We start from the raw sequence: 72,089 nt of genomic DNA, 5'->3' as shown, positions 1-72,089 counted from the left end.
GCAGACTCGGAGGCAACAGAGATGCAGAGAGAGAGTGGCAATCATGGCCAGATGGAGGAGGGCCAACAGGCCTCTCTGCACAGGAGACCTTACCCTCCCAGGGCATTCCGGGAACAATTCTCCTACATTAATTTGTCTGAGGAGCAGTGTTTGTGCAGGCTGCACTTCAGCAAGCAGGTGGTCACTGAGCTCTGCCACCTGCTGCAGCCAAATCTGCAGTTCAACTGAGGACCAGGGCGTCTCTGTCGGTGGCAGTGAAGGTCACAGTGGCTCTGAATTTTTATTGGCTCCTTTCAAGCAGCTACTGGGGACATCACCAATATCGCCCAGTCCGTGGTCCATTGCTTTATCCATCAGGTCACAAATGCCCTCTATAAAAGGAGACGCCAGTACATCTCTTTCCCGATGACCCGAGCCAAACAGCATGAACGCGCATTGGGCTTTGCGAGGATAGCGGGCTTCCCCATGTTGCAGGGCACAATTAACTGCACGAGTGTGGCATTGCGGGCGTCGCGTGAGAATGCAGAGGTTTTCTGAAACCGCAAGGGGTTCCACTCCTTAAACATCCAGTTGGCCTGTGACTACAGACAGCTGATACTCGCTGTCAATGCCCGCTATCCTGGCAGCAGCCACAATGCTTTCATCTTGTGCCAGACTGCTGTGCCAGAGCTTTTCCAGGCACTGCATCAGCCAAGTACTTGGCTCCTCAGGGACAAGGGTTATCCACTCTGCACCTGGCTGATGACATCGCTCCGTAACCCCAACACCCCTGCTGAGCTACGGAACAATGAGAACCATCGCGCCACCAGGAACATCATTGAACTGACGAGCGGCGTGCTCAAGCAATGGTTCCGTTGTCTGGACCACTCAGGAGGAGCCCTGCAGTACTCGCCTGAGCAAGTCTCCCTCTTCATAACTTTGTGCTGCATTCTTCATAACCTGGCAATCCTCAGGGCCCAGCCAATGCCACCAGGCCTTGGTGCACCACCGGAGGAGGAGGAAGAGGAGGAGGAAGAGGAGGAGGATGATCAGCAGCAGCACCATGGAGAACAACATGATGGAAAGCAACCCGCAACTACAAAGCCGGCCAAGGCAGCAATGATTCCAAAGGTCAAACATGTACATTTTGAATACAAAAACTTTTTTATTTTACAAACTCTGTGTGTGTCATTTCTTCATGACAAACTAATAGAAACTAACACAAAAAATCATTAATTAACATAACTGGTTCTCACAACCTGGAGATAATGGCCGAAAGACTAAACAAAAGTTTGAACACGAAACTCGGCCTTTAATAAAAAAATTCCCAACATTTCGTCAGACCTCCTACTTTTTGCCCTTCGAGGGTGATCTCCTGCCCTTGCGCACTTCCCCCCTTCCCATCCTACTACTCCTCCGTAATGGGGTCCCAGTGGCTGCAGCAAGGCTGGTGGAAGGCTGCTGATTGTCAGAACCTGAGACTACAGATGCCCTTGAAAGATGGCCTCGACCAGCTATGGGCCTGGAGGGCCCAGCTGCAGACTGCACCAAATCTGCATGGGTGGCAGCAGTCTGGGCTACAGGTGGTGGCAAGTGCAATGAGGAAGTGACAGTGGTGGCAACAGGAATGCTGTCATCTTGAGAGAGGACAGCACCTCGCTGCTCGACCGACACACTGGCACTCCCACGGGGCAGCACCTCAGCATCCGGAGCAATCTGCTGGAGCACAGATTGCTGGCCTGCTGCGGTGCCATGAGAGCCCCAGGGCAATGTGTCCGAATCAGCAACAATGGCAGCAGTCAGTGCTTGCGTGGCCTCAATCTGAGACTGTATGAGGCCAGTCTCAGATTGGATCACGGCAGCCAGTGACTGAATTGCAGCACTAAGCATTTGTGTGGCGTCCGCCTGTGCTACAGTGTAGTGCTCCACACTCCTTGCCAGTGCATCAATTCTTTTGGGCACCCTTCCCAATGCACCCATGAGCTGAGTGTGCATATCCACCGCCTGGGTGTTCATTTCAGCAATGAGCTGCTCCTCTTCTGCGTCCAGTGCAGCAGGACTCACTGGCCTACTCTCCCTCCAGGGAGAAGGCCCCCGAGCTTCCCTAGCCACATTGCTTTGCTGCAGCCCACTGGGTCCTAGAGCTTCACCCTCATCAGACCCTTCCCCCCCTGCTCCCCTCCAGGGAAGGCGTGTTCCCAGTGTGGGCATGGGCTTCCTCGGGAGAGGGTGGCGCTGATGCTCCGGCTTCCTCTTCCTCCTCGCCTGCAGCTTCATTCCCACTGGCAGCTTGAGGGCCCGTCTCCTCAGCTGGTGAATTAGCATCTGAAAGCAGGGAGGTACCAGAGTGGCTTTAGCATGAGGACAGGGGGGCAGTAAGGGAGGAAGGAGTGGAGCGATTTTATAAGTTGGATTGAAAGTGTCAAAGGCTGGTGTTGTGAGGGACAAGTGGAATGAGGGAGGACAGAAAGTTGATGACCTTACCATTGCTGTCCCGAACGGGATCGACCTCTCCAGGGGCGACGGGACCGATCACCTGGCTTGCCACAATCCTGTGGATGCACGCCTCAAGATCACTGAGGGGTTGCAGCTGAGGCTGCCCTCCACCCGTCCGTTGCTGCTGTCTCCTATTATGAGATAGCTCGGCCTGCAAGAAAAAGGACGGCGTCTGTGTAAATATACAGCCATGATCTTGCCTGATGTGCCTCCCATCGTTCAATAGCCCTTACAATAAACAGCCATGGTCTTGCCTGATGTGCCTCCCATAGTTGAATAGCCCTTACTGTATGCAAGGTGTGGAAGGTGCGTGTGTGTTTTATGAGAAGGCCATAGGTGTTGGATGAGTGTTGGGCATTAGGGTTTTAAGACCCTCTGGCTATAGAGTGAGGTTGAAATGAAGGGATGGAGAGGTATTGAAAAAAAGCCACTCACCCTGACGACCCGAGTGAGGTCGTTGAAATTTTTGCAACATTGAGTATGGGTCCTGGGCACCATGCTCCTGGTGGAGGCGTGCTGAGCCACCTCCCTCCACACTTTCTGTAGTCGTGCGGCAAAGCCCTCCTGCCACTCTCAGGGTAGAGTATAGATCTTCTGCGCTCCAGCGCGCCAACCAGAGTCTCCAAGGCCTGCTCGCTGAAGCGCTGAGCTCGTTTTCTCACCCTCTTCATAGTCCTTGGCTGGAAAATGTAGGCACAGGTCTCTCCAGGCCAAGATTCATGGCTCCAATGAGCAGCGTGTGGCTGGAAAGCAAGATTGACCCTCCCCTTTAAGAACTGGCCGGCGCAAGTATGTCTGTGTTCCATCGCTAACTGACATCGCCCGCGCTCTGAGTTAGCGCCTCGCTCCTCGGCCTTTGCGCCTTAAGACAGGTGTGCAGCACCTGATTTAGTGCTCCAATCACCTCCAGGGGCAATAAAAGCCAAGTTTGTAGTCGGAGGCGGTAATTACTGTCAGGCGCTAAACTTTGCGCCCAGCCGATAATTGTGCCCCAAAACGGGGCAATACCGAATTTCTCCCCCTTGGTTTTTAAGTTGTACTTTGACTGCTTTTAACAAATGACTGTTCTGGGATATAGCAGATCAGATTATTTTTTGAAATTAGTAAATACTGCTCGAATTTCTTTTATAATTTATCTGAAAGCAGTGTAAAGGTAGGACCAGTGTGCTGATAAAGAAAAAGAAAAGACTTGCATTTATATAGCACCTTTCACGACCACCGGACATCTGTAGGGGGGCATCCTTTACCTGGTTTACGGTAATTTACCTTTTGCCACTGCACTGTGACCAATTCCAATCAGCGGTTTCGAATCGCTAAACCCTCCTTTCAGTTCTGACTGGAGGAACTTATAATTAATGATATATTAAAAACGGACAAATGGTCTGGATGCAAGAAAGTCAAATTTTATTAAAACTAAAGAAACTACACCACACGATCAAAGTAATCATGGTAAAATTGCTTAACAGGGGATGGTAAACGGCAAAAACGAGGGATAAGTGGCTACAATGTTAATTTTACAATCTTAGCAACAGTTCCCTTAAATTACCACCCCTTTACTTCTCACTAGATTGTCTTGCTACTGGGTCAGAAGCCTTGCTCACCTGCAGTCCAAAGAGTAAAAGAGAAGAGAGAGATGCTTCTGGGAAGCTATCTTTTATAGACCTTTTTTGGGGCCCACCCAGATCTGATGTTTCTGGGCTAAAACAAAAGAGATCCAAACTGTCCACTTGTCTGGGATGGGTTTGGATAATGTTACAGTTTAAATGTGTCCATTGTCTGTGATGGCTTTCGAATAAAGCTGCAGTGGTTTGAATGTGTTCTTCCATTCATTTAAACGGTTCCTCCTCAGTTTGGATGTGTCCACTTGATATACAAACAAATGCTAATAGCATTCAATTGCTTTGTAAACAAAGCATTGTCCTGTGGTCATCTGGAACTGCAATTGATTGACAGTCTTGAGTGCTTCGCAAACAAAGTCCCTTTGTTCATGCTGGCAGTTTCAAGCACTTGATCTTAGAGTCAATTTCAGTGAATGGATGTGTGTAAACAACCCAGTGTGCTTGCTGTCTGATGATTGGCTGATTCAAATGGGCTACTCCCCAGTGTAAACAAACAGCTTGTAGGTTACCGGACCCGCCCAATACCACAGGGTGACTGACAGCTCGGGCTCCATTCAAACCCACTACAGGGCAGCGCTGAGCTTTTTCATATGCTAACAGCCTGTCTGTCCTTTTAAATTCTGCTTCCATGAGGTCTGCTCAGTCATTTTTAGCAGTCCAAAACTCAAGAGTACATCTTTTAATAAAAGGTACAATCTTAAAGTGTGCGATTTTCACAAAGTTCTTTGATTCCAGTGTCCAAGTGCTGCCCAGCTTATGAGCTTTTTACGCAGCCTTTTGCGGTTCTGGATATGTTTTAAAACATTGTCCAACCCAGAGACAATTTAAATCACACAGGTCTTCATCCATGATGTGGATTAATATTTCCCGATCTTCGGGGGCTGAGGGGATTTTGTGACCCATACACATCTCAAAGCACTTTACAGCCAATGAAGTACTTTTGAAGTGGAGTCACTGTTGTAAAACACAAAGTCTAGAAGTACTCAGCACCATGATATTTTTTATAAAGCTTAGGTTGAATATGCAGGTACAGCAAGCAATTAGGAAAGCAAATGGTATTTTGGCCTTTATTACAAGAGGATTTGAGTATAAAAGAAAAGACATCTTACTGCAATTATATAGGGCCCTGGTGAGACCACACCTGGAGTATTGTGTACAGTTTTGGTCTCCTTACCTAAGAAAGGATATGCTTGCCTTAGAGGGAGTGCAACAAAGGTTCACAAGTCTGGTTCCTGGGATGGGGGGAAGAGATTGAGTAGACTAGGCCTATATTCTCTAGAGTTTAGAAGAATGAGGGGTGATCTGATTGAAACATATAGCATTCTTACAGGGCTTGACAGGGTAGATGCAGGGAAGATGTTTCCTCTGGCTGGGGAGTCTAGAACCAGGGGGTCACAGTCTCAGAATAAAGGGTCGACCATTTAGGCAGACGCATGACAGATGAAAGTTAATGTGGAGAAGAGTGAAGTGATTCATTTTAGTAGGAAGAATATGGAGAGGCCATATGAACGAAACGGTACAATTTTAAAGGGGCTGCAGGAACAGAGAGACCTGGGGGCTGTATGCACTCAAGTATTTGAAGAGGGCAGGAGAAGTTTGTTAAAAAGATATACTTGGCTTATAAGTAGAGGCATTGAGTATTAAAGCAAGTAAATTATGCTAAACCTTTATAAAATACTGGTTAGACATCAGCTGGAGTAGTGCGGCCAATTCTGGGCACCACATTTTAGGAAGGATGTCAAGGCCTTAGAGAGGGTGCAGAGGAGATTTACCAGAATGCTACCAGGGATGAGGGATTTCATTTACATGGAGAGACTAGAGAAACTGGGGTTGTTCTCCTTAGAGCAGAGAAGGTTAAGGGAGTAACAACAGAAAATGCTGGAAACTCTCAGCAGGTCAGGCAGCATCGAGGAGGGAGAAACAGAGTTAACATTTTGGGTCGAGGAGCCTTCGTCAGAACCAGAAAAGGTTAGAGAAGAGAGAATTTTAGGCAAGTGTGGGGCAGGGACAGGGAGGAGGGGAGGGAGGAACAAAGGGAGGGACAATTTCTAATTATGGGGTTATTTTGTCAGTGCATATACAATACTTAGACGACGCTGAACTTAAACACCTGTAAAATAAAACAGATTCTGTAATGAATTAGTCAGCTAGCATTCATTTATCTTCATACCCAATGTTTAACGTTCAGTTATTTCAGTCAGAAAGTGACTAAAAAATGAAGCCTAACTGTACAAGGTGAGGAAGTTTTAACTGGTGTGTCTCCTAATAAGCATATTTTCTGAAAAATAACTTTCCACTGTAGAGCTGTTAAAACAGATGGATACAGAAACATTGAGTCTCTGTCTGAAAGAACAGCAATTAATAAAAATCATTACTCATTACTTATTTTACTTCAGTCAGAATCTGAAACGGAAGTCTACCTCTTAAAAAAATAATGAGATTGCGGGATCTTTAATCAGTTTTGATCAATTTTTTGAATTGATTAAAAGGAGGCATGGTTGCTTCTAAGCAGATCTTTTCTCGATCGCGTAGCTCATTGACAGCATCTCCCTTTCCCCCGTACATGCAAAGATAAAAAGAATGTAGGAAAAGATTCATCTTAATGAGCACCTACTGGAAAAGCATCAAACAGATGGAGGGGGTGACGGCGTATGTTGAACTGTGTTTAGTTATTTAACTAGCTGCCAACATTACATGTAAAAAACACTGTGTCCCTTTGCTTTTCCGATAAGGTCTTCTTTCAATTACAAAAGTTTATATGAAATTTCCAGCACACCCGTTTTCCAGAAAAGTCTGTGAAATAATATTTTTAGAAAAATTGATCTAAGGGCTTGTTATTAAATCATTTTAAAGGAAGAAATATTTGTTCTGAACAATGTTATATTTGTGCTGCGTCACATGAAAAAATTTAATTTGGATGCATCTGATATAACTTATATTAGCTTGGATGCTTCCTTCAGTTTAAGCACTCAATAGTTCAATCCTACCCATTGCATGTTTTTCTCTCAGGCTTGTCAAGTATGTCAAGGTGTCAGCTCCAGTAGCACTCTTGCCTCTGAGTCCGTAGGTTGTGCGTTCAACTCCCATTCCACAGCCTTGAGCACATAATCTAGGCCGACATTAGATACTTGTGCAATACTAAAGGAGTGCTGCACTGTCAGAGATGCCGTCTTTTGGATGAGGCGTTAAACTGAGGCCACAGCTGCCCTCTCAGTTGGGTGTGAAAGATCCCACGGCATCATTTAGAAGAAGAGCAGCAGGGTTCTCCCTGGTGGCCGGGACAATAGTTAGCCCTCAACCAACAGCACTAAAAAACATTATCTGATCATTGTAACATTGCTGTTTGTGGGGCCTTTCTGTGTGCAAATTGGCTGCCATATTTCCTACATTACAACAGGTACTACACTTCAACAAAGTCCTTAATTGGCTGTAAAGCGCTTTGGACATCTGGAGGTCATGAAAGGTGCAATATAAATAAAAGTTCATTCTTTCTTTTTTCACTCCTACCCCTTTTCTCTTTCTCTTCCCAGGTTCCGGTAGCATACAGCAGACAATTGTAATCCCAACAAATGCAGTTTATTTTTAAACAGTTTCTTCAGAGCAAATTATTCACTTAACTTGCAGCATCATCCACATGCTACACAGCCAACTGTAACAGGAGTACTAGGCTTGCCTCCGAGTACTCTACCTACCAGGACGAGGCTGGACCCCTCTACTCGTCCTTTTAGGTTTATATGATGCACTGCACATAAAACAGCGGGGGCACCATTCATCTTTGGCAGGGGTAAGAAACAGGCTTGGCCCTGAAAGGAACATGACTAAAAGCTGCAGGGTTACCAGTCTATATCCACTACCGCCACCTATTAAAGAAAGAAAGATTTTATATAGCGCCTTTCACAACCACCGGACATCTCAAAGCGCTTTACGGCCAGTGAAGTACATTTGGAGTGTAGTCACTGTTGTAATGTGGGAAACGCGGCAGCCAATTTGCACACAGCAATCTCCCACAAACAGCAATGTGATAATGACCAGATAATCTGTTTTTGTTAAGCTGATTGAGGGATAAATATTGGCCATGACGCTGGGGATAACTCCCCTGCTCTTCTTCGAAATAGTGGCATGGGATCTTTTGCATCCACTTAAGAGAGCAGATGGGGCCTTGGTTTAAAGTCTTGTAGGATTTTGCAATAATTTTGAAATTTCCTACGGTTCAGAAGATTAATTTTGATTAAATAATACCTGGGTATATACCTTTAAAAATCCAGGGAATCAAAATGGCCACCAGACCGCATGGCAAAAGACAAAGGACTTGAAAAGGCTGCTTGTGTGTGTGCCTGTGAAAAAGGTGAAGATCAAAGATGGCTGACCAGACTGCCAATCAAAGGCAGTTCAGGGAGTTTCCCCTCCCTGCAGAGACAATCGATGTGTTTACAGAAACTGCTACACAAACAATTAACCACTTGAGACTGGTTCCAGTCTGGCCACAAGGACAATGACTTTCTGTTTACAATACCTTCAAGGCTATTTACTCAAGCAATCAAGGAAATGGACACATTTCAAACCACTGCAGCTTTATTCGAAAGCCCATCACAGACAATTGAAGATACAGTTAAACTGAAAAGGAACAGTTTAAATGAATGGGTAATTCATCCATACCCATCCTAGACAATGGGGCAGCTTGGATCCCTTTTGTTTTAGCCCAGATGCATCCGGATCTGGGTGGGAACATTTTGGCCCCAAATTGGGGTATAAAAGATAGTTTCTCAGAAGCCATCTCTCTCTCTGTGGCCTCGCCTCCATGCTCTCTACAACGTGGGAGTCTGCCTGAAGAAGTGGAACACCAGCAGTTTACTGTTAAAATACTGGGGTGTTTTTACTTCGGGGCAGTGAAGATCAAAGATCGCAGGGCACGGAGAAGGCGTTTTCATTGGTGAGCATATATTTTTCTGGCCTTTACAAGGCAACTTAGGATAAGTATAGGGGTGGGAATTAAGTGGGAATTCTGTTAGAACTGTGATTTTAGTCGATTTCCCTCGTTATGTCTGCTTCTCCCCCCCCCCCTATTTAAGTAAGACGGTGTTGCACTGAGCAGAGAAGTGCTGCAGTGGACACTGAGTGGCTGTATTTAAAAGTGCTGTATTTTAATAAAAGGAGTGTTGCACTGAGCAGAGAAGTGCTCCAGTGGACACTGGGCAGCTGTATTTAAAAGTGTTGTATATTTTAATAAAAGGAGTGTTGCACTAGCAGAGAGCACTCTAGTGGACACTAAGTGTAGTGCGTTAAGCAAAAGTGTTGTACCAGGCATAAGTGCTGTATCGATTACAGTTTAAATTGTTTCATTCTTTTTGTTTCAATAAATACTGGTCTGTTTTGCACCCAAACCACGAGTCTCAGCATTTTTCTGTCCACATCGCTACCAAATAATTCCGGCGGTTAGAACCAGAAATAGGGGAGCGCTTCGAAACCGCACGGGGGTCCCTGGAGCAGCTCAGAGGCTTCTGACTGGCCAGAGACAATAACCCCAACCCCGTTGCTAAATTCCTACAAAATGGCGACCATGGCAGGGACGTCGGCAATGGTGTGCGATGTGGCAGACAGTGGTTTGAGTCTGGAAAGCGCAGCAGTTATTGGGTTTCTTTATTTCCCAGTGGTTTGTTTGTGGTTAGGTTCCCGCAGGCTTGGGGAAGTCACCTGCAGGCTTAGGGAAGCCAGAGCAGAGAGTTGGGATAGGGAAAGGGAGGTCAAAGAATACCAGGCCAAGGTAGAGCGCCTGGTGTTCCAGTTTAGTGAGGGCAAAAGCCACACAAGGCATGAGTCAGAGTACCTGAAGTGTCTAGTTGCAGAGGCAAAGAATAATGAGATGAGGGTGCGGGAGGAGAACACTCACCTCATACAAGAAATAAAAGAGCAGGAGGAAAAGGTTAGGGCGGTAAAGGCAGCATATAAGCTGGCCTGTGAGCAAGGGTTTGAGGAAACAGATCATGGCCCCTGTAGAGCAGAGATAGAAAGCCTGAGTATGGCTTTAAAAAGAGCAAAGGGGATGATCTGCCTGATCAGCCTGAAGGCAGGTCAGTCGGATTTTACTGGCAACCCAAGTAAAACCGTCCCACTGGCAACACCCAGGGAAAGGTTGGTCAGGGAATCAGAGGTCCCACGACCGCCACCCACGGCTCCGAGCTTTCAGGAGCTCTGGCAGCAAAGGGGGGTGGAGGATGAGGTGGTAGAGGAAGCACAGCAGGCCCCGCTAGATAGGCTAGGACCAGGGCCAGTGTACCCCCTCCGACAACGGAGGTACGGTCCGCCCATTGATGAAGATGACCCAGGGGATATCCAGAATCAGTTTCTGGTGCCGTATGGCACCCATCAGCTCAGGGGCATGGTTAGCCACATCCCCAAGCTCACTAAAAAGGGAGACCCCTCTCTGCACTTCAGGGAGATAGAGCAAGCAGCTTGTGTAAATGACTGTGATGAGGCAGAGCAAGAAAAAATGCTGCTGTTTTCCCTGGCAGGTGACCTCCTCCAGTCCCTATCTGGCGAGTGCAAAAGGGGGCAGAGGGATTATGAGGGTCTTAAGAATGAGGTATTGGAGGCCATGGGACTCAATGATGGTAGCCCGTTCGCTCGGGTGGAAAGAACAGTGCAGCTCCCAGGGGAGTCCCCACAGGCATTCACAGACAGGCTGTGGCCAATCTACCAGAGCGCATGACCGGGAATGCCAGGGCGGGCAGCACTGGACCCAGTCCAATTGACTCACTGGCTCCAGTGTCTCATGACAAACAGCCTACCCCAGATCCAAGCCCAGGTCATGGCTTGGTTTGATCCCCGAGACCCCCAGACCACCGAAGAAGCGGTGATCCGCCGGCTCACAGTAGCCTTCAGGAACATGAGGGGTATCGAGGCTCCCCAACCCCAGGGAAGAGTCCATGAGGTTAAACCTGGGAGCCAGAGTAAGAAAGAGTGGCACCAGGAGGGGAACCGGCCCTCTCAGGCTAGGTTAAATTGCTACGGGTGTGGAAAAGTCAGTCACTGGAGAAAAGACTGTAAAAATCCTGGGAAAGGATCCCACAACCCCAGCCCAAAAGGCAGGGCCAAACCTCCCTCCCGCAGCAATTGAGTCATTTTTACAGTCCCTACAGTCTCTTCTGACTGGCCAGGGGGGAGTAGCAGCCAACACCGGTGTTCTAACCCCGTCTGCCCCACCTCACTCCCAGCAATGACTAGAGCCAGTGCAGCCTGTTGACCTGTGTCCCTGCGAAAATGCTAAGGGGAGCAGGCCCTATGTTGAGATGGGTGTGGAGATGGTGCAGGGGAAATATTCGGTGGACACTGGAGCCTCCAGCATGGTGGTCCACTCGGAAGACCTGACCAATTCACCCCGGTCTAATGGGGTCCCATCTAGCTTAATAGGACCCACATGGAAACAGGCAGCTGGGAGTGAACCTGAGAATAGAAATCCCCAGCCCACAGCAGGTACAAGTTCACAGGCTGCACAGGCAGGCGCTGTGGCTTGTGTCAGGGGAGGAGCCATTCATGATTTTGAACAGGATTACTGGCAGGCAGCCAGTTATGTCAAACAATGCGGGTTGTTTAAGCAGGGGGCAGGGGAACAGGCAGCTGAGATTGTAGTAGCTCCCCATCACTTGGCCCGTGCGATTCCCCCTCTTTTGTGGGACTCCGGGGAGGAGCCTGAACCAGGTTTTAGACCTGAAGGGGAAGGCTCTCAGCCACCGGCAGTGGGTGGCAAGGGATTGCCTGTCCCCAGCCCAGGTTTGGGAAGGGAGGGACCCGAAGGATGAGGTCCCCAGCCAGCAGGGAGTGTGACCCGAGCTGAAGGTCTGCTCGCCAAGGTAGCCCCACTGGCGACACTTCCTCGGAGATCTCTTCGGGTACCCCAGCCCAAGAAAGTATGGTCACCCACTTTCCAGTGGAGTAGGGCGGTCTCCCGAGTCAGGGAGAGGCCAAAAGGCAGAGGTCCCCAACTAGCAGCCATAAGCTGCTAGGGACTTGAAGCTGGAATCAGGACAGCCATGCCACAGGAAGCAGCCCATGGCAGCCCAACCAGGGATTAAGCTGGCCGCCCAGAGACGGGCGGTGCTTGTATATAGTTTGTTCAATTAATGTGTGATTAAAGAATTAAGGTAGAACGTGTTAAGTTTTGTTTTTATATTGAAATAATATTAGTATATAAGTTTTAAGTGTGGTACCGTTGCAGAATTGTATTGTGGATCAAGGTCACGGGACTTGATTACACCCCCCCCCCGAGCCAGGTGACCTGGCAAGATGTTTTTTTTTGCCTTTTTCAGTGTTCCGGAAAGCACAGGGGACCAGCGTGTCGTGGGGTTCGAGAGAAGAAGCACCCCTAGTCCACGAAGGAAGGGGTCTGCAGGAAACAGATGCCCACAACATTTAAAAACTGCTGCTGGAAATACAATTTAAGACTAAGAATTTACAGAACTTGTTAATTATTTTACTGCTTGTTTGGAGTTAAAGGAAGCTCGTTTGTCTTCCATCTGTTTTTTTAGTAGATATGTTGGCTGGGTGACAATCCCTTTAAAGATGTTGTATCATGTTAAAATTATGTTACAAGTGGTGCAGGGGCATAGGTCCCCTCCATGCTTGACTTATTGTGAATATAAGTGGTGCAGGGGCATTGGAGCCCTCCGTGTATTGATTATTTAATTAATTTTGGGTTTTCTATCGATAGATGCCTGCCATACTATGATTCTCTCTGGGCAGGGGAGATGGAGGTGTCGGGGGATCAAAGATAGATTTAGTTAAGGATAAGGGAAGGTTGTTTGTGGGGGGTCAGAAATTATTGCTCACTTTTGGCAACGATACTACAAGCAAGTTTTAGTATCCGACGGGGGATTGTAGGATTTCGCAATAATTTCAAAATTTCCTATGGTTCTGAAGTTTAATTTTGATTAAAGAATACCTGGGTATATACCTTTAAAAATCCAGGGGATCAAAATGGCCACCAGACCACATTGCAAAAGACAAAGGATTTGAAAAGGCAACTTGCATGTGTGTCTGTGAAAAAGGTGAAGATCAAAGATGGCTGACCAGACTGCCAATCAAAGGCAGTTCAGGGAGTTTCCCCTCCCTGTAGAGACAATCGATGTGTTTACAGAAACTGCTACACAAAGGATTAACCACTTGAGACTGGTTTCAGTCTGACCACAAGGACAATGACTTTCTGTTTACAATACCTTCAAGTCTATTTACTCAAGCAATCAAGGAAATGGACACATTTCAAACCACTGCAGCTTTATTCAAAAGCCCAACATAGACAATTGAAGACACATTTAAACTGAAAAGGAACAGTTTAAATGAATGGGTAATTCATCCAAACCCATCCTAGACAATGGGGCAGCTTGGATCCCTTTTGTTTTAGCCCAGATACATCCGGATCTGGGCGGGAATATTTCGGCCCCAAATTGGGGTATAAAAGATAGCTTCTCAGAAGCCATCTCTCTCTCTGTGGCCTCGCCTCCGTGCTCTCTACAATGTGGGAGTCTGCCTGAAGAAGTGGAACACCAGCAGTTTACTTTTAAAATACTGGGGTGTTTTTACTTCGGGGCAGTGAAGATCAAAGATTGCAGGGCACGGAGAAGGCGTTTTCTTTGGTGAGCATATATTTTTCTGGCCTTTACAAGGCAACTTAGGATAGGTATAGCAGTGGGAATTAAGCGGGAATTCTGTTAGAACTGTGATTTTAGTCGATTTTCCCTCGTTATATCCATTTCTCCCCCCCCCCCTATTTAAGTAAGATGGTGTTGCACTGAGCAGAGAAGTGCTCCAGTGGACACTGAGTGGCTGTATTTAAAAGTGCTGTATTTTAATAAAAGGAGTGTTGCACTGAGCAGAGAAGTGCTCCAGTGGACACTGGGCAGCTGTATTTAAAAGTGCTGTATATTTTAATAAAAGGAGTGTTGCACTAGCAGAGAGCACTCTAGTGGACTCTAAGTGTACTGCGTTAAGCAAAAGTGCTGTAACAGGCATAAGTGCTGTATCAATTACAGTTTAAGTTGTTTCGTTCTTTTTGTTTCAATAAATACTGGTCTGTTTTGCACCCAAACCACGAGTCTCAGCATTTTTCTGTCCACATCGCTACCGAATAAGTCCAGCGGTCAGAACCAGGAATAGGGGAGCGCTTTGAATCCGCACGGGGGTCCCTGGAGCAGCTCAGAGGCTTCTGACTGGCCAGAGACAATAACCCCAACACAGCTAGCGTGTGCTAATTCCTTACAGTCTCATCGGAAAGACAGCACCTCTGACAGTGCAGTACTCCCTCAGCACTGCACTGAAGTGTCAGCCTAGATTTTTATGCTCAAGTCTCTGGAGTGGGACTTGAACCCACAACCTTCTGACTCAGAGACGAGAGCGCTATCAACTGAGCCACAGCTGACATAATTTCACGTTGCCTCAGGGTTTCTAGAGCTTTCCTGGGAAGGATTGGTAGGTACAGATCTAACAGCTATTCAAATGAAGTGTCGGTATTAATCAGATGCCTTTACCTGTTGTTGCATTCCTTGGGTTATATTTGGAATAATCCAGTGTCTTTAGAAATCTTGTATAATTTGAACTTTTCTTGTGTAATCTAGTCCACTACACAACCATTCACATATAAACTTTGCTGTGGATAATCTTATCATTATACATTTTCAAGCCTGTACTATCAGGCTTTGACACGGCCCATAGCTGTAATGTGTTACTATATTGGGAACCATGTTAATATATGGCTTAACCTTACAGGGTGGGTTTATCTGCATCCCTTCCTCACCAGTGCTGGACAAAAGCACCAGCATTTTCTGTCCTAGCACAGACCCACCTCCTGGTAGAACCTACCTCCATCAGAAGGGGCAGGAAAGAAAGATTCAGCTGCAAGCCTCTCAGATGTGCAGCTGCATGCTGGGCCTTCAAGGTCAGGACTTTGTGGCTGCTGATGGAGATTGGCAAGCAGTCAAAAGGTCTCAACTAGCCATTAACATCGTGGGTGGTTCTTAAATTGGGACAACATTTTTTATCAGCTTTTCTTCAGCCTACCCTGGGATCCTTGCAGTCCAATGGGATTTTAGGGGCCAGTCACAGTGCCAGATTTTCTGGGCAACCCTGTACTGGGGCACCCAGCAAACGTGAGTACCGGAGAATGAGGTGGGTGGCTAGGAACAGCTCCTGTCACTTCATTTGAATAACTCTGTTAGATCTGCACCTACCAATCCTTCCCAGGAAAGCTCTAGAAATCCTATGGCAACGTGAAAGTAGCAAAGCCCCAGCATGCCAGTCACCACTCTTTTCCTGATCTTTGTAGCCAATGAACTGTGCAATCCTTGGGGGCAACAGTCACCATAATGGGCCAGAAATTCGGGTCCCAACGCGTGAGTACGGATGGGGTACTCACGCGTGGGCCCAGAGGAATTGCCGGTTTTCAGCATGCACAGCACATGCGGGGAAAACCAGCATTTCCTGTCCTCTGACCCAAGGGGTTAAGAGGCGGAACGCGTACGGATTGACAGGCAGCGCGTGCGCAATGGAATTCCTGTTTTTTGACAGGTTTGCGCGTGTGTAAGGGCCTCTCCTTTTTACGAATGTAAAAAGGAGACGCAAGGACTTCATTCTTGAAGGTAAGTGGTCTTTAACTTAAAATTATTACATTTTTTCCACAGCTTTATTGTTTTTAAGGACTTTACAGTAAGGTAAGTGTAGTTTTAGACCCGATTTATTAAAAAATTATTTTTTTCAAAAGTTTTATTAATTGTTTAAAATAGTTTTTTTTAAAGTTATTCATAGTTAATTTAATTATTGGGATTTTTTTTAAATTTTATTTAAAGTTTAAGTAGTGTTTTGGGGTGCAGTACTTTTCATGAGTTTTAAAGTTCTTACTCTCAAACTTATGAATGAAGTTTCCCCTCCCCTGATTGGCTGAACAGTCCTCACCTGATCCCAGCCGGCACATCGCACTAACTACGCCGCTGGGTCAGGTTAGCACAGCGCGCCGACATCAGAACCGGGCCACTGACAGGAAATCCACTGCGGGCCAGGTTTCAGATGTCGGCGCGCCGGGTAAGTGCACATCAGGGGCTTGCACGCGCGGCAAGCCCCCGACACCAAGTTCTGGGCCAATAAGTCTTCTTATCTGTGCGCATCCCCAATGTTGGCTCAAGGCACAGAGGGGTAGTACTGTTGCATATTTTGTCATAGCATTACATAGAAGCTGCAGCACAGAAACAGGCTATTCAGCAAAACTGGTCTGTTCCAGTGTTGATGCTTCGCACAAGCCTCCTCTCGCTTTAATTACCTCTTCCCAACCTGCCCCCCCATCCCTCGATTTACTTTTCCCTCATGCATGCATCAAGTCACCCCTTAAATGCACCAATTATAACTTAAATGCTTCAACCACTCCATGTGGCCAAAGTTCCACATTCTCGCCACTCCCTATGTAAAGAAATTCCTTCTAAATTCTTTATTTGACCTGTTTTGAGGATTGCATTTCACGATTGCATCCATGTATAATTAGGGTCTTTGGTCATAGTGAGTGAATAGGGCCAATTTTATGAACGGACGGTACAAGCAACATGTAGCAATTTCCTGATTTGTGTGGCTGATGGGGTGAAGCAGTGAACATTCATATGATCAGCTCTTATTAGTCAAATTCTGGGTTTATTACATAGGATTTCCCTGGTGTTTTAGAAATTGTATTCCGCGATTCCATCCATGATTTTTTTCATGAATAACGTAAAGCCATGACAATGATTAGTAAATGTCAAATGCAATAAGCTTGCTGGTATGTAAATCCAAGTTTCTTTCAAATTTGGCTTTTGATGACCTAACGTTCTGCTGAATCAGTGTTTTAATTTCCATTAAAAATACATTTTATTGCAGTCAGCTAGGTCAAGCGCACAAACATTATGCAAAAGCAATTCTCTAAGCTCACTTGTCGCCTACTCTGTTCCTCGATTTTCAAGACTTCAGTCATCTGACAAAAACTAATTTTGTATCTCTCCACACTCCTCCCCACCAAATTAATTGCAGAAAATAACTTCTTACTCTCTCTTTCTTAATTCATTTGTCAACGACATTCTGCAGTGCAGCAGCCAATGAATAGAACGTGCATCTATTTTGAGCTTCCTCTGAATACCAAATAAGCTCATACAGTTTATATTGTCTAAAATAATCAAAAGTGAATTAGATTCCATTGTGAAGGAATAAGCTATATAACCTATTCAGAAAAATACACTATCTTATGAAAGAATTCTGGAAAACTGGGTTTGGAAATTTGGAAATTTAGAAACCTAACTATGAAATAGCTATGAAAGCATTCTGGCTATTGAGATAAAACAGTTGTTGACCCTGAATAAATAACCTTATTGAAACAGAAGGTGAAGGGCTCTGACAGGCTGAACTTTTGGGAACAAAACAATGGTTCACCCTGGATAAGGTGTTCTAATGTACACTTTGTAAAGAAGCACATAAGATAAGGAACATCTGCCCTTGTAAAGATGACATAAAGTAAGGAACACCTGCTGTCACACCGTTTTTATATGGTAAACTTAGAACACCTAGAGATGAGACAAGATTCTAGCTGAGGTGACTGTAAGAGTTGCAGAGGTCGGCAGAAAAATGACTAGAGATAATTAGCTTGTATCAGCAGAAAACCTTAAAGGAAATACCACTGGAAAAATATATAAATATTGAACTCTCAAATGGGATAACAGACTCGCTTTAATCGGGCAAAACAATTCTCGGCTTCAGAGGCGGCTCTGTAGTCTCCAACTCTTTGTACCTTGGGGATCAAAGGTATTTGATATTGGTGGATATCCTGTATAAGAACTTTAAGAACTGTAAAATTGTAGTGAAGTTAAGATTTAAAAGTAAGATTCTCTGATAATAAGATCATAAGTTTTCTCTTTTTAGAACGGTTAATGTTGGGAATGGTTCACCAAATGTAAATGTCATGTCGGTTCTTTAATAAATCTATATATTTTTAGAATTGTCTCACATAAGACTTCTGTATCAAAAACTTGCAAACTCAATCTCTGTACACTCTTTGGTGAGGAGTTGCAGAATTCTGAGGGCGTTTTCCAGACCCTCATAATATCCAGAACGTTACAGTCTAGCTAAACTTATTAAAAGCACTATCTAGAGGATGGTAACATTCTTGGGTTGTTCCTTTCCTTTAGGGAGAGATAGCCTGGACCTATAGACCCAATTAAGTGTCTTTAGGATTCAGCTACCTCAAACTTTAGTTGAAAGTGAACGTCTGAGAAATATGATAGCAAAATACTGTGGATGCTGGAAATCCGAAATAACAACAGAAAACGCTGGAAAAACTCAGCAGGCCAGGCAACATCCGTGGAGAGAGAAACAGAGTTAACATTGCAAGTCGAAACTCTTCTTCAGAACTGAGAAAAAAGCAGGAAATGAAACAGATTAAAAGGCCAGTTTGGGGGCTGGGAAATGGGGGAGGGGATGAAAGAACAAAAGGGAGGTGAAGAGACATTAAGAGATATTCAAGACAAGACGAGATGGTAATAGGACAGGTAAAGACACAAAAGATGGCTCTAGATGAAGTGTGAAATGCGCTGGCAGAATGAGAGACAGCTGCCATGTGGGAGAGAAAAAAAGGAAAAGGCACAAACCAAAGGTGTGGATAAAAAATATATAAAAATATAATAGGGGCTGAGGTTATGATCTGAAATTGTTGAACTCGATATTGAGTCCAGAAGGCTATAAAGTGCCTAATCGGAGATGAGGTGCTGTTCCTCGAGCTTACGCTGAGCTTACGTGGAACAATGCAAGAGGCCGCGGACGGTGAGGTCTGAGTGGGAATGGAGCGATGAATTGAAATGACAGGCGACCGGAAGCTCGGGGTCACCCATTCAGACTGAATGGAGGTGTTCCATAAAGCAGTCACCCAATCTGCGTTTGGTCTCCCCAATGTAGAGGAGACCACATCGTGAGCAGCGAATACAGTATACTGCCTGATCCAGGGTAGCCCTAAAGGGGCTAGGACTAGTAAATATCCCTTCACCATGTGATTGACACATTTGTGACATAATTTGTGACTGAGCACAGTCACTCTTCTTAATTACTGCTTCACTTGTTCAAATCTCTTAAACAAGAGCATGCGCTAGAAATAATGGAATGGGGTAGCACAAAAGGATATGGGGCACATGGGATTAGGACTACGCCTCACATGGAGGATAAACACCTAAATGGACTAGTTAGGCCGAAAAACTGGCCTAGAAATTGCGGTCAGAGGTGTACCTCCAGAGTACACCTCCGACCCGCGAAACATTTATGAATTTACCTCCAGACTCCCAGGCCGCGAAGAGTTGCAGTCTCGGGCCTCCACGCCTACGGCAGCATAAAGGCCCATGGATCCCAGGGACGCAGGTGTTTCAGAAGCGTCCCTGGGATCACATGGGCCAGGTCCTCCAATGACAAAGGAGGATTCCATTGCAGTCATTTATGTAGGGAATCCCCTAATGATATACAATAGAATCCCCAAATAATTATACAATGTGCAGAATTCTAATAAATATAAATGTTCTGAATCACAATTTTATTCCTGCGTCCCTTCATTGCATCAACCTCAATAAAAATTTAATTTTTTGATGAATATTTTTAAACATCTGAATCCAGGCCAATATTTGCATAAACTCATTTAACTTGTCTGTGCATAATTTTGGATTTTTAACTGTTTTATATATACCCTTACGCTGAAGAAAGCTGGCTCTATGCCTGCTTTTACCAGCCATAAAAGGCAATTGCTGGGCAAATAGCCCAGCTCTGCACCAGTGATGCTCATTTTTCAGTTAGTTTGATGATCTGTGAAGGCGTACCTTGACAGATCGCAAGTTCAACCCAGAACTTCCAAGGCCTTTCAAAGGGAATACGATGGGGTACTCTGAGAGTACGTGGTCGAAGGCACCGCAATTTCAGTGCCACTGTTTCTATGTTGTAATTTCTATGTGGTTCTATGTAAAATGTTGTAACCCAAAACATGTAAAATTAGCAGAGTTGGGCACAATATTGCTCTTAAAGTACATGGAAGTGGCCTAATTTTTGAACTTGGTTTGGCTCATATCATGGCTCCAGTTGACCTTGGATCAGTTTGGAAGCAGCCAAACTGAGTGCTCGGGCACATGACATTTAGCATTAAAAATAAATTCAATGGAACTACTATAAAAGCAAAATACTGCGGATGCTGGAAATTTGAAATAGAAACAGAAAATGCTGGAAATACTCAGCAGGTCAGGCAGCATCTGTGGAGCGAGAAACAGAGTTAACGTTTCAGGTCGATGACCCTTCGTCAGAACTGGAAAAAGTTAGAGGTGTAACAGATATTAACAGGTGTAGAGGCAGGGAAAGGGGGGAGGGGAGGAAAGAACAAAAGGGAAGGTCTGTGACAGGGTGGAAGGCAGGAGAGATTGACTGACAAAAGGGATGATAGTATAAAGCAAAAGGAGATGGTAATGGGACAAGTAAAGAAAAAAATGATAAGTCTAGAAGAGGTGTAAATGGGAATGGCAGAAACATAAACAACTGCCATGTAAAAAAATAGGGGCACTGAAATTGTTGAACTCGATGTTGAGTCCAGAAGACTGTAAAGTGTCTAATCGAAAGATGAGGTGCTGTTCTTCACGCTTACATTGAGCTTCATTGGAACGGTATATGAGGCCGAGGACAGAGAGGTCAGAGTGGGAGTGGAGTGGAGAATTAAAGTGACAGGCGACCGGAAGCTCGGGGTCACGCTTACGGACTGAACGGAGGTGTTCCGCAAAGCAATCACCCAATCTGCGTTTAGTCACCCCAATGTAGAGGAGACCACATCAGCGAATACAGTATACTAAATTGTAAGAAGTACAACTAAATCGCTGTTTCACCTGGAAGGAGTGTTTGGGGCCCTGGCCAGTGGGAAGGGAGGAGGTAAAAGGGCAGGTGTTGCATCTCCTGTGCTTGCACGGGAAGGTGCCGTGGGAAGGAGAGGGGGTGTTGGGGGTGATTGAGGAGTGGACCAGGGTGTCTCGGAGGGAACGATCCCTTCGGAATGCTAAAAGGGGAGGGGAGGGGAAGGTGTGTTTGGTGGTGGGATCGTGCTAGAGAGTTCGCAGGATGATCCGTTGAATGTGGATGCTGGTGGGGTGAAAGGTGTCGTGGTTCTGGGAGGGAGGGGAAGGGGTGAGAGCAGAAGTGCGGGAAATGGAACGGACACAGTCGAGGGCCATGTCAACCACGGTAGAGGGGAACTATGTATTCAAAAAATAAATAAAATGGAACAGCTCCTTTAGCCAGTTGTTCATTTTCCACAACAGAAAATAAAATCATACAGACATGCTTCACAGATTCGTTCACTTATTTTCAGTTCACATTCATAACACTCAATATTATGCTCTGCACCATCCCTCAAAGCGCATGTGTTGCCTTTAGTAATAATTTTTAACAGTTGGAAAGATTAATGATTAGCTATAATACTCTTCTTTTGCTTCGCAAGTCTCCTTTGTGCATTGTTCTGAATATCATGCCTACAGCTGCATTACTACAACCAGAGTGCTGTTGCAAAGTTGTATTTGCTTCACATCAAAGCTAAAGTTGTAGAATAAATCTGGAGTCAGGGGAAGAACTGAAGCTGGATCTACACAATGCAAAGTGAAACTGCTTTGCGTCAATGTTACAGTTGTAGTGTAAATGCAGCCTGAAATATTAACTCGTAATTTGCGGCGAAGCAAAGGAATTCATCGCTGGCCCTGAAGTAAGCTTCACACAAAGATCTAGCCATCTCTGTGGCGAGAAGTTCGGGTTTTCCGCCGCGTAACTGAAATCAACGTGAGTTAATGGGGATTCCCAGCCAAGAGCTGCTGTGACGTCAACAAGCTGTCTAAGCAGCCAATCAAAATGCAGAATTCTCACCGACAGCGAACCAGGAAGTGGATAAGCTACTTTGATTCTAACTTTGTAAAACTGTTAGAGAGCAAGACAAAGATTGGGGCTCTCACACGGTGAAAGGCAAACCTGAAATAAAGATGAACAAAACTGTTAATTTTTATTAAAATGGATAAATTTGACACAGCAAAAATTTTAAATGAGTTTTTCAGGCATATTGGCCCAGAACTTGGTGTCGGGGGCTTGCCGCGCGTGCAAGCCCCCGATCTGCACTCACCCTGCGCGCTGACATCTGAAGCCCGGGCCTGCTTGCATTTCCTGTCACAGGCCCGGTTCAGATTTCAGCGCGCAGTGCTTACCTGATCCAGCGGTGTAGTTAGTGCGATGTGCCGGCTGGGATCAGGTGAGCACTGTGCAACCAATCAGGGGAGGGGAAGGTTCATTCATGAGTTTGAGAGTAAGAACTGTCAAACTCATGAAAACTCCGGGGGCCCAAAACACTACTTAAACTTTAAATAAAAATTTAAAAAACATCCCAATCATCAAATTAAGTATAAATAAGTTTAAAAAAATAATTTAAACAATAATTTTTTTCTTTGAAAAAAATAAATTTTTAATAAAAAGGGTCGAAAACTAAACTTACCTTATTGTAGATTCTTTAAAATAATAAACCTGTGGAAAACAAATTCTAAATTACACTAAAACACCACTTACCTGTAAAAATAAATACTTACGTGTGCTTTTTACAAGCGTAAAGACCGGAGGCCTTTAGACATGCGCAAATCCCCCAAAACAGAGGAAATCCAAGATGCACGCGCTGCCCCCTACAGCGCACGCGCTAGCCTCTTCACCTCTTGGGTTAGAGGAGAGGAAATGCCGGTTTTCAGCGCATGCGCTGTGCATGCTGAAAACCGGCATTTCCTCCGGCCAGACGCGTGAGTACCCCTTCCGTACTCACGCGTTTGGGGAGGAATTTCTGTCCCATAACCTTTGCTTAGCAGTCCCCAGTTACACTTAATCCAAATGGGTCTAACTGTTAGTGGGGTATTTACAGCGGTATTACTGCGGAAGAGCAGAAGTTTTTGTCAGTTTCCATGATTTAAGTGATTTCACTGATTGTCGGCTCTATTAGGGTTGGGGGGGTGTGGCGGGGAGGGAGCACAGCGCAGCCAGTCTCGGAGCAGTGAATGACCGACCGCAACTTCAGGATTTCCGCATTAGGCTGCGCATGCGCTAAACCCTAAAGCTGCGGTCAGCTTCAAAGGCGGAGTGGTGGAAAACACTGCCAGTTCCCCGTCATCAGGACCGCAAATTTCGGACAATGCTAGTGAAATGAAGGAACTGGCTTAAAGGAGTTATTGAATAAAGCAGAAGAATTAATCTTTCAACCAAAGTCCTTTGGTTATTTTAATTTTACATTGTTACTTAAATATGTTTTGAAAATGGCTCGGGTGGCTAACTAATTCTTAAGTTTAATGTGGGACCACCATCTGATTCCATGTGAGAATGGTCTAGTATACGTTCAAACCCTATGAAAAAAATACCCATTTTTATATCTTATAGTTTAATGAGTGCCTTCTTGATGTGTTTGTGTTAGTCTAGTCATTGGTATTTATTACGGAGGGTGAATGCAGTCTTGTAAGTCAGTATTCCAAGAGGAGGCGGCTCCATGAACATCCCCATCTTCAACGATAGCAGAGCCCAGCACATGAGTGCAAAAAGACAAGGCTGAATTGTTTGCAACCATCTTCAGCTAGAAGTACGAAGTGGATGATCCTTTTAGGCCTCCTCCGGAAGTCCCCGCTGTCACAGGTGCCAGTCTTCGGCCAAGTCGATTCACTCCACGTGACATGAAGAAACAGCTGAGTGCACGGAACACACCAAGGGTACGGGTCCCAATAATATCCCAGTTGTAGTATGAAGGCCTGTGCCCCAGAGGGAGCCATGTCTCCAGCCAAGCTGTTCCATCACAGTTACAACACTGGCATCTACCTGACAATGTGAAAAATTGCCCAGGTATGTTTTGTCCACAAAAAGCAGGATGAAACCAACTCAGCCAATTACCACCCCATCAGTCTACTCTCAATCAACAGCAAAGTGATGAGACATCAGCAGCATGATCAAGCTCTCCAATACTTACTCAGCAATAACCTGTTCACTGAGGCTCAGCTTGGATTTCAGCAGGGCCATGCAGCACCAGGCATCATTGCAGCTTTGGTCCAAACATAGACAGCGGAACTGAATTCCAAAGCTGAGGTGAGAGTGACTGTCCTTGACAGCAAGGCAGCATTCAAACGAGTGTGGCTCCAAGAAGCCTTTGTAAAACTGAAGTCAATGGGTATCAGGGGGAAAACTCTCTGGTGGCTGCAGTTACACTGGCACAAAGGAAGCTGGCTGTGGTTGTTGGTGGACAAACATCTCAGGGCTGTTTCCTCGGTCCAACTATCTTCAGATGCTTCATCAATGACCTTCCCGGCATCATAAGGTCAGACGTGAGGCTGATCGCTGATGATTGCATAGTGTTCAGCTCCATTTGCAATTTCTGAGTAATTCCTCAGTCCGTGCCCACATGTAGCAAGTCCTGGACAACATCCAGGTTTGGGCCGATAATTGGCAAGTACCATTCATGACAGACAGTTGCCAGATGATGACCATCTCCAACATGAAAGAGTTTAACCACCTCCCCTTGTCATTCAATGGCATTACCACCACTGAATTCCCATACCATCAACGTCCTGGTTGTCACCATTGACTAGAAACTCAACTGGCCCAACCACATAAATCCCATAGCTATTAGAGCAGGTCAGGGACTGAGTATTCTGTGGTGTGTGGCTCACCTCCTGACTCCCCAAAGCCTACAAGGCACAAATCAGGAGTGTGATAGAGTATACTCCACTTACTTGGATTGATGCAGCTGCAACAACACTCAAGAAGCTCAATACCATCCAGGGCAAAGCAGTCAACTTAATAGGCACCTAATCCACCAGTGTAAGCATACACCCACTCTACCACCAGGGTACCGTGGCTGCAGTGTATACTCTATTGAGGATGCACTGCAGCAACTTGCCAAGGCTTCTTCGACAGTACCTCCCAAACCCGCGATCACCGCTTAGAAGGACAAGGGCAGCAGGTGTATGGGAACACAATCGCCTCCAAGTTCTCCTCAAAGTCACACACCATCCTGACATGGACATGTATTGCCCTTCCTTCATTGTCACTAGGTCAAAATCCTGGAACTCACACCCAACCCCATTGTGGGAACACCTTCCCCACATAGACTGCAACGATTCAAGAAGAAGACAGGCAATCAGCTTTTCAGAGCAACTATGGATGGGTAATTAATGACAGACTTACCAGTGATGCTCACAAGCCAAGAAGGAATATTAAAAAATCCCTTCCAAATGTCAAGCCGTCTAAAACGGAAGCAAAGTTGGAAGCCAATGTATGCTGGAGCTTTCTTCTTGCAAGTCGTAGATTTGTATAATCAAAAAGTTGCAAATTTGGAAAGTTTAAATTCAGCTGGATATGCTAGTCCGTTATGGCAGTGGTAATTACCGTGCCTCTGACCAATTTCTAAAGTCTGATCTGTACATATAAAGTTCAGGATTAAAAGGTGTCATAGAAAAATAATGACAGCACCTTTAAAACTTCAAAACATCTATAATGAAAATGCCTGTGGACTTGGACTTCTAGTGCCACCTTTAACATTGAAAATGTGTTGGTGTTGATTCACAGGAATTCTCGGCTTGCACTTGCAGTGCATATTAACAGATGAAGCCTATTAATTGAAAGGCACTGACAGCAATGAAAATCTACCATTTAGTCATCATCCTTATTAAGCAAAAGCCATCAGTACTGATTAAAATCATTGGGTGCAATGGACATCACTTGGTGAGTGGCAAAATGTCGCCATTAGCCACTTCACTAGTGATTAGTATCCACTGGACTGGAGGCATAGCTCTCCCCAGTTCATCTGCGCAGAGGCTTTCATGCTTCAGTCAGAAACAATAAGGCAAATCCAATTATTTACTAAGTGAATCATATTAATTCAATGTGTAGTATCAAGCCCAGTAACTGCCACGTGCCTTTGAGAAGAAACAGTCTCAACGCAAGATGAGTCCAGGTCTTGATAAGACCTGAAGTAGACATTATGATGCAATGACAAAACGTGGCTTGGTGATACGGACCATTAGGTGGAGCGCAATGCTTTAGATTGTTCGCACAAGAACATCCATGTATTACAGTCTCAAGCAAATGAATATTATATGTCAGATTTTCTTAGCTGATGTTAACCACTGTGTCGTAGAAACATAGAAACATAGAAAAATAGCAGAATGGGTAGGCCATTCAGCCCTTTGCGCCTGCTCTGCCATTCAATATGATCATGGCTGATCCTTTATCTCATACCATATTCCTGCTCTCTCCCCATACCCCTTGATGTCTTTTGTGTCTAGAAATCTATCCATCTCCTTCTTAAATATATTCAGTGACTTGGCCTCCACAGCCTTCTGTGGTAGAGAATTCCACAGGTTCACCACCCTCTGAGTGAAGAAATTTCTCCTCATCTCATTCCTAAATGTCCTACCCCGTATCCTGAGACTGTGACCCCTCGTTCTAGACCCCCCAGCCAGGGGAAACATCCTCCTTGCATCCAGTCTGTCTAGACTTGTCAGAATTTTATGTTTCAATGAGATTCCCCCCTCATTCTTCTAAACTCTACTGAATACAGGCCTAGTCGACCCAGTCTCTCCTCCTACGACAGTCCTGCCTTCCCAGGACTCAGTCTGGTGAACCTTCGCTGCACTCCCTCTATGGCAAGTATATCCTTTCTTAGGTAAGGAGACTAAAACTGCACACAGTACTCCAGGTGTGGTCTCACCAAGGCCCTGTACAACTGTAGTAAGACATCCTTGTTCCTGCACTCAAATCCTCTTGCAATGAAGGCCAACATACCATTTGCCTTTCTAACTGCTTGCTGCACCTGCATGTTTGCTTTCAGTGACTGGTGTACAAGGACACCCAGGTCCCTTTGTACATCAGCATTTCCCAATCTATCACCATTTAAATAATACTCTACCTTTCTGTTTTTCCTACCGAAGTGGATAACTTCACACTTATCCACATTATACTGCATCTGCCATATATTTGCCCATTCATTCAACTTGTCTAAATCGCCTTGAAGCCTCTTTGCATCCTCCTCACAACTCACAATCCCACCTAGTTTTGTGTTGTCAGCAAACTTGGAAATATTACATTTAGTTCCCTCATCCAAATCATTGACATATATTGTGAATATCTGGGGCCCAAGCACTGATCCCTGCGGTACCCCACTAGTCACCGCCTGCCACCCCGAAAAAGACCCATTTATTCCTACTATCTGTTTCCTGTCATGAAATTGTTGTTACAGCAATAAAGTTAAAAAATTGACTAAGAGACAAATACACAATGTACGTGTTTAGCTTATGACTGGCATTACTTTTGCTCTATTGACCTGTTCATCTAATTTATGTTTAGTGCAATTTTTAAACTGGAGAAGTAAATATGACAGCATTGGTATCATGAAGTGTCTTTTTACAGTGTGATTACGCCATCTACTACTATTTTTGCAACAGTGCAGAGTTACACAATCACTCACAAACACTCCCCAAGAAAAAAATCAGAGTTCTGGCATGCCTACTTTTTTTAATTTGTTCATGAGATGTGGGCATCGCTGGCAAGGCCAGCATTTATTGCCCATCCCTAGCTGTTCTTGAGAAGGTAGTGGTGAGCTGCCTTCTTGAGCCGCTGCAGTCTGTGTGGTGAAAATACTCACAAAATGCTGTTAGGTAGGGAGTTCCAGGATTTTGACCCAGCAACGATGAAGGAACGGCGATATACTTCCAAGTCAGGATGGTGTGTGACTTGCAGGGGAACTTGGAGGTGGTGGTGTTCCCATGCACCTGCTGCACTTGTCCTTCTAGGTGGTAGAGGTCGTGGTTTTGGGAGGTGCTGCCGAAGAATCCTTGGTGAGTTGCTGTAGTGCATCCTGTAGATGGTACACACTGCAGCCACGGTACGCCGGTGGTGGAAGGAGTGAATGTTTAAGGTGGTGGATGGGGTGCCAATCAAACGGGCTACTTTGTCTTGGATGGTGTTAAGCTTCTTGAGTGTTGTTGGAGCTGCACTCATCCAGGTAAGTGGAGAGTATACCATCACATTCCTGACTTCTGCCTTGTAGATGGTGGAAAGGCTTTGGAGAGTCTGGAGGTGAGACATGCGCTGCAGAATACCCAGCCTCCGACCTGCTCCTGTTGCTACAGTATTTATGTGGCTGGTCCAGTTAAGTTTCTGGTCAATTGTGACCCCCAGGATATTGATGGTGGGGGATTCGGCGATGCTAATGCCGTTGAATGTCAAGGGGCGGTGGTTAGATGCTTGCTTGTTGGAGATAGTCATTGCCTGGCACTTGTGTGGCATGAATGTTACCTGCCACTTATCAGCCCAAGCCTAAATGTCGTCCAGGCCTTGTTGCATATGGGCATGGACTGCTTCATTATCTGAGGAGTTGCAAATGGCACTGAACACTGTGCAGTCATCAGCGAACATCCCCACTTCTGACCTTATGATGGAGGCAAGGCCATTGATGAAACAGCTGAAGATGGTTGAGCCTGGGACACTGGCCTGAGGAACTCCTGTGGTGATGCCCTGGGGCTGTGATGATTGGCCTCCAACCATCTCCCTTTATTCTAGGTATGACTCCAGCCAGTGGATAGTTTTCCCCGGGATTCCCATTTACTTCAGTTTTACTAGGGCTCCTTGATGCCATACTCGGTCAAATGCTGCCTTGATGTCATGGGCAGACATTCTCACCTCACCTCTGGAATTCAGCTCTTTTGTCCATTTTTGGGCCAAGGCTGTAATGAGGTCTCGAGCCAAGTAGTCCTGGCGGTACCCAAATTGGGCATCAGTGAGCAAGTTATTGGTGAGTAAGTGCTGCTTGATAGCACTTTTGATGACACCTTCCATCACTTTGCTGATGATTGAGAGTAGACTGATGGGGCAGTAATTGGCCGGATTGGATTTGTCCTGCTTTTTGTGGACAGGACATACCTGGGCAGTTTTCCACATTGTCAGATAGATGCCAGTGTTGTAGCTGTACTGGAACAGCTTGGCTAGAGGCACGGCTAGCTGTGGAGCACAAATCTTCAGCACGACAGCCGAGATGTTGTTGGGGCCCACAGCCTTTGCTGTATCCAGTGCGCTCAGCTGTTTCTTGATATCATGTGGAGTGAATCGAATTGGCTGAAGACTGGATTCTGTGGTGGTGGGGACCTTGGGAGTAGGCCGATATGGATCATTTACTCGGCACTTCTGGCTGAGGATGGTTGCAAATGCTTCAGCTTTGTCTTTTGCACTCATGTGCTGGGCTCCACCATCATTGAGGATGGGGATATTCGTGGAGCCTCCTCCTCCAGTTAGTTAAAAGCATAAATAGTGCTCTGCTCTGAAACCCTAAATATCAGTGAGATTTTTAAAGTTGGAAAATAACTGATAGAAAGTCATTCCTTTTTACGTAGATTTACCTAGAATCTAGAGCACAGTAACTGGCCATTCGGTCCAGCTGGTCTATGCCAGTGTCTATACTCCACACAAGCCTCCTCCCACTCTATTTACCTTGTCCTTTATCCTGCTATCCTTTTATCCCTCATGTGTGTATCAAGCCCCCCCTTAAATGCATTAATGCTATTTGCTTCAATCACTCTTCCTGTTTACGTAGCTGAGTGGATCTTCTGTGCGTACCCCCACTGTGGACCTTGGGGAAGCCAGCAACCCCATAAAACTGTGTCCCTATCACTCTGCTGTCTTGCAATAATCCCAAAGTTTATGAATGGGGCTGTTCCCATGGAAAGAGCATCGGTGACCTGACAAATGCATGCCTGCACTGATGGCGGATGCTATAGTGATTCCCCATGGCTGCCGGAACTAACTCTGTGCCTTAGAAGTTGAGGGCCATGGTCATTTTCATGGTCAGTGAGAAAGCAGTGTGAGCAGATGATCATGGCTTGAGATCTTCCTGCAGCAGTGCAGAGATGCCCTATTGCCTCTTTGGTAAAGCGCACTCTTCTTATGCATAGGTCCTCAGAGATGTTCTTATGTGACCTACGCTGCCTGTATATTTGATTGGGGGGTGGTGGGCAATACTTGATGGGCAACCTGCGTAATGGGCTTGACCCACCTTAACTACAATCTCCCCCTCATCCTCCATGGGAATGGCATACAGGGACATTAGGGAAAGTTTTACCTGCTTCTGAGATGCCCTGACTGCAGGTAGGCGTATGGGTGTGGGGGTTGGGGTCTGAAAATCTTCTGGGGGAGGGGGGACTAACTCACTGAGACTCAGTCAGTGATAAGTGCAAGTATTTGTTGAAGTAAATCCAACACAAAAAAAAGTCCTTGCAAACTTCAGAAGTTGGTGTTTAAGAACATAAGAAATAGGAGCAGGAGTAGGCCATTTGGCCCTTCGAGCCTGCTCCACCATTCAATAAGATCATGGCTGATTTTCTACCTCAACTCCACTTTCCTGCACTATCACCATATCCCTTGTAAGAAATCACACAACACCAGGTTATAGTCCAACAGCTTTATTTGAAATCACAAGCTTTCGGAGCGCTGCTCCTTCTTCAGGTGAAGTGGAGAAATGCATAAAGACACAGCTTATATAGTCAGAGAATCATGTCAGATGTTTACAGGTAACCTTTCCAACTGCCATTTATCGCACCTCGGCAGAGAGATAATCACAGCAGTCAAAGGTGTGAATGGTGTCCAAACAGGTCAGTCAGGGAAACATTACATCAAAGAACAATGAGGTGGGGTCACAAGGGGTCAAATATTGCAGATGCTGGGGTCTGTATGAAAAACAAAAAAAGACAAAAAACATTTTTTTTTTTTTGGCTGGAAATCACAGCAGGTCCAGCCGCATCTGTGTAGAGAGAACAAGCCAATGTCGACTCGAGTCTGGATGACCCTGCATCAGGTGGGGTTACATGTAGCGTGACATGAACCCAAGATCTCGGTTAAGGCCGTCCTCATGGGTGCGGAACTTGGCTATCAGTTTCTGCTCGACGATTTTGCGTTGTCGTGTGTCTCGAAGGCCACCTTGGAGAATGCTTACCCGAAGATCGGAGGCTGAATGTCCTTGACTGCTGAAGTGTTCCCCAACTGGGAGGGAACACTCCTGCCTGGTGATTGTTGCGCGGTGTCCGTTCATCCGTTGTCGCAGTGTCTGCATGGTCTCGCCGATGTACCATGCTCCGGGGCATCCTTTCCTGCAACGTATGAGGTAGACAACGTTGGCCGAGTCACATGAGTATGTACCATGTACCTGGTGGGTGGTGTCCTCACGTGTGATGATGGTATCTGTGTTGATGATCTGGCATGTCTTGCAGAGGTTGCTGTGGCAGGGTTGTGTGGTGTCGTGGTCGCTGTTCTCCTGGAAGCTGGGTAATTTGCTGCGAACGATGGTCTGTTTGAGGTTAGGCGGCTGTTTGAAAGCGAGTAGTGGAGGCGTGGGGATGGCCTTAGCGAGGTGTTCGTCATCATCGATGACATGTTGAAGGCTGCGAAGAACATGGCGTAGTTTCTCCGCTCCGGGGAAGTACTGGACGACGAAGGGTACTCTGTTGGTTGTGTCCCGTGTTTGTCTTCTGAGGAGGTCTATGCGATTTTTCGCTGTGGCCCGTCGGAACTGTCGATCGACGAGTCGAGCGTCATATCCTGTTCTTACAAGGGCGTCTTTCAGTGTCTGTAGGTGTCCATCGCGTTCCTCCTCGTCTGAGCAGATCCTGTGTATTCGCAGGGCTTGTCCATAGGGGATGGCTTCTTTAACGTGGTTAGGGTGGAAGCTGGAGAAGTGAAGCATCGTGAGGTTGTCCGTGGGCTTGCGGTAGAGTGAAGTGCTGAGGTGTCCGTCTTTGATGGAGATTCGTGTGTCCAGGAATGAGACTGATTCTGAGGAGTAGTCCATGGTGAGTTTGATGAGACAGTGGTGAGACACTGAAAGACGCCCTTGTAAGAACAGGATATGACGCTCGACTCGTCGATCGACAGTTCCGACGGGCCACAGCGAAAAATCGCATAGACCTCCTCAGAAGACAAACACGGGACACAACCAACAGAGTACCCTTCGTCGTCCAGTACTTCCCCGGAGCGGAGAAACTACGCCATGTTCTTCGCAGCCTTCAACATGTCATCGATGATGACGAACACCTCGCTAAGGCCATCCCCACGCCTCCACTACTCGCTTTCAAACAGCCGCCTAACCTCAAACAGACCATCGTTCGCAGCAAATTACCCAGCTTCCAGGAGAACAGCGACCACGACACCACTCAACCCTGCCACAGCAACCTCTGCAAGACATGCCAGATCATCAACACAGATACCATCATCACACGAGAGGACACCACCCACCAGGTACATGGTACATACTCATGTGACTCGGCCAACGTTGTCTACCTCATACGTTGCAGGAAAGGATGCCCCGGAGCATGGTACATCGGCGAGACCATGCAGACACTGCGACAACGGATGAACGGACACCGCGCAACAATCACCAGGCAGGAGTGTTCCCTCCCAGTCGGGGAACACTTCAGCAGTCAAGGACATTCAGCCTCCGATCTTCGGGTAAGCATTCTCCAAGGTGGCCTTCGAGACACACGACAACGCAAAATCGTCGAGCAGAAACTGATAGCCAAGTTCCGCACCCATGAGGACGGCCTTAACCGAGATCTTGGGTTCATGTCACGCTACATGTAACCCCACCTGATGCAGGGTCATCCAGACTCGAGTCGACATTGGCTTGTTCTCTCTGCACAGATGCGGCTGGACCTGCTGTGATTTCCAGCCAAAAAAAAAAAATGCTTTTTGTCTGTTTTTTTGTTTTTCATACAGACCCCAGCATCTGCAATATTTGACCCCTTGTGACCCCACCTCATTGTTCTTTGATGTAATGTTTCCCTGCCTGACCTGTTTGGACACCATTCACACCTTTGACTGCTGTGATTATCTCTCTGCCGAGGTGCGATAAATGGCAGTTGGAAAGGTTACCTGTAAACATCTGACATGATTCTCTGACTATATAAGCTGTGTCTTTATGCATTTCTCCACTTCACCTGAAGAAGGAGCAGCGCTCCGAAAGCTTGTGATTTCAAATAAAGCTGTTGGACTATAACCTGGTGTTGTGTGATTTCTTACATTTGTCCACCCCAGTCCAACTCCGGAATCTCCACACCACCATGTCCCTTGATTCCCTTAATATCCAAAAATTTATCGATCTCTGTCTTGAATATATTCAGCGACTGAGCCTCCACAGTCATTTAGGGTAGAGAATTCCAAAGATTCACCACCCTCTGAGTGAAGAAATTTCTCCTCATCTCAGTCCTAAATGGCCGACTCGTTATTCTGAGACTGTGACCCCTGGTTCTAGACTCCCCAGCCAGGGGAAACATCCTCCCTGCATCTACCCTGTTAAGCCCTGTAAGAATGTTGTATGTTTCAATGAGATCACCTCTCATTCTTCTAAACTCTAGAGAATGTAGGCCTAGTCTACTCAATCTCTCCTCATAGGACAATCCCACCATCACAGGAATCAGTCTGGTGAACCTTTGTTGCACTCCCTCTATGGCAAGTATATCCTTCCTTAGGTAAGGAGACCAAAACTGTACACAAAACTCTAGATGTGGTCTCAATAGGGCCCTGTATAATTTCAGTAAGATGTCTTTACTCTTATACTCAAATCCTTTTGTAAGAAAGGCCAACATACCATTTGCTTTCCAAATTGCTTGCTGTTCCTGCATGTTAACTTTCAGTGATTCGTGTACAAGGACACCCAGGTCCCTCTGAACATCAACATTTTCCAATCTCTCACCAATTTAAAAACACTCTGCTTTTCTATTTTTCCTACCAAAGTGGATAACTTCACATTTCTCCACATTATGTTCCATTTGCCATGTTCGTGCCCACTCACTTAGCCTGTCTATATCCCCTTGAAGCCACTTTGCATCCTCCTCACAACCTACATTCCCAGCCAGCTTTGAACGCTCCAGAGTCTTCAGGCTCACAGACTCCTCATGCCCGCCTTGATCAGGTGATCCTGGCAGCTGCTGCATCTCATTAGTCTCAGTCTGATTTACCCAGAGCACATTCGGAGTGCGAGCCCAAGAAACTCGCAGCTTGCTGCACCATTAGCTCGCACTCTGACATATGCAAATGAGGCCAGCAAGCAATCCGTGAACGGATCACAGGAAGTCTCAAAAAACACAAGGGAACTCGACGGAAGAGTTTTAAAGCCGCACAAAGGTGGAATCGAATTTCATCCGAATTTCCTCGCTCAAAAAACTTCCTGTGCTGTTAACAGTGAGGACATTTACCCCTTACATTTTTTACTTTATGATGGTTACAGATATACTGAACCTCTGCAAAGCTGAAGCATGTCCAGATCACCCTTTCCAGGAGGTCTGACAACACTAGAAAAAATACAAAATCAGTGCAGATTTGGCTAAGTTATGTTGCAATTATTCTGCTTCACTTGTTCCCCAAGCAATCTCACTCTCCAAACTCCGTACCTTTCAAAAGAAGTTCAATTCTTTACATGCGCTCCCTCAGTACTGCACTGAAGTGATATCCTAGGTTTCTGTGCTCAAGTCTCTGGAGTGGGACTTGAACCCACAACCTTCTGATGATGGAAATGATGGAAGAACCTAGTGAGCACTTACTATCGGCCACCTAAAACTCAACACTAAATGTCAAACATGCTAGCATTTATCAGCATTTCCATGGTAATAATATATCAATAATTATCAATTTACCCTCATCATCACAAACCATGTGTGACTTTGGGTTATGTGCTGGGGTCAATTCCTCCCTGCAGCATATCCTGTATTTATATCGCACATGTGTTCTTGGGACTGTGGGAACATTTTTCCATATTTGTCCACTTACAAAGCTATAATTATTTGCAAGTAGCAGCTAAGATTACTTTCCCACTGGTCCTTCAGTTCCAGAGAGTGAAACCCAACCCACCCGCCTGGCAGCTATAATGTGCAAGGCCGTTCCAACTAATACAACATCAGAATTTGGGAATGGGAGTGAATTGTTTGGTACATGACAAGTTAAATCACAAACAAAATTGGTCTGCAGCAATTGTAAGGAAGTATGGAGCCAATTCAGCTATACTGCCCTCTGTAAAAGAAAGACTAGCATTTATATAGCGCCTTTCATGACCACCGGACATCCCAAAGCGCTTTACAACCAATTAAGTACTTTTGAAGTGTAGTCGCTGTTGTAATGTAAGAATCACGGCAGCCAATTTGTGCACAGCAAGGTTCCACAAACAGCGATGTGATAATGACCAGATAATCTGTTTTTTTTAGTGATGTTGATTGAGGGATAAACATTGGCCAGGACACCAGGGATAACTCCCCTGCACTTTTTCCAAATAATTCCACGGGATCTTTTACGTCCACCTGAGAGGGCAGGCGGGGCCTCGGTTTAACATCTCATCTGAAAGACGGCACCTCCAACAGTGCAGCACTCACTCAGCACTGCACTGGAGTGTCTGTCTAGATTTTCGTAAGTGCACTTTTGCACCGTGAGCACACCTCACTGAATCCAACCAGTCGGCCCAAGCACTGGATTTGCAAGGTGCCATATTCAGCAGAAGAAAATGTTAGTATCTTTTTGGAGGCTTCCATATGAGTGCAGGAACCTCATTAAAGCTTCTAATTGCATTCAACCTCGTGTAAATTGGTTCTATGCTGAGATCACCATTTTTTTCACCTGTTCAGCTAACTCTGCTCACCCAGCTGTGTTGCTGGGATATTCTGGCATTTTTAAATTCTCTTCTTAAAGGTTTGTTTGACTGTTTTGTGTTGCATCTAGAGTTCTGGGTTTTGGATAACTTTATCTGCACTCTCCTTGGTTTATTAACTGCTGATGTTTGGCACTTTTATTTTGCATTGCAATACTGTTTCTACCCAATCCTTTCCCCGCAGCTCTCTTGCAGACAGCTTTTGTTTTACATAGGAACACATAGGATATACGGCACAGAAACAGGCCATTCGGCCCAATCAGTCCATGCCGCCGTTTATGCTCCACTCGCGCCTCCTCCCGTCTTTCCTCATCTAACTCTATCAGCAAAACCCTCTATTCCCTTCTCCCTCATATGCTTATCTAGCCTCCCCTTAAATATATCTATACTATTTACCTCAACCACTCCCTGTGGTAACAAAATCCACATTCTCACCACTCCCTGGGTAAAGAAGTTTCTTCTGAATTCCCTATTTGATTTCTTGGTGGCTATCTTAGATTGATGGCCTCTAGTTATGCGCTTCCCCACAAGTGGAAACACTCTCTCTGTATCTACTCTATCAAAACCTTTCATAATTTTAAAGACCTCAATTAGGTCACCCATCAACCTTATTTTTTTAAGCGAAAAGAGACCCAGCCTGTTCATCCTTTCCTGATGTGTATACCCTCGCATTTCTGGTATCATCCTTGTAAATCTTCTCTGCACCCTCTCCAGTGCCTCTATATCCTTTTTATAGTATGGCGACCAGAACTGTACGCAGTACTCCAAGTGTGGTTCGATACAAGTTTAGCATAACTTCACTACTTTTCAATTCTATCCATCTGGAAATAAACCCTGGTACCTGGTTTCCTTTTTTCTGGTCTTGTTAACCTGTGTCACTACTTTTAGTGATTTGTGTATTTGTACTCTGAGATCCCTTTGCTCCTCTACCCAACCCAGACTCGCACCCTCCAATTAATAAGTGACCTCCCTATTCTTCCTACCAAAATGTAATACCTCACATTTATCTGTGTTGAATTTCATTTGCCAATTATATGCCCATTGTGCATTATTAATATCTTCCTGTAATTTGTTGCAGTCCTCCTCAGTATTAACTATCCCCCTCCAATTTGGTGTCATCCGCAAATTTAGAAATTGTGTTTTTGATTGCAAAGTCACAATTTAATATAAATTGTGAACAACTGTGGTCCCAGCACTGATCCTTGTGGAACACCACTACCCACCTTCTGCCACTCTGAATAGCTACCCTTTACCCCTACTCCCTGCTTTCTGTCTTGAAGCCAGCTAGCAATCAATTCTGCTACTTGTCCCCTGACTCCACTCTCTGACCTTATTCATTAGTCTATTATGTGGTACCATATAGAAGGCCTTTTGAAAATCTAGCTAAATTGCATCTAGTGCATTACCCTTGTCTATTCCCTCTGTTACCTCTTTTAAAATTTCAATGAGGTTGGTCAAGCAAGACTTTCCCTTTTGAAATCCATGCTGACTATTCATTATTATATTTTTGGCTTCTAGATGCGCTTCTATTTTCTCCTTTTACTTGCAGCCAGCAAATTATTCAGTGTGGGAATTCTTTTGTCATTCCTATTGCGGTCCAAATTTGGAATGGAGAAGGAGCTTCTTTGGAGGGGAGAACAGCCAGCTGTGATTGAACTGAAGTGGTCAGCCTCCACTCCATCCTCGTCCTAGGAGCTTCCCGTTTAGACCTAAATATATCTACCTGGCATGGAAGAGGTTGTCACTAAATTATACTATCTTCTCAAACTCTACCTCCAATTACATTTCACCACAGGGACAGCTCTGCCTTTAGCTGTGAAAGTGATCCCAACATTAAGTTTCAATACTACTGGATCTTTCAAAGCCACCGCCTGTAAGATTCTCAAAATTTACAGATCCCCCATTATGAAAGAAAAACCATATTAAAGTGATTTTGGACCCTTGCTAAAAACCTCAGGAGTGATAAAAGGGCATGTTGGGCCCAACAAGGAGATTCAAGATCAGAAATCAGACTTGGCATTTTAAAAGGACATGTTCAGGCATGTTTTGGGGAAAAAGGCTACAACAAAGAATTTGGGATCTACCTATGCAGTAGCCAGTTTGAGTATTTGAGGTAATCAAACTGTCTGGGGGAACTGTAAATGTCACTCAGCCCCTATCACGAAATTTACATGCAAACAATAAGACCCATGAAAGAACAGCCTCACAGAACCCATCAAAATCATGCATAATACAAATCGTTTAGCCAACCTACAAAGAATCTCAGGCCCCACAGGAAACTCAAAGCTTGAGGACAATTCACCACATTTAGATAAGAGTTCAACAGCCCATGGAACCACCCCGAAACCACTTTAAACAACTTAAGATTAGGAGGCCCCAATTAGTATAATTGAAAGTCTGTTTTTTAAAGACAGAGAATTCAAGAAGTTCGAAAGACTCATTCAGCAGTCAGTTCAGCAGTTACACAGTTACAACAATTTCTCTACAAGCTTTACAGTTCTGGGCAATTCTCAGGAGTTCATCGTTCTGGAAGCAGGTCAACACACAAGAAGAAACCAGAGCAACAGTTTCAGTGACCATCAGACACCTCGCGGTAACAAGGGCCTTACGAAACAACCAACCAGGGTACGGCAGGCACCAACCGACACATCCAGCAAACCCTGAAACTGCAAACCAGCTCAACTGTCAAGGAGTTGTTTTGGTGAGCATTATCCCTGGTTCTTCAGAGCCTAACTTAGCTAGTAAGGTGGGATTGGGAGGGGTGAGGTATTTGTCTAATGTAATTTTTCCCTCATGTATGTCGAAGTGTTTCCCCATTTTATTAGTGTAAGAAGTCACACAACACCATAATAACAATAATTCAACTTTATTGTCATTGTACAATGCACAAGTACATGAACAACGAAATGTGATCTTGCAAGCTCCCATGAGTCCAGTACAAATAACACTAACATTAAATGTAAATAGCACCGTCCTGGGAGAAGCAAAGCCGCTGTGTCTGTGCACACTGCCATTCCATTTCCACCATTCCTCCTATCTTCAGCCCAACGCCTGGGCCTGCTCACCAACCGCCCCTCCCGGGGCTCCTTCCGTGACCTTCTGCACCTGGTCGTACCCTGATGGTCACCCCTCCAGGTACTAACCAGGCCTGGCTCTCGCTTAGCTTCCAAGCCTTGCCAGTGACCCTGTCCCTAGTCCCAGGAACAGGGCTTGTTGGACTATAACCTGGTGTTGTGTGACTTCTTACATTTGTCCACCCCGGTCCAACTCCGGCATCTCCACACCATTTTATTAGAGTGTTATTATTGTGTTGTATTTTCCTTTCTCAAATAAAGATCTAAGTTCTTGCACCAAAATCAGTTTGTCTGCTGCACTTTCATCACAACCCCCAAATAAGTCCAAGGTCTAGAACCAAGGGAGTGGGAGCGATTCGAACCGCTCATAAGTCAGAGGTGAAGCTGACCCCAGACACCACCCCCTACACCACCACAGTTAATTAGAGTTGACAAAGGCAAGATATCTTCTTCAACAGTCTATGGGTGTCGACTCAATGAGTCACCTTCTGCTATGCTTGCTGCAGAATGTGACACTGTGAAGGAATAGCCATGATTCAGAGAAATACACGATACTACGAACAGAATTCTGATATTATTAATACAGAATATACTGGGTTTAAAAGTCTGGAAAGCCCTGGAGACAAGGCTGTGAACAGAAATACAGGCTTCTGAGAAAAGATCAGTTGATAACAAAGTTGTAAACAAGCTTTGAAATGGGAATTAGTTAAATATACTAAAACAATGCAAGATTGAAGCAAGCCTTCCAAAAGGTCTACGGTTTGCAATGAACACAATGAAAATGCCCAGTTAAAAGTGTTATAAGTTAACATGTAAAACAGAAATACAAACATTAAAAGAGGCATGTGCCTTTGAAACATGACATCAAGTAAAGAAACATCTGCTGGTCAAATAGTTTGATGTTAAACTTGGAAAACAGGAACCATAAGATTAAATATGCAACCAATTGAGATAGCTAGAAAACAAGTAAACACACAGTTAAAGTGGTTTTGATTTACATATTGTAAATATAATACCAACAAGAAGGCTTTGAAAATATGACTTCAATAGAGACACCTAGCAATTGCATTGTGTTTGTATTAAACTTGGAGTCAAAATGTCTGCTAAAAACCAGTAAAGCCAATATTAAGAATTGAATGAATAATCTTTGGTAGGAATGACATCAAACAGAAACCATAGCTGTCATTGTTTTTATGATGGTTTTTGGAACACCTAAAGGTGGAGAAATAATTATGCATGCAATAGTTGAATTGATAGTAAGATAGAAATCATTCAAAAGAGGTATCAATAAAGATAATTAGCTGACATCAGCAGAGAACATCAAAGAAGAGACCACTGCCAAAAGGGTATAAAAATAAGACCTTTTTAACAGAAAAGTCAGAACTCACTGAACGGGCAAAGCATTTCTCAACTCTTCAGAGGCGTCTCTGTAAGTCTTTAACTATAAGTCTTAGGAAGTCAAAGTGATTGATTTTGGTGGATGTTATGGATTTAGAAATAAGTAAGGAATAAGAAATGTAACGAAGTAAAGATTTGAAAATAAGGATCTCTGCGAAATAAGAAATGTAATCTAATTGTATTTTGAATTGTTACTGTTGTGACTGATTCAGCAGATATTAACTGAATGTCAGCTCTTAAATAAAACTATATATTTTTATAATTGTCTCAAAGAGTAAATCTGTATAAACTCGCGAACCCACAAATTCTGTACACTCTTTTGTAAGGAGTTGCAGAATTCTGGGGGGTATTCCGGACCCTCATAATATCCGGAAGGTTACAGTCTAGTTCAACTTATTAAAAGTACTATCCGGAGGATGGTAACATCTTTAGTCATTCCTTTCCTTTAGGGAGAGATAGCCTGAACCTTTAGACCCATTTAAGCGTCTTATGGAATTCGGCTATCTCTAACTTAAGTTGAGGGTGAACGTCTGGGGAATACGCCTGATCTGGGATAGCCCAGAAGGGCTAGGACTGTAATTATCCCTTCAGCACAAGGAAAGTTCCTTTCTGCCCCAAATATGACTACCCTCCTCTGCTGCACCTCTTCCAGCAGAGCATCCAAACTGTCTTCATCAAAGGAGATGGTTCTGTCCACATTCCCTTGGTCACCTTCCATTGCTGTTAGATTTCCTGAAGCCATAAAAAAAAAACTGGCTTTAAATTAGAGCAGTAACCCTGTAAAAGTTGCTGCTATCTGGGTATCCTACTCCCTGATATTCATAGTGCATAGTATATATGAAAAACATGCTTGCTGCACAATGTGGCATAAGGAAAGTTACGTTCAAATTACATTTGTGATCGAACCTCACTAAATTGGGAAAATTCAGCTCCCCACTCCAGCAGAGCAGTGTTTTAGCTGGGGTCACTGAACTTAGAGTCATGGAGAGTCATAGAGTTATACTGCACAGAAAGAGGCCCTTCGGCCCATCGTGTCTGCGCCGGCCATCAAGCCCTATCTATTCTAATCCCATTTTCCAGCACTTGGTCCGTAGGCTTGTATGCTATGGTGTTTCAAGTGCTCACCTAAATGCTTCTTGAATGTTGTGAGTGTTCCTGCCTCTACCACCCTTTCAGGCAGTGAGTTCCAGATTCCAACCACCCTCTGGGTGAAAAAGTTTTTCCTCAAATCCCCTCTAAACCTCCTGCCCCTTACCTTGAAACTAGGCCTGCTGGTTATTGACCCCTCTACTAAGGGGAAAAGTTCCTTTCTAACTTAACGGGCCTTTATATTTTTGCAATGAATAGAAGCAGCAGCAATACAGTTTGTGGTGTGTGGTGTGTGTGTGTATGTGTCTCACTTGTCTGTCAATTTCTGCTCAGCTTTCAGATAGCCTAGTGAATTCAATTCTTCGGAGAAAGGCAAGAAAAAAGTTCACTTTGTAAGAAATATTAAAGGCACCTCCATCCCTTATTAAAATGCATTGTACTTTAATAAAACTTATACAATAAAGGACTTTAAATATAAGTTTGAAATGTGTAGTGTAAGATATTCATGTCAATGAGTTTTCTAGTCAGCCTCCTTTGGGAAACATATGGCCAGGCACGGACTATCTTTTATATTCCTACCGCTGATGCTAAGACAACTAATCAAGGTTTATAACCCCCTCTGTAGGCCCAGTATTATTCTTTTCCCAAACCAAGCATTATCTTCTGCAGGAAAAATAAGTCTCTTGCCTGAAGCTTCTCTTTAATGATTGTTTCTCCGTGAAAGTCACTCCAGTGGTAGCTTTCATCACAGGATATCTTTTGATTGATGTTTCCAACTTCACACAGTCAATAAAATAGACAACTTTAGTGGATGATCCAGGCCAACGTTCCCTCCTTGACACTCCAGATTTCATCCTACAGTGGATGCTCCAAACTTTACATATGGTTGAAATTCCAGGCCTGTGAGATAGACTGCAGACTTCCTTGACTATAAAAAACAATTCTGCTCCTCTTCTGAGGTCCCAACATCGATCCCACCCAGGATCCCCATGTTGTAATCCAAAAGTCTTCTATAGGCATATAAATAGTAAACAGGTAGTAAGGTGGGGGGGGGGTGATTAGGGACTGACATGGAGACCTATGAATGGAGGCAGAGGGTATGGCTGAGGTACTAAATGAGTACTTTGCATCTGTCTTCACCAAGAAAGAGGATACTGCCATAGACATAGTAAAGGAGGAGGTAGAGGAGATACTGGATGGGATAAGAATTGATAAAGATGAGGTACTAGAAAGGCTAGCTGTACTTAAAGTAGATAAGTCACCAGGACCAGATGGGATGCATCCTCAGATGCTGAGGGAAATGAAGGAAGAAATTGCGGAGGTACTGGCCATAATCTTCTAATCCTCCTCAGAAACGGGTGTGATGCCAGAGGACTGGAGATTTGCAAATGTTACACCCTTGTTCAAAAAAGGGTGTAAAGGTAAACCCAGCAACTATAGGCCTGTCAGTTTCACCTTGGTAGTAGGGAAACTTTTAGAAACAATAATCAGGGGAAAAATTAACAGTCACTTGGACAAGTGTGAATTAATTCTTCCAAAATTCCCTAGATTCTGGAATGGTCCCAATGGATTGGAAGGTCGCAGATGTAACACCGCTATTCAAAAAAGGAGGGAGAGAAAAAACTGGGAACTACAGCCCACTTAGCCGGGAAAATGCTGGAATCCATTGTTAAGGAAGTGGTATCAAGTCACTTAGAAAATCATAATATGAATAGGAAGAGTCAACATGGTTTTATGAAAGGGAAATCGTGTTTGACAAATTTATTGGAGTTTTTTGATGATGTAACTAGCAGGGTAGATAAAGGGGAACCAGTAGTTGTAGTATATTTGGATTTCCAAAAGGCATTCAGTAAGGTGCCACATAAAAGGTTATTACACAAGATTAGGGCTCATGGGGTTGGGGGTAATATAGTAGCATGGATAGAGGATTGGGTAACGGACAGAAAACAGAGAGTAGGGATAAACAGATCCTTTTCAGGTTGGCAGGCTGTAACTGGTGGGGTGCTGCAAGGATCAGTGTTGGGGCCTCAGCTACTTACATTCTATATTAATGACCTAGATGAAGGGACCGAGTGTAATGTATCCAAGTTTACTGATGATATAAAGCTAGGTGGGACAGTAAGCTGTGAGGAGAACACAAAGAGTCTGCAAAGGGATATAGATAGACCAAGTGAGTGAAACATAAACATAGAAGATAGGAGCAGGAGTAGGCCATTCGGCCCCTTGAGCCTGCTCCGCCATTCAATGCGATCATGGCTGATCATCCAAATTCAGTACTCTGTCCCTGCTTTCTCCCGATATCCCGTGATCCCTTTAGCCTTAAGAAATATATCCAACTCCTTCTTGAATATATTTAATGAATTGGCCTCCACTGCCTTCTGTGGTAGAGAATTACACAGGTTCACCACTCTCTGGGTGAAGAAATTCCTCCTCATTTCTGTCCTAAATGACTTACCCCTTATCCATAGACTGTGACCCCTGGTTCTGAACTCCCCGACCATCGGAAACATCCTTCCTGCATCTAGTCTGTCCAGTCCTGTCAGAATTTTATAAGTTTCAATGAGATCCCCTCTCATTCTTCTAAACGCCAGCAAGTATAAGCCCAATCGACCCAAACTCTCCTCATAAGTCATTCCTGCCATCCCAGGTATCAGCCTGGTGAATCTTCGCTGAACTCCCTCCATGACAAGAACATCCTTCCTCAGATAAGGCGACCAAAACTGCACACAATACTCAAGATGTGGTCTCACCAAGGCCCTGTACAACTGCAGCAAGACATCCTTGTTCCTGTACTCAAACCCTCTCGCTACGAAGGCCAACATACCATTTAGCTTCTTAACCGCCTGCTGCACCTGCATGCTTACCTTCAGCGACTGGTGCACAATGACACCCAGGTCTCGTTGCACTTCCCCTTCTCCCAATCTATTGCCATTCAGATAATAATCTGCCTTCCTGTTTTTGACACCAAAGTGAATAACCTCGCATTTATCCATGTTATATTGCATCTGCCATGCTTCTGCCCAATCACCCAACCTGTCCAAATCATACTGGAGTTTCTTGGCATCCTCTTCACAGCACACACGACCACCCAGCTTTGTGTCATCTGCAAACTTGGAGAAATTACATCTAGTTCCCTTGTCTAGATCATTAATATATATTGTGAATAGCTGGGGCCCAAGGACCGATCCCTGCGGTACCCCACTAGTCACTGCCTGCCACTCAGAAAAAGACCCGTTTATTCCAACTTTTTGCTTTCTGTCTGCCAACCAGTTCTCTATCCAAGTCAATACCTTGCCCCCAATCCCATGTGCCTTAACTTTACATGCTAATCTCTTATGCGGGACCTTATCGAAAGCCTTTTGAAAGTCCAAATACACCACATCCACTGGTTCTCCCTTATTTATTTTACCAGTTACACCCTAAAAAAATTCCAGTAGATTAGTCAAGTGGGCAGTAAGGTGGCAGATGGAGTATAATATAGGGAAATGTGAGGTTATTCACTTTGGTAGGAAGAATAGAAAAACAGAATATTTTTTAAATGCTGAAAAACTTCCAAATGTTGGTGTTCAGAGAGATTTGGGTGTCCTCGTGCAAGAAACACAGAAAGCTAGCATGCAGGTACAGTAAGCAATAAGGACAGGAAATGGCATGTTGGCCTTTATTGCAAAGGGGTTGGAGTATAAGAGTAAGGAAGTTTTGCTACAATTGTACAGGGCCTTGGTGAGACCACACCTGGAGTACTGTGTTCAGGATATACTTGCCTTGGAGGCGGTGCAATGAAGGTTCACTAGATTGATTCCTGGGATGAGTGGGCTGTCCTATGATGAGAGATTGTGTAGAATGGGCCTATACTCTCTGGAGTTTAGAAGAATGAGAGGTGATCTCATTGAAACATACAAGATTCTGAAGGGGATTGACATGGTAGATGCTGAGAGGTTGTTTCCCCTGGCTGGAGTGTCTAGAACTAGGGGGCATAGTCTCAGGTTAAGGCCATTTAAGTGATGAGGAGGAATTTCTTCACTCAGAGGGCTGTGAATCTTTGGAATTCTCTGCCCCAGAGGGCTGTGAATGCTGAGTCTTTGAGTATATTCAAGGCTGAGATAGATAGATTTTTGGACTCCAGGGGAATCAAGGGATATATTGATCGGGCAGGAAAGTGGAGTTGAGGTCGATGATCAGCCATGATCTTATTGAATGGCGGAGCAGGTTCGAGGGGCCGTATGGCCTACTTCTGCTCATATTTCTTATGTTCTTAAGGAAAGCCAGCATGGATTTGTTAAAGGCAAACCATGTTTAACCAACTTGATTGAGTTTTTTGATGAGGTTACAGAGAGGATTGATGCAGTTGACGTGGTGTACATGGATTTCCAAAAGACGTTTGATAAAGTGCCACAGAATAAGCTTGCCAGCAAAGTTGAAGCCCATGAAATAAAAGGGACAGTGGCAGCATGGATACAAAATTGGCTAAGTGACAGAAAACAGAGAGTAGTGGCAAACGGTTGTTTTTCGGACTGGGACCACTGCTTTTCTTGATATACATTAATGACTTGAATGTGGGTGTACTGGGCAGATGACACAAAACTTGGACGTATAGTGAACAATGAGGAGGATAGTAATAGACTTCAAGAGGACATAGACAGGCTGGTGGAATGGGTGGGCACATGGCATTTGAAATTTAATGCAGAAAAGTGTGAAGTGATATATTTTGGTAGAAAGAATGAATAGAGGAAATATAAACTAAAGGGTACAATCCTAAAGGGGATGCACGAACAGAGAGACCTGGGGGTATATGTGCACAAATCGCTGAAGGTGGCAGGGCAGGTTGAGAAAGCAGTTAAAAAACCATACGGGATCCTGGGCTTTATAAATAGAGGTATAGAGTACAAAAGCGTGGAAGTTATGATGAACCTGTATGAAATACAGGTTCGGCCTCACCTGGAGTATTGTGTCCAATTCTGGGCACTGCAATTTAGGAAGTGTGTGAAGGCCTTAGAGAAGGTGCAGCAAAGATTTACGAGAATGATTCCAGGGATGAGGGATTTCAGTTACGTGGATAGACTGGAGAAGCTGGGGTTGTTCTCCTTAGAGCAGAGAAGATTGAGAGGAGATTTGATAGATGTGTTCAAAATCATGAGGGGTCTAGACAGAGTAGATACAGAGAAATTGTTCCAATTGGCAGAAGGGTCATGAAGTAAAGGATGCAGATTTAAGGTGTTTGGCAAAAGAAGCAAAGGCAACATAATAGAAACAAAAAAAATAGAAGATAGGAGCAGGAGTAGGCCATTCAGCCCCTCGAGCCTGCTCTGCCATTCAATGTGATCATGGCTGATCATCCAAATTCAGTACCCTGTCCCTGCATTCTCCCCATACCCCTTGATCCCTTTAGCCTTAAGAAATATATCCAACTCCTTCTTGAATATATTTAATGAATTGGCCTCTACTGCCTTCTGTGGTAGAGAATTCCACAGGTTCACCACTCTCTGGGTGAAGAAATTCCTCCTCATTTCTGTCCTAAATGAAATACCCCTTATCCTTAGACTGTGGCCCCTGGTTCTGGACTCCCCGACCATCGGGAACATCCTTCCTGCATCTAGTCTGTCCAGTCCTGTCAGAATTTTATAAGTTTCAATGAGATCCCCTCTCATTCTTCTAAACTCCAGTGAGTACAAGCCCAATTGACCCAATCTCTCCTCATACATCATTCCTGCCATCCCAGGTACCAGCCTGGTGAGTAAAAGACATTTTTACTCAGCATGTGGTTAGGATCTGGAATGCACTGCCTTAAAGCGTGGTGGAGGCAGACTCAATCATGGCTTTCAAAAGGGAGTTGGATAAGTACCTGAAGGAAAAACATTTGCAGGGCTACAGGGAAAGAGTGGGGGAGTGGGACTAGCTGAGGTGCTCTTGCAGAGAGCCGGCACCGGCTCGACGGGCCGAATGGCCTTCTTCCGTGCTGTAACCATTCTATGATTCTATTGGCCCCACACTCACTGGTTGTCAGGGAGATATGCCTGGCCTGTCCAAGCTCACCTCCGCCAACCATACACAGGACCCACTTGAAGGCTTGGGATGCACGAAATCTGATGTCCAGAGTCCTGCCTCACCTCTTCTTATGTCGGTGGCTATATTTCAGTGGCAGTAGCTTTGTCACCGATACGCTATCCCAGATACTTCGGTGTAAGGCTGGGCCCTGGTTATCTGGGTCCAGGCCTTCAGGCTGTTCATTTATTTTGCCTTTGCATAATTTATTTGAATAGTGTGTAAAGAGACTGGGTGTAATTCAACTATAGAGGATGGGGTTAAAATGGACTGTAAAGAATTCTACCTTATATAGTAACCTATTGTGTGATACTTTGCCCAAAGCTTTTTAAAGAATCCAAATATACAATGTTTACAGGGCTAGCTTCATCCATTAACCTCATAACCACCTCAAAGAATTCAGCCAGGTTGGTAAGACATGACCTTATCTAGAAGCCATTATGTAAGTCTCTTAACAACACTGAGGCAAACAAAATGCTCTCACATCTGCTCCCAGGTCTTCTGGAAGTTGAACACTGGACTCATTCTTTGTATCACCTCACCACATGCAGTCTGCACAGCTCATTTGTGGGCAGAGTTTTTGTCCACTTGCTGTAGGAGGAGCTCCACAGCTGTACTATTGAATGGAGGTGTTCAGTAATGTTAATCTATCAGGGTATATCGGGAAAAAATGCCTCTAAATGCAGGTGAAGCCCCTCTTTCCCAGCAGCCCCCTTCCTCCCCCCCCCTCCCCACACACACACACACAAACTAAGGCCAAGATTTTCCAGGGGGTCAGCGCATGCGATCGGTGACGGGTTGGGTGGGGAAGTGGTTTTTTTCCCAGCGGGTCGGGACCACGCTATGAACCCGCCACCACACATCTTTACCAAATGTCGGGTCCATGAGCACTAAGCAGACCCGACACGCAACGGTGGGGGAGCCAATTTAAATGATTAGTGGTTTGTTTTCAGCCACTTAACAATGGTTTTAAACTGACCTTGTGAATTTGACAGCTTGCCCACGGGTTTCATCCTGTTGCTAGACCACGTCTGTGAAGCTAAGGCAGAAGGTCAGTGGCCATTGAATCTGCTGATGAGTTGACAGCTTCAAATGGCAAGTAACAGCTCCCACCTTACAGAGATATCTTCCCTAAGCCACAAGCTCTTCCTCACTGCATTTCCACAACAGATTCACCATGCTGCATGTCTTTACACAAGTCTCCATCTAGTCTGACCTCATTACCCCTCTCAGCATTGACAGATCACTTCTGTCAACTCTACTTCACCTGCCATCTATTCCATCAGCATGGGTGCCCTTTATACTGTCTCACCTTGGTCCTCAGAATCCCACCACGATCAGCCCCAACACCAGCAGCACCAGACACACCAGCAGCACCAACAGCAACACCAACCTTCTCCACAATCAACTGATGCTGCACAGGACAGGGGGCATCAGCACCCGACCACATTGCTCCTGGGAGGCCAGGGATGGCCTCATCATGGCCAGATTTACTTCATTTGACGCTGTACACCCTGGCTGCCACATGATGCGCCAGGTTGGCACCACCCCACACCAACACCATAAAGCATCCCTACAATGCCCAAGTCATTCCTTTCACACTCATCAGCATTGAGGAGGTACCATTATGTCTCACCATTCACTGCAACTCACTAAGCCACTTCCAAAGGTGCACACAAATCTGTTAAGCAAGTGCAGGGGTAGGGAAAGCGGGAGGGGAGGAAAGAACAAAAGGGATGGTCTGTGATAGGGTGGAAGGCAGGAGAGATTAAAAGACAAACGGGATGGTGGTGCGAGGTAAAAGGGGACGGTAATGGGACAAGTAAAGAAACAAAAGATGGGCCTGCAGGAGCTGTAACTGGGAATAGTAGAATTGCAGCTACTGTCCAAAAAAATGCGGCAGTGGTTATGATCGGAAATTGTTGAACTCAATGTTGAGTCCGGAAGGCTGTAAAATGCCAAATCAAATTTTGAGGTGCTGTTCCTTGAGCTTACATTGAGCTTCTTTAGAACAGTGTAGAACACTCCTTCCAAGTGAAACAGCGATTTACTTATATTTCTTTCAATTTAGTATATTGTATTCACTGCTCATGACGCGCGGTCTCCTCTACACTGGGGAGACCAACCACAGATTGGGTGACCCTGAGCTTCCGGTTGACTGACATTTTAATTCTCTGTCCCACTCCCTCTCTGACCTCTCTGTCCTTTGCCTCCTACACAGTCATCATCCCTTCTGTCATTTTCCAGCTCTGACGAAGGGTCATCTGTTTTTCAGCATTTTCTGTTTTTTATTTTAAATATTTAACGCCTTTTTAAGCATATATAATAAAACAGAATTTGGCATTCATTACTTCTGATTCAGATTACATTTTAACCAGCAGAAACAGATTTTTTTTTAAGTGTTCAGTGATTGATATTGTTCCTTAGCTTAATAAATTAGAATAGAAAAGTATTAAGGATACAATAGCATTTCTAATACTATTACTATTCTGGCTATAGCACAGTATCTTGTAAAACATTACAAGCTCACACCACCTCCAGTTTATTTGCAAATATGCTGTGGTGTCTCTGTTTGATTCCCTTTGTTTTTCCTCTGTCATGTGTCAGAGATAATAACGGTGTTGGGTACTCTTTTCTGCATGGCTTTGGATCACCATGGTGATGGCTCGTAATTCTCAGTAAGTTTTCATTTCTCGAAGATTGACTTTGTCCACTGGTGCGAGCGCTTTGAGGACTGTTGACGGAAGATATAATTGATCAGACCACACCTTGAGTACTGTGTCCAGTTCTGGTCACCCAGAAACATGGGAGGCAGTGCAGTGAAGACTGATAGTGTTACAGGCCAGAGTTATGAGAAAAGACTGGAGAGAATTGATTTCAATGAAACAAAATAGTGCAGTTTTAGTAACGGGCAATCAATCCACAATGCCCGATTTACGATAAGGCAGCAAGTTGGAAAATCTGCCATTTGGGCTTTCCAGTTTAGAAAGGAGGCATCTGAAAGGTGAACTTATAGAAGTACATATGATAGTAAACAGAATGGAAAAGGCTAGTCTGGAATACTAGGTGTAGGAGAAGAGGGCACAGGCTGAAAATAGTAAAAGGTAACTTTAAGACTGATTATCAGGAGGTTCCTCTTCAAGTAGAGCGTGATCAGTGCATGGAATGGATATCTGGGCAGCGTGATGGTGGAAAAAGCCCAAGAATTATTTAAGAAGCAATTAGATGCTGAAAATTGGGGATTGTAGAGTTGTTCTGGATGGATGAATTAAGATGGGACAAATGGCCTTCCTCATCCATAAGGATTTTGTGATTTTCGATCATGGATTTTAATGCTGCTTTTTTAAATCCTGAAACAGTCAACTGTTACTATTACACACAGTGATCCAAATCCAATTCAATCCCCTTCTTATACTAATCACACGGCTGGCTAAACAACTGCCCTACCCTCTCTGTCATTTCCCCCCCCCCCGGCTGCCCCCACAGACTGAGCTCTGTGATCGGCATCCAATAGCCCGCACCACCAATAAAATCAATTTGACAACTATCATGACGCTACAAAAAACCTTTAGAAAAGCAGCTAAAAGCGATGCTATTACTTTTAAAATGGACATCAGGGTGTGTGATATGAACCAATTGACCACTGGGTGGATTATGGAAAACAGCCTGTTAATGAGTCAGCTCTACTCGATGTCTAACTGTTCATAACCTTTTATTTCTCAGTACTTTATATACTTCCATGGCACTGTTCATGGTGGGTCAGACAACATGCTGTTTTACAAGAACAGGAGCATTATGTTATGTTTTAAACCATGCAGTATTTACTGCTAAAGTGAAGCTTTGTGCAAACTCGTAAATCCTTTTAGAGTCACAGATGTAATTGCTCTGCCTTCCTAAGATCAATTAAAGTTTAATCGGCCTTAGGCATATCCTTGGACCAATTAGATTTCAGAAGATACAAAAATTGCATAGAATCACTTAGAAATTACAGCACAGAAATATGCCATTTAGCCCAGCTGGCCTGTGCCGATGTTCATGCTCCACACCAGCCTCCTCCAAACCTATTTTATCTAACCCTATCAGCATAACCTTCTATTCTTTTCTCCATCATGTACTTATCTAGCTTCCCCTTAAATCCATCTATGCTATTCACCTCAGTTACTCCATGCTGTATGGAAGGCTGATATTTAAAGATATTTAGTAGATGAGAATCATATATGTATAACTTCAAGTGTAGCCATTGACCAAATAATATTACCCATAATTACTCCTGGGTAACGAGCAAGCTAAGACTTGTTCAAAATGCAGCTGCAAAGGACAGTCAATAGCAGTTTTGCTAACAAACAGCCACAGACTGCTAGTGAAGGTTAAATCATTAAATAACATATTATGATGCTAAGTAGAAATTAGAATTCACTTAACAAAACTAATTGCAACAATATTTAAAGGATAATTAGAATAAAGACATAAAATGAGAGAGATCATGGAAGTTAAGGTATTTATCTGGTCGATTAAAGTGAGAGAGTTTAGATATCTCAAGACTAGTGAAACAGCACTGATATGGGCCCATGGTATAGCAAGGCCTTGTACCAGGGAAGCTAGAAATGAAAGCGATAAAGTAAATTCCAATGGGGTGAAAAACTATAAACAAGATAACACTGAACATGGCAAAGTTGGTGGGAAAATACTGGAAAGGCAGGATGCTACCTTAGTCTGAGTGAAATTGGTATTTTGACCATTAGAGCCAATTAAAAAAGGTGGTTTTGTTAAAGACCATATCTGGACATTGGCCAAACCAACTTTTGATAAGAAAAGGGTTAAAACCTCGATACCCAAAGAACAACTTCACACAGACGTACTGCAAGGACAAAGGAACAGACTTAAGACAACATCATCTGTGTCCGAGAGGTTCCAGAGACCTAGGGCTGTAGGGGGGCATCCTTGACCTGGTTTACGTTAATTTACCTGGTCAGGCAGCCTTTTGCCACTGCACTGTGACCAATTCCAATCAGCGGTTTCGAATCGCTAAACCCTCCTTCTAGTTCTGACTGGAGGAACTTACAATTAATGATATATTTAAAACGGACAAATGGTCTGGATGCAAGAAAGTCAAATTTTATTAAAACTAAAGAAACTACACCACACGATCAAAGTAATCACGGTAAAATTGCTTAACAGGGGAAGGCAGACGGCAAAAATGAGGGATAAATGGCTACAATGTTAATTTTACAATCTTAGCAACAGTTCCCTTAAATTACCACCCCTTTACTTCTCACTAGATTGTCTTGCTCACCTGCAGTCCAAAGAGTAAAAGAGAAGAGAGAGCGATGCTTCTGGGATGCTATCTTTTATACCCCTTTTGGGGGCCCGCCCAGATCTGATGTTTCTGGGCTAAAACAAAATAGATCCAAACTGTCCACTTGTCTGGGATGGGTTTGGATAAAGTTGCAGTTTAAATGTGTCCATTGTCTGTGATGGCTTTTGAATAAAGCTGCAGTGGTTTGAATGTGTTCTCCCATTCATTTAAACGGTTCCTCCTCAGTTTGGATACAAACAACTGCTAATAGCATTCAATTGCTTTGTAAACAAAGCATTGTCCTGTGGTCATCTGGAACCGCAATTGATTGACAGTCTTGAGTGCTTAGCAAACAAAGTCCCTTTGTTCATGCTGGCAGTTTCAAGCACTTGATCTTAGAGTCAATTTCAGTGAATGGATGTGTGTAAACAACCCAGTGTGCTTGCTGTCTGATGATTGGCTGATTCAAATGGGCTACTCCCCAGTGTAAACAAACAGCTTGTAGGTTACTGGACCCGCCCAATACCACAGGGTGACTGACAGCTCGGGCTCCATTCAAACCCACTACAGGGCAGCGCTGAGCTTTTTCATATGCTAACAGCCTGTCTGTTTCATATGCTAACAGCCTGTCTGTCCTTTTCTGCTGCCTTAAAATTCTGTTTCCACGAGGTCTGTTCAGCCATTTTTATGCCCTGGGCAATTTAAACAGTCCAAAACTCAAGAGTACATCTTTTAATAAAATGTACAATCTTAAAGTGTGCGATTTTCACAAAGTTCTTTGATTCCAGTGTCCAAGTGCTGCCTAGCTTACAAGCTTTTTAATGCAGCCTTTTGCGGTTCTGGATATGTTTTAAAACATTGTCCAACCCAGAGACAATTTAAATCACACAGGTCTTCATCCACGATGTGGATTAATATTTCCCGATCTTCGGGGGCTGAGGGGATTTTGCGACCCCTACAATCCGCCCTTGGATACTTACAACTTGCTTGTAGTATCCTCTTGAAGAAGAGAGCAACATTTTCTGACCCCCCACAAACAATCATCCCCTGTATTTACCTATAGCTACCTATCACTGATCCCCTGACCCGTCTATTCCCCTCAAATCCGAGAAAAACCGTGGTATGGTAGGCATCTACAGATACATCAAATACAAAATGTTACAGTAGGAATCTCATACCCCTGCACCACTTGTTACATTATAACATATTACAAAATGTTGCAATCTTGGTTATACAATGTAATCAAAATTATCCCAAGCACGGAGAGGGTCCTATGCCTCTTCACTGCTTGGAACTGTAAAACAAAATACAAAAATCTTCATTAAACATTTGAAACAAAATGCTGAAATAAACCCCGACCATCATGTGCCAATGATGGGTCGCGAAATTCGAGTGGGTATTGCTCCTCCCACCCGGGCAGTAAATGTTCCTTCCACCCGCCCCTCCCTTTAATTGTCTTAAACCTTTAAAACATACAGAATGGGTTTTACAGAACAGTCTGATCTGCCAGCCCCGAGCCATTCCCTTGTCCCTTTGTGGAGGCGGGGTACCCCTCATGTCTCACAGACCGAAACCGGGGATGATGGGATCACGACTCCCAGTCCCTCCTCCTCCCGTCTTCCCTTGACTGGCTGCAGAAAATGATGGGTGCCTGTGTGGCGGCTCTCACTGGACCCACACTCAAACTTGGATCCCAGATCTGGCCACCCACTCATCCTTCCCAGCCACACTTACACTCTAAATTTGCCCGTGGGTCCCGGGTGAGTTCCTCCCTTCCCCGAACGCACCCACGTGAATCTTGGCTCTCCCCCTCCCCTTTACAATCTTTCCCGGGTCATCACCACCCACTCCCGGGGAACGCGTCCCTACCTGACAAGGCGCCCGCGCTTCCCCACCATGACTCCTCAATAGCGAGGTCTCCTGCAAGTGAAATTCGGTCAGGATAGTGCTGGGTTGGGGCTATGCCCCGCCCAGCTGGGGCCATCTCTTCTGCGTAGGATGAGTAGGCAGGTTCCTCCGGATCCTGTCCGGTTTCTCCCAAAGGTCGCTGCGGGGTCTCCTCCTGGATTTGTCCAGTGGCGAGGTGATCCCCAACATTCTGTATAACCATATCTTCATTCAATGCCCAGCTCGGGCTGGGCAAACAGGGCTGCTCCTTTGTCCACGCTCCTGCAAAATAACTTCAAAGGACATGCAGCCAGGTCTCTCACTGACCTGCTGCCTTAGGTGGAGACATGGTCGGGTCCCTCGACCTCAGGCCAAAATACAAGCATTGGGCACACTTATAAACTTAAACTTTAAACTTCTAGTTACATTCTAAACTTAAAATTTAAACACCTTAAAAGCAAGCTATAAACATTGGTAACTTAACACAAAGCTAGAATACAAATGCCGCCCGTCTCCGGACAGCCAGGCTAATCTCTGGTGTCACTGTCGCAGATTACTGCTGCCTGCAGCGAGGCTGGACTGCCTCCTGCTTCTGGTCCCTGGCAGCTTATGGCTTCCATTTGGGGACCTCTGTGATCTGTTTCCTCCCGGGCTCAGGAGATTGCTCTTTATGGCGGGTACTCTGGCGACCATCTTATCTTGGGCTTGCAGACCTGCTGAGACCTTCTGAGGGGCATCTCTGTGGGGGAAACTTTGGCTGACGGACCCTGAGCCTGGGTCACAGCCCCAGCTGGCTGGGAACCTTCTCCCCCTGATGCAAAAAGCCCGCACTTTTTAATATACCTGGCAGCCTGCCAGTAATCTGGGTTTGTCTCCTTTTCCCTACGTACTCCTGTACTGGGGGCAGGTATCCCCTCACCACCCGCTGCTGGTGGCTCAAAATCTTCCACTCCAGGTCCAAAACCTGGTACCGGCTCCATCCATATGTCCCCTGCAGGAGGAATTGTTATCCCTTCCTCCCCAGAGTCCCACACCATAAGGGGAACCACTCTAGAAGTGGGCTGGGAAGCTTGTCCCTTTAAACAGGCGACTGCGCCTGCGCAAACCTCCTCCCCGGATCCGGTCCCACGGCAGAGGCTGTGAAACCTCAGTATTCAAACAGGCGACTGCACCTGCGCGGGAAAACTGAAGAGGAGCCACTGTGGTCACGGGCTGGGGAACTGTGCCTGCGCAAACCTCCTCCCTGGAGTCCCACAGCAGAGGCTGTGAAACCTCTGTATTCAAACAGGCAACTGCGCCTGCGCGGGAAAACTGAAAAGGAGCCGCTGTGGTCACGGGCTGGGGAACTGCGCCTGCGCGAACAGACCGTTCAAAAGACTGGGGAATTCCTGTCTCCAGACCAGCGACTATGCATGCGCGGGCAGTCTCTTCAGAGGGCGGCTCCTCCCTGGGGCCCCCCAAGCGATTTTCTGTGAATGAACTCACAGCAGCCTGCAGATTTCTACTCTCAGGCTGTGGTTTCTCTGTTTCTGAACTAAATAACTGGTTCAAATTTAAACTTTGGCCAAAACTTAGGTCCCACTGGGGCGGGGAAGTGTCCCAGTTGGTGGGCCGGACAACTTTTCCCTTGAAACAAGCCACAGCGCCTGTCTTTACAGCCTGTGAACTTGAACTTGTATGGTCAGATTTATACAATTTACATTGGTTGGCGTGGAACCACTTTGTGCACCGGGGTAATTTTACTGCATAGACCATGGGGCTGGCCCTATCAACTGTACTATAGGGTCCCATTTAGAGTGGCTCTAAACTTCCCACCCAGGCATAGTTTCTTACCATCACTAGGTCTCCTATCTCCCACTGGTGGCTCTTGCTAGGCTTGAGCAGCAGCCGGTTATTCCGATGCTGCTTCCCCATGCTGTCTACTGCCTGCCCATAAATTCGTTTGATGTGTTCTAGGAGGGTTCGGGTGAATTTATCCCGGTTTATTTCCTGCAGTTGTCTTTCAGTGAGGACTGGGGCAAGGACATGAGTGGGAGTCCTCATAACTCTGTCGGTCATGAGCTCGTGTGGTGAATGCCCTGTAATTTTGGACTGGCTGGCCCAGATCCCCATGAGGATCAGAGGTAGGGTCTCTGCCCATTTTGGGGGCGACGCCACGGCCTCTTTCCTCAATCTTTCTTTAAGGGTACGGTTCATACGCTCCACAATCCCTGAGGACCGCAGGTTGTAGGCTACGTGCCACTTCCCTTTGATACCGAGCAGCATGAGGGTGTTCTGCATGACTTGGCCAGTGAAGTGGCTTCCCTGGTCGGACTCCATGAACTGGGGCAGTCCCCACTGCGAGAACACCTCCTTCACCAAGATCTTTGCAGTCCCCATTGCTGTGGCCATCCTGCAGGGGAAGGCTTCCACGCACTTGGAAAACACATCCACCAGGACGAGGCAGTATTTGTAGCCTCCCTGGGTGGTAGGCAAGGGCCCTATATAGTCGATCTGGATCGACTGCCATGGTCCCTCGACACTCCTAATGTGTCCCATGGGCACTGTGATAATAATAATAACTTCCGGGAAGTTATGTCATCACTTCCTGTGAACTGTGAACTATGAACTATGAACTGTGTACATACCTCACTTCCTGTCATATGTCACTTCCTGTTGGACTGGTATAAATACTGGACTGTTCAGTATTGTAAGAGGCTTCTACCAGAGGCATGGTAAAGACCTCTCTTGTATATAGTGTGTTTATAAGTTACTTAAAGCTTACTTTAAAGTTACTTGATGGTAAGACTCCTTTTTCTTACATCAGGCACCTTCCTTTTGTGGGGATCGGGATTATTTGCTGTACACACAAGACAGCTAGCACAGAACTCGCGGACATCATCCCGGAGTCCTGGCCACCATCCCGCCTGTTCCACCCGTTGCCAGGTGGTCTCAGGCCCGGGGTGTCCCGCTCCCGGCCCCTCATGCGCCAGCTGAGGGAACTCCCTCCGGTGTTGCCGGGGTACTACCCACTGTTCTGCCTTGAACAGCATGCCCTCCTTTACGGTGAGAGGGGCTGTGCTGTAGGGGCCCTCTATCCTTTTGCCCTCCATCACTGCGCTAATTATTGCCTTTAGGACGGGGTCCTGTGCCTGGACCGTTTTAAGGTCCGAGGCCAACACTATTCCTGATTTTCCCTGCCTGTAATCGCTGCCACTGGCCCGGACTAATATGGGTCCCAGAAAGTGCCTGCATGTGCACACTCCTTGGCCAGCATATCGGCTTGCTGGTTGCCCTGGCTGCGGGGTTCTGTGGAGGAATGGACTTTCACCTTATGGATGAAAACTGCATCTTCCTCCCCCATAGCTGCCAGGATTTTCTCCAGCAGGGGCTTTACTGTCAAGGGCTTCCCGTCGGTGGATGTATACCCACGACGGGACCAGATGGCCAGGTACTCCATACACGAGTTGCAAGTGAACATTCTGTCAGAGCAAATCGTATACGGGGTAGGGAAGATGTTGGGGTGTGTAACCACGTACATCACCGCGGACAGTTCAGCCTGCTGGGCACTCATGGTGTTAGGGAGCTTGATTGCCAAGGCAATGCCTGCCATTGGGTCAAAGATCCCGCAACCCATGAGTCGTACTCCAGCGGATACCATGCTGGAACCGTCTACATAGATCTCGCGGCCCGTGGGATGTATCCCAGCCCTTAAACCTATGTTCACTTCCCATACCCCATCTATGGAACATCGATGGGCTGTTCCAGGGTATACCATATTGGCCGCAAGCTTTGGCTCGCAAAGGCCCTTTACCTTCAGATCCATCTGTGAGAGGAGAAGGGTCCAGCGCGCAATGCGGATGCTGCTGACTGTCCCATCTTTAATCCTCCCATCCAAAAGCATCTGAGTGGGTGTGTGGTGTGTGAGGAGGGTGATGGGAGAGGTGCCTGCGAAGATCCGGGACTTCTTCACAGCCCAATATGTGGCTAAAAGGTGCCTTTCACATATTGAGTAGCTCCTCTCTACATCGGTGAGTATTCTGGAGGAATAGACCATGGGTCTCAGCCTACCGTGCTGCTCTTGGAGCAGCACAGCACTCAGGCTATCCCCACTGGCTGCTACCTCCAGAAAAAACTCCCTTTTCCCATCTATCGCTCCTAGGGCTGGTGCAGTCCGCAGGTCTCCCTTTAACTTAACAAATGCCGCCTGGCATTCCTCAACCCAGGACCACTCCACTCCCTTGTGTAGGAGACGGAGCAGAGGGGCCGCTGTGGCTGCATAGTCCTCTATAAAATCCCTGCAGTACCGCGTCAATCCCAGGAATGACCTCATCCCTCTTACTGAATTGGGAATCGGTAACTCCTGGACCGCTTCCCTCCTTGCCTTATCTATGGCCCTCTCTCCTGTGCAGACAGTCAGACCCAGGAATTTAACCTCTTGCTGACCGATCTGCGCCTTCTTGGGGTTGACTTTAAACCCCTTTCTCTGCAGCAGCTCCAGCAGCTCAGCCAATAGTGGCCATGCTCCCCGACCGAGTCGGTAAATAAGAGCAGGCCATCCACATACTGCAGTAACTGAGTGGGCTGACTGAACTCTTTTAAACTATCCTTCATGCATTGGTAGAAGATGCTGGGGCTGTTGTGGAAACCCTGTGGCAGACAGTTCCAGGTATACTGCTGTCCCTTAAAGGTGAAGGCAAACTTATATTGGTCCTCCCGTTTTAAAGGGATGGACCAGAACCCATTCGAAATGTCCAGCACCGTGAATGTGTTCGCGGATGCTGGAATACTGCTAATAAGATTAGCCACTGCTTCTACTGCGGGGGCACACGCGGGGATATTGCTGTTAAGCACCCGATAGTCCACCGTGGCTCTCCATGAATTGTCCGGTTTCCTAACTGGCCAAAGTGGAGAATTAACATGAGTGGCTATGGGCCTCAACACTCCCTGTTTAACTAAGGAGGTGATGGCTGCCTCCATGTCGGGTTCTGCCTCCTTGGGGAAATTGTACTGCTTCTGTAGTCGGGCCATGGGGTTCCGTCTATTTTAACCTCAAACCCTGTGATCCTCCCACAGTCGTGTTTATGGGTGGCAAACGCTGTGAGGTTTGCCTGCACGACTGCCTGCAGTGCCTCCGGGACACCATTTACCATGAGCCCGAGGTCGTAACCTTCTTTGGGCTTCACAGTACACAAGGTCCCTTTACCCTCCTTGCCCGGGATGACCACTACACCTTCTTCCCTGTCTGTGCTAGCCCCCCAAAGGCAATGGTTGTGGAGGTCCACGAGGATCCCATGGCTCACCATGAAGTCGGCCCCTAGGATCCCCTTTCCTTCCTCCTTATTCCACTTTGCCAGGATGCATGTCCACTTAGTTTGGAGCGTGCCCAGATGGACTGAGAGGGGTTTGGAGTATACCCCCGCCTGCTCCTGACCGGTGAATCCCGATAGTATGTATGGAACCCCGTTAGACAGAGGTGAGGTGGTGGGATTATCCGTATGGATCACGGTGCATGATGCCCCCGTATCCAATAGATCAGTCCCTGTAACCTTCTCTACCTCCATCTGTACGAGCGATCTCTTCCATTCATTGTACCGGAGATTACACAAACGGACAGGCTGCGCGGGCTCCAGTCATTGTGGGGAGGCAGAGGTGGTCGAGGGGGCTGCAGCACCACTGATGGCTGCTACCTTTCCCTGATTGGCCCTGAGGAAAGATTTTATCGACTCCATGACGGACTCGACTGTATTGGGAGGAGTTTCTGTCTCTGCCTTCTGAGTTGGGGCTGCGGAGGTCCTGGCTTTATCATCTCTCCCAGGCTTTTCACAATCCCTGCACCAGTGGCCATCCTCCCCGCACCTGTAACAAGTGACCTTGTTCTGGGGGGGCGGCTCCCCTCCTGGCGCCACTCTTTCTTGTATTGAGCCCCAGGTTTAACCTCGTGTACCTTACCCTTTTGCTGGGGGGTCCCACTATTCCTACCATTCCTATATGCTACCGTGAGCTGCCGGATTACAGTCTCTTCGGTTGCTAGGGGGTCTCGGTGGTCAATCCAAGTATCAGCCTTTGCTTTTATCTGGGGCAGGCAATTGGACACCATTGGGTCCGCTGCCGCTGGTTCAGGTGTGCCCTATCTTGTCCCCCTGTACACGCGCTGTTGTAGACTGGCCACAGCCTGTCTGCAAATGCCTGTGGGTTCTCCCCTTCCGTCTGCAGTGTTTTCCCTATGCGATCGAATGGACTGCCGTCGTTTGCACCCATGGCTTCTAGTATTTCCTCCTTTAGGTCCTCAAAACCCTTTTGCCCTCTCTTAGCCTCATCCGAATGGGTCTGATAGAGCTTACTATCTACAGAGAAAAGCAACATTTTGGCTTTCTCTTCATCATCACAGCCGTTAACACAGGCTGCCTGTTCTATCCCTTGGAAGTGCATTGAGGGGTCTCCCTTTTCGGAGAGCAGGGGAATATGTTTCACCAGGCCTCTGAGCTGTTGGGTATCATAGGGTACCAGATAGGTATGCTGAACAGCCCCTGGGTCATTATCGTTCATGGGCGGACTGTACCTCTGTTGTCGGAGGGGGTACACTGGTCCTGGTCCCCGCCTGCCTAGCGGGACCTGCTGGCGTTCTCCTACCACCCCATTGTCCACCCCTTCTTGCTGCCAGAGCTCCTCAAAACTCGGAGCTGTGGGCTGCGGTCTTGGGATCTCTAATTCCCTAGCCAGCTCTGTTCTGGGTGCTGCCTGTGGGGCGGTTTGATTTGGGCTGCTGGTACTGTCCGACGGACTTTGCTTCCAACTTATGAGACATACCATCCCTTTAGTCCTTAGTAACTCCACACCCAAACTCTCTATCTTTCTGTTACATGGGGTGTGATCTGCTCCACTAAACATTTGGTCGCAGGCAAGCTTATAAGCTGCCTTTACCTCCCTAACCTTTTCCTCCTGCTCTGTTACTTCTGAGGTGAGGCGGGCATTCTCTTCCCGCAGTCTCATCTCGTTACTCTTTGCTTCTGTAATTTGGCACTTTAGGAACTCTATCTTGTGCCTCGCGTGGCTTTTGCCCTCGCTAGCTTCTCAGGTGAGGTGTGCGTTTTCCTCCTGTAGCCTCATCTCACTGTCCCTAGCCTCTGTGACTTCCTGCTCAAGGTGCTCTATCTCTGCCTGGCATTTCGTGACCTCTAGTGTGAGGCGTGCATTTTCTTCCCATACCCTCATCCCACTATCTCTGGCCTCATTCACCTCTCTTATGAGGTGTTCTACCTCCGCCTGGCATTTTTCAAACTCTGACTCCCAATTCTTGGCCTCCTCCCGCACCCTCATCTCACCCTTCTTAACCCAGCCACCTATACTATAATAGGTCAGCTTACACGGTGCCGCTAACTTCTGCAGGGCTACCCACAGACTGAAAGCAAGAAAAGCAAGAGCTGATGCTTTCTCCAGATCCAGACCACTTATCATATCAAAAACTGCGTTGAGTCCTGCCAAGGTCGCCAATTTGTAGGGGGGCATCCTTTACCTGGTTTACATTAATTTATCTGGTCAGGCAGCCTTTTGTCACTGCACTGTGACCAATTCCAATCAGCGGCTTCGAATCGCTAAACCCTCCTTCCAGTTCTAACTGGAGGAACTTATAATTAATGATATATTAAAAATGGACAAATGGTCTGGATGCAAGAAAGTCAAATTTTATTAAAACTAAAGAAACTACACCACACGATCAAAGTAATCACGGTAAAATTGCTTAACAGGGGACGGCAGATGGCAAAAATGAGGGATAAATGGCTACAATGTTAATTTTACAATCTTAGCAACAGTTCCCTTAAATTACCACCCCTTTACTTCTCACTAGATTGTCTTGCTAGTGGGTCAGAAGCCTTGCTCACCTGCAGTCCAAAGAGTAAAAGAGAAGAGCGAGAGATGCTTCTGGGAAGCTATCTTTTATACCGCTTTTTTGGGGCCCGCCCAGATCTGTTGTTTCTGGGCTAAAACAAAATAGATCCAAACTGTCCACTTGTCTGGGATGGGTTTGCATAAAGTTGCAGTTTAAATGTGTCCATTGTCTGTGATGGCTTTCGAATAAAGCTGCAGTGGTTTGAATGTGTTCTCCCATTCATTTAAATGGTTCCTCCTCAGTTTGGATACAAACAACTGCTAATAGCATTCAATTGCTTTGTAAACAAAGCATTGTCCTGTGGTCATCTGGAACCACAATTGATTGACAGCCTTGAGTGCTTAGCAAACAAAGTCCCTTTGTTCATGCTGGCAGTTTCAAGCACTTGATCTTAGAGTCAATTTCAGTGAATGGATGTGTGTAAACAACCCAGTGTGCTTGCTGTCCGATGATTGGCTGATTCAAACGGGCTACTCCCCAGTGTAAACAAACAGCTTGTAGGTTACCGGACCCGCCCAATACCACAGGGTGACTGACAGCTCAGGCTCCATTCAAACCCACTACAGGGCAGCGCTGAGCTTTTTCATATACTAACAGCCTGTCTGTTTCATATGCTAACAGCCTGTCTGTCCTTTTCTGCTGCCTTAAAATTCTGTTTCCATGAGGTCTGTTCAGCCATTTTTATACCCTGGGCAATTTAAACAGTCCAAAACTCAAGAGTACATCTTTTAATAAAATGTACAATCTTAAAGTGTGCGATTTTCACAAAGTTCTTTGATTCCAGTGTCCAGGTGCTGCCCAGCTTACGAGCTTTTTAACGCAGCCTTTTGCGGTTCTGGGTATGTTTTAAAACATTGTCCAACCCAGAGACAATTTAAATCACACAGGTCTTCATCCACGATGTGGATTAATATTTCCCGATCTTCGGGGGCTGAGGGGATTTTGCGACCCCTACAGGGCTGTGAGCTACTTGTTAAAACTATCACCTAATGTTAAGTATATTACGCTGTATGCTTAATAATCTTGATCTATTGCTCAAACATACTGGCTGCTGCCCATTGGTGTCTTGGCAAAGAGCTCAGAGATCGTTAAGATCTTACAATGCGGTAGCAAGTTGCACATTCTAACCACTCTCTGGTTAAGGAAGTTGCTCCTGAGTTCCCTATTAGGTTTATTAGTGACTATCTTACAGGGGAAAAATTCAGTTGATTAGCGCTAACGGGGTGCAAAGCAACTAACGCCCAGGTGTGGCGATGTTTGCGCCGCTCGCGAAATTGCCCGCTGATCGTGACGTCAGTTGAGCATGCAGCGCCCCGGTAGTGCCCCAGACCGGATATTGAGTGGCACCGCCTGCCTTTCCACCTGCTGCTAGCAACGACAGGTAGAGGGGAATATTTTGCAGTCAGGAAGGGACTGGGAGGGCGCTGTTTAAAGGCGGCCGCTTCCTGCCTTTTATTTTCGGCGACATTTTTGCACCACGCATTCTGAGAGAGAGAGAGAGAGAGACTTCTGGAGAGATTCAATGTTGTGTGAAGGAGTTTTGGGTACTGAGCAGTACTTTGCAGGTTCATTTTGATTTGACCTTCATTGCATCGATTTAGAAGAGACTATGGGGGCTGCACTCTGAGCTCTTTCCCTGAGCCTCTCCATTGTTCTTTCCAGCAGAATTAATGTACAGGTCTCTCCAGGCCAAGATTCAAGGCTGCAATGTGCAGGGTGTGGCTGGAGAGCAAGATCGACTGAAAATTTGCTCCTCTATATCCTTCCCACTAGTTGGTGGCCTATAGAATATGCCACATAGTGTAATGGTACCTCTATTGTTTATTAACTGTAGCCAAATAGATTCTGTCCTTGACTGCTCCAGGACATCCTCTCTCTCCAGCACTGTAATATTCTCCTTAATCAATACTGCCACCCCACCTCCTTTCTTTCCTTCCCTATCTTTCCTGAACACCTTATATCGAGGAATATGTAGTACCTAATCCTATCCTTTTTTGAGCCAGGTCTCCGTTATCACCACAACATCATATTCCCATGTGGCTATTTGCGCCTGCAGCTCACCAAACTTATTTGACATGCTTCATGCCTTTACACACATGCACTGTATAAAGACCTCTATTAGGTCACTCCTCAGCCTTCTCTTTTCTAGAGAAAAGAGCCCCAGCCTGTTCTTTCTTTCCTGATGGGTGTATCCTCTCAGTTCTGGTATTGTCCTTGTACATCTTTTTTGCACCTTCTCCAATGTCTCTACATCCTTTTCACAATATGGAGACCAGACTGTGCATAATACTTTCAGTGTGGTCTAACCAAGGTTCAATATTAGTTTAGCATAACTTCTCTGCTTTTCAATTCTATTCCTCTAGAAATGAACTCCAGTACTTTGTTTTCATTTTTATGGCCTTTTTAACCTGCATTGCTACTTTTATTGATTTGTGAATCTATACCTCTGGATCTCTTTGCTCCTCTACCCCATTTAGGCTCTCCATTTCTGAGGAATATATGCAACTCCTTATTCCTCCTACTAAAATGCACCACCTCACACATCTATACTGAAATTCTTTTGCCATTTACATGCCCTTTCTGCAAGGTGTAGTATAAAAAGTTGCACATGTGACAATGTGCCATCTGAAATGTGATGAGTGGTCGCAAATATTTTATACATAAAAGAAATAGAATATTGCACTGCCAGCAGAACATCAAGGTGATCATCTTGCTCATGAATTCTAGATCTTTCACACTCACTGAAATAAAAGACTTAATATCCTTCTATTGACACAATTTGTTGCATATTATGTACGGTCTGCATGTAATCTCCCTGTAATCTGCTATATTTATTTCCCCAGCAGACCAATATAAATAATGTTACAAAAGAATGTCATGCCTTTCTGTGGATGTCATTGTGTATGACACCAAGACATTGGAATACTTCAAAAGTAATGAGAAACCTGGAATTTTGATCAAGGTGGCAAAATTATTAAAAACAGAAAAGTAATCACTTGCCTGGGAAAGAGTAAAATGTTGCAAGGGTAGGTTTTATAAATCTACACTCCTACATATCGAATTCAGGCATGGAAGTCAGTGAGCCCCTTTGGATCTTCCGTCCATTTATGACCACTGCCCTGAATTGTTAATATGCTCCCAGTGTCTGAAGTTCCACGCTGAGATCATCTTCCCTGTGATCTGACCAAGGATTCCGTTGACTTTAGAAAGCACTGAAGTCCAGCTGGATTGGCAATGCTGCATGTTGGAGTACCAACCGATCAAAGGACTCTGATTTGATCCCCGCTGACAATTTCCCAATTGCACCACTGCTGTGTCAGCACGGACTGAGCAGAAGCCTGCAAAGGAGGGAAAATTGGACAGAGTGCCTTCACTAGGGTAGGACCACCCGGTGGCCAGATAAGAACCACACTGGAGCAGGCTGTGATCTCAGCACCTCTCAACCACCACATACATTGCTTAAGATTTGCTGGCGGGGGGTGAGGGGGGAGGTGAACTCTGTGGGGTAAGAAAAACAAGAAAAAAATGTGTGCCTGCAATCATCTCAATTTCTTGACTTGTTCATAACCTCATCACCAAGTTCCAGGCATCAATCACATATTAATGAGGAAGGCAATTTGGTAAATCCTAGTTTAGTCATCCAGAAAGACTATTCAGTCCCCCAATGATAGGACCTGTCAATCGGCCATGGTCGTATAGTGGTTATGTTACTGGACTTGTAATCCTAGAGGCCTGGATTAATAATCTGGAGTTCAAATCCCACCACAGGCAGCTGGGGAATTTAAATTAATTAATTAAATAAATCTGGAATTAAAAACTAGTATCAGTAATGGAGACCATGAAACCACTGGATTGTCGTAAAAACCCATCTGGTTCACTAATGTCCTTTATGGAAGGAAATCTGCCATCCTTACCTGGTCTGGCCTATTATGTGACTCCAGACCCACAGCAATGTGGTTGACTCTTAGCTGCCCTCTGCAGTTCAAGAAGGTGGTTCACCACCACCTTCTCAAGGGCAATTAGGGATGGCCAATAAATGCTGGCCTTGCCAGCGATGCCCACATCCCATGAATGAATAAAATTCTTAAATGACTCGCGTTTTTGCTCTTCTGGTAGTCCATTTCATATACTAGTTGTTCCTTGTGTGAAGAAGAAATTCCTCACCTCAGTCCTTTCATTAAATTGAATTGGTGTTCCCCTTGTCCTACTGTCATGGATTAATTTGAATTAATTTTCTAGTGGTTCACCTTTTCTATGTCATTTCTATCACATATACTTCGCCGAGGTCCCCTCTCGTACCTTGAAAAATATTGCACAAAAATCATAGAAGCATGGAACCTTACAGCACAGGAGGAGGCCATTCAGCCCCTTTGTGCCTGTTCCGGCTCTTTGAAATAGGTATCCAATTAGTTCCAGCCCCACGCTCTCTCCCCATAGCCCTCTGAATTATTTCTTTTCAAGCATATATCCAATTCCTATGGAAGAGGCCAAATAGGGGTCGAGAAATTGGAGTAGCGCCAGAAACTGGTGCAAAATGGGTGGAGATGGATCCGAAGATGTAGGCCCGAGACTCACTGGAAATTGGGCCATGTCTGCATAAAACTGGAGAGCTGCAGACAATAATCAGGTATCCCAATGCAGCGCGCTGGTTGGGGTGTCAGGAAAATCAGCCAGCTCCGACGTCAAGCTGGCCCACAGGCAGATCCGGAGAGGAGGAGGCAAACAGGATGTGGGGGGTTGGGGACGTTGGTGGAGGTGTGAGCCTGCACCGGCAGCGCCCCCCAGTACTGTCATGGAGCCAGGAAGAGAACTCTTATCCCTGTTAAAAAAATGTAACTTACCTTTTCGGTATCATCTTCCAGCGATCCCTTCAAGGACCACTGGTGAGGTCGCTGTGGACTCAGAAAAACCCAGCGCAGCATGTTTGGCGCTTGCTCCGCCCAGTTTATGCAAAAATTTGGAGTGGGGTACTAATTAGCATATTCAAGCAGCCTATCCTTTCCAGGCAGGTGCCCTGGACACTTGGAATTGATTGCTTCCAATTTGGTAGTTTTGGATTCCCCACAAGCGAAAAGATTTTCTATCCGTCTGCCCTTCTACTTCCGGGGGAAATCAGGTGTGAGAGATCGTACCTGGAAATTGGTCACCACCCCCAGGCTAACTTTGCACCCAAAAAATAGGCATGGCAGGGACTACTTTCTCCCTCATGGAAACATAGGAACAGGAGTCGGCCATTCAGCCCCTCGAGCATGCACTGCCATTCAATGAGATCATGGCTGATCTGTGACCTAACTCCATAACACATCTGACCCATATCACTTAATACCTTTAGTTAACAAAAAACTATCAATCTCAGATTTAAAATTAACAATTGACATTTGCAGAAGAGAGTTCCAAACTTTTACCACTCTTTGGCCTAGAAATTCAGTGGGCCTTGCGCCCACTTAGCGCATAAAGAGGTCTTTTGCGCCGGCGGGGTGGTAGCGCTGAAATTGACTGCAGCGGTATTGGCGGCGGTAGCCGTTAGCGCTGCGCCGGGACCGATGATGCCATCGGTGTGCACGGTGGCCCGTAATGCCCCGAAACCGCGCCGATCCCCATATTTATTTGCGCCCGCCTCCTCCGAAGCGGGCGCAAACAGCGAACAGAAAACGGGGCCGTCCTGCTGCCACAGTGGGGCGCTTTAAAGCTGAAGGTGCGGCCGGCCGCTTTTTCGGCGGCCGCCTGCCCGCACCTCCTTCCCCGGCCTCCTCCACCCCCCCCTGCGGCATTGCCGGCTGGTTTCCGTGGAGCCCGGCACTTCTCCGTTGTGCCGGGCTCTTTTGCCGGCACTCGCGATCGGGGCTCCGGCTGTTGCAGGCACCTCCCCCTTAAGAGAAGGGGGAGGCCTGCAGTACCGCAGCCTGCGGCACCGCATCGGGTGGCGCTGCGGCAACTAGCGCGCCGATATTCAGTTGCAGCGCCCCAAACGGAGGCGGGCACACCCTGGTAGAGCGCCCGCTTCCGAATTGGGGCGCAGAAGGCGAATATACGGCGTGCGCTAATGCCTCCCCGCCCAGCGCTAACTTTTGGGCGCGAGCGAGCTGCCCGCGCCCAAGTGAATTTCTAGGCCTTTGTCTGTGGAAGTGTTTCCTAATTTTGTTGCTGAAAGGTCTGGCTCTAATTTTTAGACTATACCCCCTAGTCCTAGACTCCCCAACCAGCGGAAATAGTTTCTCTCCATCTACCCTCTCTGTTCCCCTTAATATCTTGAAAACTTCAATCAGATCACCCCTTAACGTTCTAAATTCTAGGGAGTACAACCCTAATTTGTGTAATCTCTCCTCGTTATTTAACCCTTGGGGTCTGGTAAACCTACACTGCACTTCCTCCAAGGCCAATATATCATTCCGAAGGTGTGGTGCCCAGAACTACTCACAGTACTCCAGGTGTGGACTAACCAGGTTCCCATTCGAAAATTTTGATTTATTCAGATGGAAGTATCTATATTGAGTTGACTGACTGCATAAATCAAACAGCGGCCTTTAATAGCACTGACCTTACAGCTGGTTTTCTTCCCTGACTACTGATGGAGTGATGATGCAGACACATTTATCAATACTGTGACAGCCAGCTGTCATATCACCACTCAATCCACAAATAAGGGCCCCAGTGTCACGGAAAGAGAGGCTTGTTTTGTAAACAGTATTAGCATTTGGGGGGGCGAAACTGCCTGTGTGCCATCTTCGAGATGAATCACTTATGACAGCCCAGAGACACTTCAAACAATGATTACCTGAGAAGGAAAGTGCTATTAAGAAAAGACGTGGGAACTTGGCACAGCCTAGTGACGGGTCCCTTTCATATTTTGATGAATCCCATCCTCTTCTGTCATGGCGAAAGGTTACCTCCCTTCCAGCTTTATGCTATCTGTCACTGTGATATGGGTTAAGTATGCCTGAGAACAGCAATTAAAATTGATCTGTCGCATATTTGTTATCAATATATGTCATTTCTTTTTTCCCTACACAGCCAGCTGACGAGATACAGGAGTCATTGAAATTCACCACTCACTGTGGGTCTTGACTGATATGGAAATTTTTATGTCCCTGTTGCAATATTGTGACAAAGAAAAACTACAGATCCGATATAAAAAAAATCCTGCAGCAATGAGAGCGCGGAGACAGATGGCGAGTCTATTCAAAGTAAGTAGGCTGGCATTCTTTCACAATGAACTAAAATGAAAGAAAACTGATCCTAAAAAATGTGTTATATTTTATATATAATTCCTTTTATTTTGTTTTTGGAGCTCAGATCCTATAAGCATGCTTTGTTCTCATCCACGGTTGGTTCAGACGCAGTAAAATAGGCCTCTGCTTCAGAGAGAGATAGAATCAAAAGTTACGCCTACACATTTATCATGCACTTCTGGATATATGACAGCAAAGAAAAGCTGCCCAATCACTTAAACTGCAAAAAGTTTGAGCCTGTATATAAAGAATATCACAAACAATGAGCTGGCAACTGACAATACTGGGACTAATTAACACTTTGATCTCACAACACTATTTCTGTCAAAGGATAATACATCCCACACTGAAGCTCAAAAAGAGAACAGAGGCAGCTTTAATCAGTTCTCTAACTCTAACACCATTTAAAAAAATATATTTTTCATCATTGCTCTATGCTACATAATGGCCCAGAAATTCGGGTCCCAACGCACGAGTACGCACGGGGTACTCACGCGTGGACCCGATGGAAGTGCCGGTTTCTTGCATGCACTGCACATGTGCGGGAAACCGGCATTTCCGTTCCTCTGAACAAAGGGGTTCAGAGGTCGAATGCGTGCGGGAGTCTGCGCGTGCGCTTTGAACTTACGTTTTTTTTACAGGTTTTTCCGTGAGGGTAAGTCTTTAGATTTTAGAAATGTAGAAACCAGACGTAAGGCCTGCATTTTAAAAGGTAAGTGGTCAATTAATTAAAATTAAAACATTTTTTCCACAGGTTTATTATTTTTAAATACTTTAAAGCAAGGTAAGTTTATTTTTAGCACGTTTTTTTATAAAATTATTTTCTTCAAAAATTTAATTTATTGTTTAAAATAGTTATTTAATGTAATTTATAGTTTATTTAAAAAGTGTGATTTTTTAAATTTTATTTGAAGGTTTACTACTATTTTGGGGCTGGAGTATTCATAAGTTTAGACAGGTCTTCCTGTCAATCTTATGAATGGGCTTTTCCCTCCTCCGATTGGCTGCCCATGGCTCACGTGATCCCAGGGGACGCATCGCACTAACTACGCCCCTGGGACATGCAAGCACAGCGCGCCGGCAGCTGGGCCAAGGCCCGGAGCGGAATTCCACAGGTGCCCAGAGCTCAACTGCCGGCGTGCAAGGTAAGTGCAGGTCGGGGGCTTGCACCCGCGGGAAGCCCCCGACCCGAATTTCTGGGCCAATAAGTCATTTTTGCATTGTAATGCAAATGCAGGCATTATTTGTTATCTGACATAAGACAATAAAGGAAGAAAAATATTTGGAAAAAAATACCAACTTGAGGTTGATTGCTCCCCCAAAGTTTTATTGTCTGAAAATAAAACAACAACTTGTATTTATATAGCACCTTTAACATGGTAAAACGTCCCAAGGCGCTTCACAGGAATATTAAAGACAAAAAATTTGACACGAGCCACATAAGGAGAAATTAGGGCTAATGACCAAAAGCTTGGTCAAAGAGGAAGGTCTGTCGGAGCATCTTAAAGGAGGAAAGATGTAGAGAGCTGGAGAGGTTAAGGGAGGGAATTCCAGGGCTTAGGGCCTAAGCAGCTGAAGGCACGGCCACCAATGGTTGAGCAATTATAATCAGGGATGCTCAAGAGGGCAGAATTGGAGCAGCGCAGATATCTCAGGGTGTTGTGGGGCTGAAGGAGATTACAGAGATTGGGAGGGGCGAGGCCATGGAGGGATTTGAAAACAAGGATGAGTATTTTGAAATCGAGGCGTTTCTTAACCGGAAGCCAATGTAGGCCAGCGAGCACAGGGGTGATGGGTGAATTGTACTTGGTGCGAGTTAGGACAAGAACAGCCGAGTTTTGGATGACCTCAAGCTACAACACTGGCATCTATCCGACTATGTGGAAAACTGCCCCGGTATGTCCTGTCCACAATAAACAGGACAAATCCAATCTGACCAATTACTGCCCTATCAGTCTACTCTCAATCATCAGCAAAGTGATGGAAGGTGTAATCGACAGTGCTATCAAGCAGCACTTACTCACTATTAACCTGCTCACTGATGCCCAATTTGGGTTTCGGCAGGACCACTTGGGTCAAGGCCTCATTACAGCCTTGGTTCAAACATGGACAAAGGAGCTGAATTCCAGAGGTGAGGTGAGAGTGACTGCCCTTGACATCAAGGCAGCATTTGACCGAGTCTGGTATCAAGGAGCCCTAGTAAAACTGAAGTCAATGGGAATCAGGGGGAAAATGCTCCACTGGCTGGAGTCATATCTAGCACAAAGGAAGATGGTTGTGGTGGTTGAAGGTCAATCATCACAGCTCCAGGACATCGCTGCAGGAGTTCCTCAGGGCAGTGTCCTAGGCCCAACCATCTTCAGCTGCTTCATCAATGACTTTCC

Source organism: Somniosus microcephalus, chromosome 12, assembly GCF_052327205.1.
Source record: "Somniosus microcephalus isolate GS21.2 chromosome 12, FLI_Smic_1.0, whole genome shotgun sequence".
Lineage (NCBI taxonomy): Eukaryota > Metazoa > Chordata > Chondrichthyes > Squaliformes > Somniosidae > Somniosus > Somniosus microcephalus.
Note: the sequence above shows the minus strand (reverse complement) of the source record.